Genomic DNA, 72089 nt, shown 5'->3' on the forward strand with positions numbered 1-72089 from the left:
GTGAGCTGACGGAGCTCACCCGACCGGATGAGGATGCCGCTGCCGTGTCAGAGAGTGCTTCTGACATCCGTGAGAAATAGAAACCCCGGCCTACCACATGAGGCAGTACCTGCTGGAGATGAGGGCCAGCCTGAGCGGGACAGCGAGATCGCTAGTGGTGAGTGAGCCTTCACCCCAGTGCGCAATGGGTCACACAGCCCCTGCTCCATAGTTTTTCTGGGGCAGCGCCGATGCTAGGCCCAAGACCCGCGCCACCTCGCACCCGTGCTCCCATCAGGCATCCGTAGAAGACATCGGGCCCCCGTCATACGCTCACCTGTCCATGAGGATATCGGATATTATTGCCCAGAAAAAGGCCAGGGAGCGTAAGATGTGGGCCCTCCTTCACCAGAAGGGAGAGGCCGCCATGTCTGCACGTCGTACCTACGGTCATCTCGCTTATACCAACGTCGAGCGGGGCTACGGCTTTATTGAGGAGGCCGACACTCACAGCAAAGTGTATGTAAACGCCACTTCTGTCAAACATGGTAGAGCTTTGAAGGTCGGGGATTGGATCTCCTTCTACAAAGAGGACTGCCCACGAGGCTACTATGCCGGGGCTGTCGTTTTGTGTCCGGAGGAAAATGAATTCACCGGAGAAGATGTGGATCTACATGCAGAGGCAACTAATGACATCTCTGCCCCTGACACCATGCTTATCACCCTGGAGACTCTGCATCTGCAGAGTCCTCTTCAGCCCGTGCCAGGGGTCAGGCATCAAGTGGAAAATCCGCACAGGATTCGCGCCACTGAACTGACTGTGCTTTTCCCTTCAAGTGCCAATTGCACAATTCAGGGACTGTTCCGCATCCTCTCAGGGTAAGGGAACCCTTTCACACTCTAGAAAAGAGCTGAAGACTGTGCTCCCCTCAAAGGACAGGGCGGAGGCACCTTTTTGTAAGAAGTTTTTATATATGGATGTCACGACTGCAACCGCGGCCGAGCTGGTGCCTCCACGTCGACTGACTACGCCGACGTTCGGCGAGCGTCCCAGGTGGGGACGGAATGTGGACCCACTGGACCACAGGGGGGACCCGGGCCTACCCGGACTAGGGAAGAGTAGCGACCGGGGTCTGTGGCAGCTGAGCATGTGGACGAGGAGGCAGAATGACACGACACCGCACAACTTCGAGTATAGACAAAGTTTACTCAAAGTCAAAACAAAGTACATAAACAGAACATAATGCCAGGCTCCCGATTCCGCACATCAGGGAAGGGTACTCGTCTCAGGATAACAGACGAAGGCAGGAGGACATCACGGGTTGATGCAGTCCAGGGTTGTCTGGCACGGGCATACTAGGGCAGCCTCAGGCGTAGCACAGGCTCAGCAGGAGAACATTAGACACCGACCTCAGACTGACTTCAGACGATGGCAGGGGTCATCACGGGTTGATGCAGTCCAGGGTCATCTGGCACGGGCATATCAGGACGGCCTATCTCTCAGGCCTCAGGCATAGCACTGGCTCAGCAGGAGAACATCAGACACATACCCAGGACAGACATCAGACGATGGCAGGAGTCATCAAGGGTTGATGCAGTCCAGGATCCTCTGGCACGGGCATACTAGGGCGTCCTCTCTCTCAGGCCTTAGGCGTAGCACTGGCTCAGCAGGAGAACATCAGACACCGATCCCAGAAGAATGTCATCCATGGGTGGACCTCAGGGAATTGGCGGAACATTGGGACACAGGCAGAGGCATCAGGAACACGGACTGGACATCAGGAACATGGACTGGACAACAGGACACCAGGCAGGACATCAGGACACCAGGAACATGGACTGGACATCAGGACACAGGCAGGGCATCAGGACTTGGATCTCAGATAGAGCATCAGCACACTGGCATCGGACTCCGGACATCTGGCAGCGATCGACAGGCTCCGGACATCAGGCTGCGGACATCAGACTCTGGACCACTGGCAGCAATCGGCAGGCTCCGGACATTGGGCAGGGAAACACAGGATCCGGACATCTGGCAGAGGACATCAGGCACATCTGGAAGAGGTCGTCAGACATCAGGCCGCGGACATCAGGCTCTGGACATCTGGCAGCGACCTAGAAAGGAACCCAAGCGGTCTGGTGCAAACCCCGCCGGGTTGGACTGGAACTGGCAGGGAATTGCACCAAATCCCCAGCTGAGCACAGAGTAGCAAAAACTCAGCGGACACACCTGACTCCTACTTCCAAGATGAACCAAGGTTAACTCACAGCAAGTCAGGTAGCAAAGAGTCACATTCACTGGGCACAGGGTTCAAGATATGGAGGGACCTCAGGAACATCACGCAGAGGACACAGTTCAGACAGGGTCAGATACAGGGATAGATCCAGGATTCAGGAAACAAGACACAACATAGACAGGCCTGGATATGCAGCCTCCAGTAAGGGCGGTCTGGGTATTTCTGCCCCCAGAGCAGGCGGAGAAACAAAACACAATTCAGACAGGGTCAGGTGCAGGAACAAATCCAGGATCAGGGAGGATTCAAGAAACAAGACACAACACGGACGGGCCTCGATATGCAGCCTCCAGGAAGGGCGGCCAGGGTATTTCTGTCCCCAGAGCAGGCGGACAAACAAGACACAGTTCACACAGGAATGAGGAGAAACAGCTCCCCCAGAACTGATCACAATCAGAGCAGGAGCTGAACACACAAACTCACATGGCTAGGTTCAGGAACTCAATGCGAAGCTCTGGCAACGCCCCTCAGAGCAGGGAACTTTTATATAGCAGCTGCCTCACAGCGGTAGGCTTGAGCAGCAATTGTAACACACACACCCATTCCTCATAAAAGCAGGGGAGGTGTGGCCGTGCGCACCCTAAGCAAGGCCAAACAGAAATCAGCATTGCAGTGGACACCTGGCGAGAGCTGCAAGCCTGAACACGCGTGGTAAGCCATACATAATGCAGAGGACCTATACCCACCCATGGATAGCTTTCCACAGCAGCAGCCAGGGACCGCACCAGAGGGTGGTCTTGCAAAGCAGCGGAGCCACGCACGCATGTTCGGCTATGCAGCAGGGCAGGGAACTGAGCAGCATCCATAAGGGTAACAGACAACAGTATCCCTGCTAATTAGGAGGAGAGGAGCAAGGGGTTAATGCAGGCATGCAGAGTAACGCTGGGGAAGCAAAGTACAAACACAATGGCGTTACAGTATCCCCCTCCTCAGGCCCCCTCTTCTGAAGCCCCAAGTGAAAAAAAAATTCCCCAGAAAATTCACTTGGGTTTGGCTGTAAGTCCCACAGTTCACAATATGGCAGCGGCGTCCATAGCTCAAAAAATCCAAACCGCTGACCAAACGCAGGATTGATCAAACTAGTCCACTTACCACGTGGGGTCTGAACAGTCCAATCCGCTCACCAGGCAGGGCTCGGAGAAACGTTCTGCAATCCACACATGCTCAGCGGAGTCCATGGCCAGAGCTTACTGTCACGACTGCGACTGCGGCCGAGCCGGCGCCTCCACATCGACCGACTACGCCGACTTGGGGCGAGCGTCCCAGGTGGGGACGGAATGTGGACCCACTGGACCACAGGGGTGACCCAGGCCTACCCGGACTAGGGAAGAGTAGCGACCGGGGTCTGTGACAGCTGAGCGTGTGGATGAGGAGGCAGAACGACACGACACCGCACAACTTCAGGTATAGACATAAAATTTACTCAAAGTCAAAACAAAGTACATAAACAGAACATAATGCCAGGCTCCCGATTCCGCACTTCAGGGAAGGGTACACATCTCAGGATAACAGACGAAGGCAGGAGGACATCACGGGTTGATGCAGTCCAGGGTTGTCTGGCACGGGCATACTAGGGCAGCCTCAGGCGTAGCACAGACTCAGCAGGAGAACATTAGACACCGACCTCAGACTGACTTCAGACGATGGCAGGGGTCATCACGGGTTGATGCAGTCCAGGGTCATCTGGCACAGGCATATCAGGATGGCCTATCTCTCAGGCCTCAGGCATAGCTTGTGGCTCAGCAGGAGAACATCAGACATACCCAGGACAGACGTCAGACGATGGCAGGAGTCATTACGGGTTCATGTAGTCCAGGATCCTCTGGCACGGGCATACTAGGGCGGCCTCTCTCTCAGGCCTCAGGCGTAGCACTGGCTCAGCAGGAAAACATCAGACACCGATCCCAGAAGGACGTCATCCCTGCGTGGACCTCAGGGATTTGTCGGAACATTGGGACACAGGCAGGGCATCAGGAACACGGACTGGACATCAGGAACACGGACTGGACATCAGGAACACGGACTGGACATCAGGAACACGGACTGGACATCAGGAACACGGACTGGACATCAGGAACACGGACTGGACATCAGTACACCAGGAACACAGACTGGACATCAGGAACATGGACTGGACAACAGGACGCCAGGCAGGACATCAGGACACCAGGAACATGGACTGGACATCAGGACACAGGCAGGGCATCATCACTCGGATCTCAGATAGAGCATCAGCACACTGGCATCGGACACTGGACATCTGGCAGCGATCGACAGGCTCCGGACATCAGGCTGCGGACATCAGCTCCGGACCTCAGGCCGCAGTCATCAGGCTCCGGCGGGCAGGGAAGCATAGGATCTGGACATCTGGCAGAGGACATCAGACACAGCACATCTGGAAGAGGTCGTCAGACACCGGACATCAGGCTCCGGACGAGAGGCCCCGGACATCTGGCAGCGACCTAGAAAGGAACCCAAGTGGTCTAGTGCAAACCCCGCTGGGTTGGACTGGAACTGGCAGGGAATTGCACCAAATCCCCAGCTGAGCACAGAGTAGCAAAAACTCAGCGGACACACCGGACTCTTACGTCCAAGATGAACCCAGGTTAACTCACAGCAAGTCAGGTAGCAAAGAGTCACAGTCACTGGGCACAGGGTTCAAGACACGGAGGGACCTCAGGAACATCACACAGAGGACACAGTTCAGACAGGGTCAGATACAGGGATAGATCCAGGATTCAGGAAACAAGACACAACATAGACAGGCCTGGATATGCAGCCTCCAGGAAGGGCGGTCTGGGTATTTCTGCCCCCAGAGCAGGCAGAGAAACAAGACACAATTCAGACAGGGTCAGGTGCAGAAACAGATCCAGAATCAGGGATTCAGGAAACAAGACACAACATATACAGGCCTGGATATGCAGCCTCCAGGAAGGACGGTCTGGGTATTTCTGCCCCCAGAGCAGCTGGAGAAACAAGACACAATTCAGACAGGGTCAGGTGCAGGAACAGATCCAGGATCAGGGATTCAAGAAACAAGACACAACATGGACAGGCCTGGATATGCAGCCTCCAGGAAGGGCGGTCTGGGTATTTCTGCCCCCAGAGCAGGCAGACAAACAAGACACAGTTCACACAGGAACGAGGAGATACCGCTCCCCCAGAACTGATCACAATCAGAGCAGGAGCTGAACACACAAACTCACATGGCTAGTTCAGGAACTCAATGCAAAGCTCTGGCAGCGCCCCTCAGGGCAGGGAACTTTTATATAGCAGCTGCCTCACAGCGATAGGCTGGAGCAGCAATTGTAGCACACACCCTTTCCTCATTAAAAGCAGGGGATGTGTGGCTGTGCGCACCCTAAGCAAAGCCAAACAGAAATCAGCATTGCAGAGGACACCTGGCGAGAGCTGCAAGCCTCAACACACGTGGTAAGCCATACATAATTCAGAGGACCTATACCCACGGATAGCTTTCCACAGCAGCAGCCAGGGACCGCACCAGCGGGTGGTCTTGCAAAGCAACGAAGCCACGCACGCATGTGCGGCTACGCAGCGGGGAAGGGAACTGAGCAGTATCCATAAGGGTAACAAACAACAGTATCCTTGCTAATTAGGAGGAGAGGAGCAAAGGGTTAATGCAGACATGCAGAGTAACGCCGGGGAAGCAAAGTACAAACACACCGGCGTTACAATGGATACGTGCATTGTCATACTAAAAAGTGGACGTTATTGCTCTCCGTGTGTGGAGTATCTTTGTAAAGTAAAGAGGGTTTGATATATTAAAAAAAAATGTACAGTATATTTATGTGTTGTAGAAAACTATATATATATATATATATATATATATCTTAAATAAATGTAGTATTGTTGTTGCATTGTCGGGGATGACAATGATTTAAGGAAGGGGGTATGTAAGAGGGTTAGGGCCTAGCCCTGTAAATGTTGTTTCTACCAGTTACCTGTATATGATTGCCATATTTGTATGTGTCACGTATACTGTATATATATAATTGTGACGTATTTACGTATCTGTGTATTATATGTGAGTTAGGGACAGTGCAGTTAGGGAAAAGGCCACTAGATGAGGACACTGGGTACACTGCAAAGGAAAGCATAGTGTTAGGCGTCAGGTTCCTGCCGCTGCACAGCAGGAATCCCGAGTCTTGCATTTGGCGGTCTCCCATTCTCCTTCGGCCGCAGAGGAGCCTGTTCAGCAGACTCGTCGATCCCGGTGCTCTGCTCAAACCAGCTCTATGGGCTTAGTTGCTGCTGTCACCTCTGGTCCAGCTATAGCAACGCATGCTGGTCAGCAGCGAGCCGCTACAGGGACTAAGTCCTCCTTTCGTCCACTGAGCATGCCCGTGGGACGATCTCTCATTGGAGATCGGAGGTCACATGCTCAGGTCCTTCTCCAGCTCGGATTGGACCATCAGAAAGGTCAGGAAGGTCCCGGAAGGACGCTGCTATAAAAGGTTTGCATGGCCGCTCAGCCATGCGCTAGTATAGACTACATTATCAGACTATGAGGAGTGAGTGTTGTTATGCATGTATGTGTCACGCCGCTCCTCACACTGACATGGCCGCCGCCGGCCTCACCGCCACTCCCTGCTCCCCGGCACACTTGTCCTCGGCGTCCCTGTGCGCTCCCGCTCTGCCTCCTGCCTCTGCTCCCCGACGGGCGTGCGCTCCCGCCCTGCTTCTGCTCCCTGACGGGCGCGCATCCGCACTGTATCGCACACTCCATACTTCCTGAGGGCGGTCGCTCCTGTCACTCTGCCCTGTGAGGACCCTGACCCGGAAGTCCTCGTCACATTCTCCATATCAGGCCACCTCTTCCTCCTGGCGGTGCCTGATTATCATTTGTGCCTAACAAGTGATCCTGCCCCCACGTCCCACTGCGCGTGTCCCTGCCTGCAGCTTCTGCTTCCCGTGCCTGTATCTTATCTTCCTTCTCCATTCTCTCTCCTAGTGCCTGCCTGCCCGTGGTTCCGTCCTGTCTTGTTCCGGTGCCTCAGCCGTGTCCTCCAGTCCGTGCCTCTACCCTGCCGCCTTGTGCGTGTTGCCGCCGTGCCTGCCGGCATTTCCAGCCCTGCCCGCCGTCCGTGTCCCTGTCCTGTTGGTCCTCCACCAGCCTCTCCGGTCTCCCGCTGTGACTCCTGAGTCCTTCCCCTGGGTACCAGCTGCCGTGGTGACAGTCTCCCTTGGGTCTGCCCCTAACGCTCCCTGTATAGGGGGTGGTCCACCTGGTCAGCTCGCCCATGGGAGGTTCGTTGCCATGGTCCAGCGGGTCCACTCCAGGAGTACCTCCAAAAGTCTCACAGTATGAATGTCTCTGGTGAATGACTCATTTGAAACCCCTACCATTGGTACGCATGTGTTGTGCAGCCTAGCCTGTTAAGCACCCAGGCTTAGGTGTAGGTAGGACAGAGTCTGAGACAGGCATCAGTGTCCACCAGTGGCTCGGCATGCCACGGTGCATGTGCTCGATACTCCATAGTCAGCGTCTATAGTGGCGTTCGCAGGTGCGACACCGTGCGCTCAGAAGGTCTAGAGGGACTCTGACCCCGTGTCCTTGGGGGAGAGTTCTGTGACCGCTTTCTGTGCGCTCCTTGGCCGGGCTCTGTGAGCTAAACAGGCACCGGCATTTATGTTCTGCGGTAGCGTGGCTCTGTGAGTTAACAGAGTTCGCTTCTGTTCACATTGGGTGACATTAACCCACATGTGACCTTTTCTACACCGCTTTATACTTCCGCCATTACTAAGCTGCAGTTTACCACCCCTGCACGGTGGACCCCGGGCTGCGAACGCACCTTACTATTATTTTATTATTTGGTGCGCTCTGCCAGCCCTGACACATAGTTGTATGACACTTAGAGGTTAATTGTAAGGAGTTGTAGCTGGGGAATAAGGTAGACAGATTTCCTGGTTATAGTCAGTAGGGGTAGACCCGTGGTATGCTCAGGTGGCCTTAGGGCCTGAGCTGCAGGAGATTAGTCAGTCGGGGGTAGCCCCTGGTGCTGCTCAGATAGTCTTGTGCATGAGCTGCTTTGCTGCCACACAACGTGTGAAGTGGAACCCCAGCCTTCCATAGTAGTATGGAATCTGCAGCAACGTAGTGAAGAAGTCAGTGAAGAAGTTACTGATGAAGTGTCAGCAGAAGTCTGGGTGCTGAAGAAGTAGTCGAGTGGGCCACCAGCGAGTGCGCGGGCAGGATAACCAAAAGGGGGTGGACAACCTAGTAGATGATTATTTCCATGTCTGGGCTGAAGTCGGTTCAAGGGAGATAGATTGAAGTGCCGTTTTCACTGGGCTCCTCGTCCCGTTGTAACTTAGCGGTCCATTCTGGTGAAGCAGAAGAAGCTAGGGAAAGCTGAAGAAAATGTTTTGCTGATACCATATCAAGTGTGCTAAAGGTGTATTGGATGTGCTGTGTACTGAAGAGAATAAATATTTATTGTTTGAAGTTATCCTGGGCTCTGCCTCCAGTCCTTTGAACTCCAGGAAGAATGCGGGACACACCACACCAGGGAATCAGCAGACAGCACAGTGAGTACAGAATGTGCTGATGTGTCTACCCCCCGGCCATGGTTTTACACATACATGGAAAGAGTGGGGACTACATTCAATTGGTGATAAAGTCCCTCACTATCACATCTATTATAGACTACACTAGGACAAAACTGACTCCTTCCTAGCAGTGGAGATTGGACATTATTGAACATTAATTATCACGTTTGAGGTAAGTGACAAACAATTCTCATTTCTGGATCTCATGATTCAAAGGAAGATAGATGGTAGCCTCTTGACAAAAACTTACAGGATGTCTATGGCCTCTGACTCACTACTTAGATGGGAAAGTAACCATCCATTACCATTGAAAAAAGGGAATCCCTAAGGGTCAATACATGCGGTAACGTCGGAACTGTTCTAATGACTCTGACTTTGAAATGCAGGCAGCAGATTTGGGCAACAGATTTGTGGAAAGGGGCTACCCCAAAAATGTATTGATGAAAGCATACAGAGAAACCAGGGCCATTGAATGCTCTAACCTTCTTAATCCAAGACCCAAGATTGACGACAATGAAAATATATGTAGATTCATCACCACATACTCCAATAGGGCCCACCAAGTCAGAAACATACTGTCCAAACATTGGCCCATCTTATTAATGGGTAAAGACATAGATAAATCAATCAAATCAACGCCATCTATTACATACAGAAAAAGAAAGTCATTAAGTGATAGGTTGGTGCATAGTCACTTCACATTAACCCCTTATTACCCATATGCCACTCGCTACAGGGCAATGGGAAGAGAGGCTAAGTGCCGGAATTGGCGCATCTTATAGATGCGCCTTTTCTGGGGTGGCTGGGGGCAGATGTTTTTAGCCAGGGGGGGCAATAACAATGGTCCCTTCCTAGGCTATTAATATCTGCCCTCAGTCACTGGCTTTCCCTCTCTGGTGAAGAAAATTGCGCGGGGGCTCATGCAATTTTTTTCCGTGAACTAATTCTTTAATTTAACACCTACAGCTCCTATATTTTCCTATATTTTACTCACTAATAACATTATTAGTTAGGGACATATATAAATCTCACTGATATGCAATGGTTTACTGTATGTAAATGAATTACTGGCTATTCTACTATGTATCTCTCTATGAAATATATATGTGTGTCACTGACATATATATATATTGTGGTGTAGTGACCACTGTGTCCGCTAGCGGGTGCTGTGTGGGTGTCCCGGGACAGGCGTATAGGCATATCCAGTGTGCTAATAGGAGTAGGATGGTAGATGACCGTTATGTATCCCAAGGTAGGTGGCCTTGGGATGGAAGCTTGAATACGTGTGTTGATCAGCAGAGGTACTGCTGAGCTTTTGTTACACAGTCACGGCCCCCACGTCGCGCCCTGTCACGGCCCCCACCTCGTGCCATGCCACGGCCCCCGTCGCACGCGCTCCTACGTACCTGCCTGCACCGCAGCCTTCCTCCCTCCAGCGCCGGCGTCGGCGTCCTCATCTGACCGGTCCGCGGCCTGTGACGTCTCTGCGACTCCTGCGCATGCGCCATAGGCCGCGGCCGGCTCTCCCCGCCTGATTTTCTACTCCGGCGGTGCCCTGACCCGGTAGCACCGCCGGACCAATGGGGGCAGATCCTCACCTATATCAGGCCGCCCTCCCTTAGGGGAGGCGCCTGATCGTTGTTGTATCTTCAGCCTTAGGCCCCCGTGCCTTGTCTGTGCATGGCTTCTGCTCTCACCCCGCTGTGCTTCCTTGCAGTCCTGCTTCGTTCCTGCCAGCCTCTGCCTTCCTGTACCTGTTCTAGCAGTCCTGCTCCGGTCCTACCTGCCTGTGCCTTCCCGTGCCTGTTCCTTGCAGTCCTGCTTCGTTCCTGCCAGCCTCTGCCTTCCTGTACCTGTTCCAGCAGTCCTGCCCCGGCCTTTCTGCCTCTGCCTTCCTGTACCTGTTCCAGCAGTCCTGCCCCGGTCCTGCCTGCCTGTGCCTTCCCTTGCCTGTTCCAGCAGTCCTGCTCCGGTCCTGCCTGCCTTTGCCTTCCCGTGCCTGTTCCAGCAGTCCTGCTCCGGTCCTGCCAGCCTGTGCCTGCCTGTACCTGTTCAAGCAGTCCTGCTCCGGTCCTGCCAGCCTGTGCCTTCCTGTACCTGCTCCGGTAGTCCTACTCCACTCCGCCTGCCTGTGCCTGGTTTCTGCAGTCTGGTTCCGATCCTGTTTACTCGCATTTCAGCCTCCTGCCTATCTCACTCCAGTCCAGTCCGAGCCGCCCCTCTAGGTTACGGCTACCGTGGTATTCGAACCCCTGGGTTTGCGCCTAACGCTCCCTGTATAGGGGGCGGTTCCAGCAGGTTGCTCGTCCGGGGTCCCTTGGTGCCACGGTCCAGAGGGTCCACTCCGGGAAAACCCCTAGTCAAGCGCCTCGCTGACATACACTGTGTCAGGGAGAGCTTTCCAGGTAGCGGGTGAGACGGGCGAGACCAGCTACCTACAAATCCACCCAGGGTTGTGTGTCTAAAAATGCCTATAGTAAAGACTATGTGAGTATGCTTGTAGGACCTGCGATGAGGTCATAGCCATGTGATGCGGTGGGCGTGGCTACGCACCATATAAGGTGACCAGGGTAGGTCACATGAGTGAATGCTTGGACCCGGTTGGTCTGTATGGAAGGTCTCGTCTGGGCTGACGTGGCTGCCTTCCTGACAGCATGTGGATGCTGTGTTTAATGGTTGCAAGTGCCTGAGAGTTCCCAGGGGAGGGAATGGACGTCTGCAGTGTGGTGAAGCAACCATGAGGTAACCCGGCCACGGGATCAAATAACAGTGAGGCTAGAGAGCCTGAGTATTGGACATTGCATAAACCTGTGTGACTACAGGGTTAACAGAGTGGAGCTCTGTCATGGATGCTATGCTGTTTATATGAACTTGCTGTTGCTTTGATTTATGATGCCTGAATAAACCGAATGGACTGAGTTATGTTAAGAAACCTATGCCGGACGTGATTTATCGGCTGCCTAGCGAGTATCCCCTATCTGAATAACAAGCGCTACCTTACAATATATGCACCTATTCTATGTGTATACATGTATTCTGTCTTTTGTATTATAACATGTCAGTTTGATTTTACTGTATAGCCGCATATGAAATGCCGACTTTTCAAAAGGAAGGCATGGTGCGAGTGATGTCCGATTTTTTTTCTCGCACCCATTGACTTGTATTGGCGAGTCTTGTCCGATTTCGGCTGAGAAAAAACTCGCAAATGAGATGTCACCTATTGAATATCATTGGTCCGAGTGCAATCCGATTTTTTATCGGATTGCACTCGTCTATATTTCTTGCAAGTGAGTATGAGCCCTTACAAGGACACTTGTGAAAAATATACCTCCTGTCACACTGCAGCTATGCAGGTAGCTGCAAGCTCCACTATGCAAGATGCAGTGGGGAGAAATGGCTGACCTGAAACCAAAATGAGGCAAGGCAAATTTGACTAGACCAAGAAAAGGGGCAGACAGGACTCAAAACCCGGTCGGGATCATGACAGTACCCTTCTCTTAAGTGGGGGCCACCAGACCCCAGGTTTCCCAGGATAACGTGCATGAAACGCCCGAACCAGATGATCACCATGGACGGATCGCGTCAGAACCCAAGATCAAGCCTCAGGACCGTAACCCCCTTCAATGGACCAAGCACTGAAGTGAATTGCGAACCCTCCGAGAATCGACAATCCATTCAACTTCATTCTCAGTTTGACCACTCATAGAGACAGGAGGGGGATGGGGTGGAGACCCAGCAGAGGAAGGTACACATGACTTAAGAAGGGACTTATGGAATTCACTGGGGATCCGAAGCAACGGAGGTAAGCGTAAATGGAAGGCAACTTGCTTAACAACCTCAATGATCTTGTAAGGCCCAATAAACTTAGGACCCAGATTAATGGAAGGAACCTTCAGACGTATGTTTCTGGTGGACAACGACACCTTGTCCCCAACCAGCAACTTAGGTCTCACAGATCGTCGCTTAACAGCAAAATGTTTTTGTCTGCCCTGAGCCACCCCAATGTTCTTCTGAACCTCCTTCCACACCTCCTCCAACCGTTGGACCACCGAATCAGCCCCAGGACACCCAAATCATATCCTGGAAAATTCACCATAATGGGGGTGAAAACCATAGTTACAGAAGAACGGAGAGGAACCAGTGGACTGATTAACCTGATTATTAAATGCAAACTCAGCCACCGGCAAGGAGGAGCACCAGTCATCTTGCCGAGACATGGCAAGACACCGCAAAATTTGTTCAAGTGACTGGTTGGTCCTCTCCGTGTGCCCGGTTTCAGGAGGAGAAGGTGAAGTCAATACCCAATCTCTTACAAAATGCCCTCCAGAACTTGGACACAAATTGTACCCCTCTGTCAGACAAATTCAGAGGCACACAATGCAACCGCACAACATGCTCAATAAATAACTTGGATAAAGTTTCCACGTTAGGTAGTCGTGCCAATGGTACAAAATGCGCCTGTTTACTAAATTTGTCAAGCACCACCCAAACCACAGTGTTTCCATTGGAAGGAGGGAGATCAGTGATAAAATCCATGGACAAATGAGTCCATAGTCTATCTGGAATTGGCAATGGCCCCAATTCCCCGGGCCGGTTATTGGAGCTTTTAGCACGGGCACACGCATCACAAGTTGACACAAACATGGTGATATCAGAAGACATGGAGGACCACCAGAACAGTCTAGTAATAGCTCTCCAGGTAGCCGAGACTCCTTGTTGCCCACTGAGAGCAGAGTCATGAAACTCCCGGAGAACCCTGAACCGATACTGAATAGGAACGAATAGCTTATTATCAGGCAATGATGACGGAGGATCAAGAGACTGAGCCTCATGAATCTCCCGCTCCCACTCAGAGGACACCCCAGCAATGACCACCCCGTGCTGAAGAATGTAGGAAGGAGTTTCAGGAGGTGATACCGGATCCAAACTGCGAGACAAGGCATCGGCCTTGACATTGTTGGAACCAGGCTGAAAGATGATTGAAAAATGAAAACGTGAAAAAAAGTGACCAACTCGCCTGTCTAGGAGTTAACCGCTTAACCGACTCAATGTAGGACAGGTTCTTGTGGTCCGTAATCACTGTAATCTGATGAACATCCCCCTCCAAAAAGTGCCTCCATTCTTCAAAAGCCGGTTTTATGGCTAATAACTCCCAATTCCTGACATCATGATTTCTCTCAGCAGGAGAAATTTTCTTGGAGAAAAAGGCACAAGGTCTTAACTTAGTCAAAGTGGCAGATCCCAGAGACAACACTGCCCCCACCCCCACCTCCAATGTGTCTACCACAGCAATAATAATAATAATAAATTTTATTTTTATAGCGCCGACATATTCCACAGCACTTTACATTTCAGAGGGGATTTGTACAGACAATAGACATTACAGCATAACAATAATCACATACAGTAGATTATAACAAATACCAAGAGGAGTGAGGGCCCTGCTCGCAAGCTTACAGTCTATGAGGAAAGAGGTAGACACGAAAGGTGGGTGGTAACAGTTGCCCTGATTGTATGGACCAGCCATAATGTTAAGTGTGTAACAGTACAGACACAGAGGGCTAATGGATGCATAAAGCATGTGGGAACATGATGCTGGGAACCTGGTTATGGTAAAACTTTTGGCTCTGCCACACAGGGATAGGTTAGGTTAATGTGTTGAGGCGATAGGCCAGTCTGAATAAATGCGTTTTCAGGACACGCTTAAAATTGTGGGGATTGGGGACTAATCGTATTGACCTGGGAAGTGCATTCCAAAGAATTGGCGCGGCACGTGTAAAGTCTTGGAGACGGGAGTGGGAGGTTCTGACTATTGAGGATACTAACCTCAGGTCATCAGCAGAACGGAGGGCGCGGGTAGGGTGGTATACTGAAACAAGGGAGGAGATGTAGGGTGGTGCTGAGCCATTGAGGGCTTTGTGGGTGAGGGTAATAAGTTTATACTGAATTCTGGAGTGGATGGGTAGCCAGTGTAATGACTGGCACAAGGTAGAGGCATCGGTGTAACGATTGGTGAGGAATATGATCCTGGCTGCAGCATTCAAGACAGATTGGAGAGGGGAGAGTTTGGTAAGAGGGAGACCGATTAGAAGAGAGTTACAATAGTCGAGACGAGAATGAATAAGAGAAACAGTAAGAGTTTTTGCAGAGTCAAAAGTAAGAAAAGATCGAATTCTAGAAATGTTTTTGAGGTGCAGATGACAAGAGCGAGCCAGTGATCGAATGTGGGGGGCAAAGGAAAGCTCGGAATCAAGTATGACCCCAAGACAGCGGGCATGTTGCTGGGGAGTAATAGTGGAACCACACACGGAAATGGCAATGTCGGGTGTAGGTACATTAGTAGCGGGAGGAAACACAAGGAGTTCAGTCTTTGACGGGTTCAGTTTCAGATATAGTGAGGACATGATATTAGACACAGCGTTTAGACAATCGCCAGTGTTTTCTAGAAAGGCTGTCGTGATGTCAGGAGAAGAAGCGTATAATTGGGTGTCATCAGCATAGAGATGGTACTGGAAACCAAATCTACTGATTGTTTGACCAATAGGGGCAGTGTACAAGGAGAAGAGGAGGGAGCCTAGAACCGATCCTTGAGGAATCCCAACAGTAAGGGGAAGGTGAGAGGAGGAGGAACCGGCAAAAGAAACAGAAAAGGAGCGGTCGGAGAGATAGGAGGAGAACCAGGAGAGAACGGTGTCCTTGAGGCCAATGGAATGGAGCATAGTGAGGAGGAGCTGATGATCCACAGTGTCGAATGCTGCAGAGAGATCCAAGAGAATTAGCATGGAGTAATGACCATTTAATTTAGCTGTTAGCAGATCATTAGAGACTTTAGTGAGGGCAGTTTCAGTGGAGTGTAAAGAGCGGAAACCGGATTGGAGAGGGTCGAGAACAGAGTTTTCTGAGAGATAGCGGATAAGACGGGAGTGGACCAGGCGTTCCAGGAGTTTAGAGATGAAGGGAAGATTAGAGACAGGTCTATAGTTAGCGGCACAGTTTTGGTCGAGGGATGGTTTTTTAAGTAGTGGATGTATGATGGCATGCTTAAATGAGGAGGGAAAAATACCAGAAGAGAGAGAGAGGTTAAATATTTTAGTTAGGTGAGGGGTGACAGCAGGGGAAAGGGACTGGAGGAGATGTGACGGAAATGGGTCACTGGTGCAAGTAGTTGGGCGAGAAGATGCAAGGAGCCTGCTTACTTCTTCTGTGACTGGTTCAAAATCAGAGAGTGAGTTAGATGCAGTGGGGGAGGGAGGACAGTGCATGGTATGAGGGGATTTGGAGATAATTTCCTGTCGGATCTGGTCAATTTTTTCTTTGAAGTAATTGGCCAGATCGTCAGCTCGGAGCTCCGTGGTTGGGGCCTGTACTCTTGGATTGAGTAGAGAATGAAAAGTGTCAAAGAGACGTTTCGGGTTATTGGACAGTGAGATGATGAGGGTGTTGAAATAGGTTTGTTTGGAGAGGTGAAGGGCAGCAATGAATGGTTCAGACGGATCAGGCTGGACCAGTACAGGAGCAGACATGAAACATTTTTTCAATGAAGAAAAGGCTACAACTGCCGAGACCGACCAGTTTTTAAGATCAACCCCCTTATGAGTGAGATCAGTGAGAAGCTTGACCACCTGAGAAAACCCTTTAACAATTTTATGATAGTAATTGGTAAACCTTAAAAAATGCTGGACCTTTAAGGTCTTTGGATTGCACCCAATCAGCAATGGCCTGTACCTTTCCAGGGTCCATGCGAAACCCCTTAGCAGACAAAATGACCCCAGCAAGGACAGTTCTTGGACAAAAAATACACACTTCTCAGGTTTAGCAAACAGCAAATTTTCCCGTAACCTCTGAAAAACTGCACGCAGATGACCCATGTGAGATTCCTTGTGAGCTGAAAATACCAGGATGTCATCTAAATATATCACCACAAATCACCCAATGAAGTCAGAAAAAACATTATTAATGAAAACCTGAAACACCGCTGGCGCATTAGTGAGACCAAAGGGCATAACCAAGTTTTCCAACAAACCTTCAGAGGTGAGAAATGCTGTTTTCACTCATCCTTTTCCCAAATATGGATAAGATTGTACGTTCCCCGGAGGTCTAACTTGGAAAACCACTTAGCCCCAGACAATTAGTTGAAAAGATCAGGGATAAGCGTCAGAGGGTACGTATTTCTCACAGTAATCGTGTTAAGTTCCCGAAAATCGAGTCAAGGGCGTAAACCACCATCTTTTTTCTTAACAAAAAAGAATCCAGCAGCCACAGGATAGACAGAGGGATGGATGTGTCCTTTACGTAAACTTTCAGAGACATACTGTTTCATAGCGGAACATTCTGGGCTGGAAAAACTGTATAGACGGGCCTTGGGCAATTTAGCACCCGGAATGAGATTGATAGCACAATCATAGGAGCGATGTGATGGCAAAACCTCAGCCTCTTTTTCGGAGACCACATCCTTAAAATCTTTCAGGTACTTCAGAATACCCTCTAGATTAGCAGATGACACCAGCACAGCAGAAAGACAACCTTTAGAACAATTAGGACCTCATTTTACAATATCCTGAAATTCCCAGTCAATAACAGGATTATGTAATCTTAACCAGGGGAATCCCAACACCAGTCCTGCTGGAAGATTGTCCAGAACATAACATGAGATGCGCTCCTGATGCAAGGAACCCACCTTGAGGAGAAAATCTTCCGAGACAAATTTAACAATATTCTTAACCAGCGGAGTCTTATCAATAACAATGATATGAATTTGTGTTTCAAGTCTAACAGTCCCTATCTGACACTTGGAACCAAACGTGTGTCAATGAAGTTCATGGACGACCCACAGTCCATGAAAGCCGAAGTGTGTGTGAAACAATTCCCATTACAAAGTTCCACCTCCAGTAATATTTTTTGACATGAGGAAAAAGGTACCTGAGAGGCAGCTTGTCAGTCGGTGGGCAAGAGGGGCAGTCGTTTTTCCAATGTCCAGGATTTCCACAGTAAAAACACAGTCTCTCCTCTCATCGGCGCCTCCTCTACTCCTCTTTAAGGTTGGTGGCCCCAACCTCCATAGGTTCAGTATATGGTGCCACATCAGAAATAAAAAACACAGGTGCAAAAATACCTGATGAAGCAGCCAGCCTCCAATCAGGACATGGCCGCTCTGAACTGACATCTTAGGCTACTTTCACATTATCATTTTTTATCTCTGTGCTTCGTGCGCAATTGAAACGCATGCAAAAAACACATCATGCGTTTTGCATGTTTGCTTTTTTTAAGCGCATGCGTTTCTAGCCATGTTAACTCTTAAAATGCTTGAGATTTTAAACGCAGGCGTGCGCATGTCCATATGCACGCCTGTGTTCCCATAGACTGTAATGTGTTATTTTGGAGCATTCCGTGCACATGCGTTTTTTTGACACAGGTTGGACGGACCAAAAATGCAACAGGTTGTGTCCGGCGCGCCTAGGCACACACTACAAAAAAACGCATGCTCACAAAACTGCATACAAACACATGCAAACGCTAGACCATGCGCCCCCATGTTAAACATAGGGGCGCATGGCGCATGCGCATGGATGCGCACGATGCGCTGCGCTATAAAACGCTAATGTGAAACCAACCTTAGCGCAGAGTCGTTCCAGGTCATTTTGGTGGACCACCGCCTGAATTCAGAACAATACCATTCAGTGGTGTTTACCCTGGGAGAGACCCATGATTGTGTCCTCTGCCACCCTGACCCGGTCTGGTTCGTCAAAAATCAGTCCCTCTTAAGGCCTCAAAGAACCTATCCACAGACACACATTCAGGGACAGTAGCAGGTAACGAAAAAGCCTAGGTTTGAGGACCTTCCCGGAGTAATGAAATAACTATCCCCACGCGTTAACTTTCATCCCCATGGGTTCAGAGTCTAAGGGAGAAAAGCAACTTACACCTCTCCCTGAATGTAGAGAACTTCTCCTTCTCCCCAGAAAAAAGTATCTGGGAGCCTGACCAGGAGAGTGGAGTGAGACAACTATAGGTTCTGAGTGCTTACAAGCAGACTGGGTAATAGAACCCTGAAAAAGACCTAACCGTCTCAGAGAGCTCACTCTGAAGTTGATTATGGGAGGTGGCCAGGGCTCTATGTTCCACAGACAAATCCTGCATCATTTGAGTGAGACTAGATGCCTGATCCGCCTGCGTGTGAAGTGGATCCATAAAGAGAGGAGTAAAGAAAAAAAACTGTTAAAGGTCAGTTATAATATCACGCTGCAGCTATGCAGGTAGCTGCAAGCTGCACTAGATGGCAATAGAATGGAAGGAGGACAGCACGTCTGCGGAGCAGACCTGCAGCGCTGCAGTGAGGCTGCCACCAGGTGGCAGAAGAGGAGTCAAACAATCCGAGTCAAAACCTAGACCGTCAAGCAGTACAAAGGGAAAAAACAAGCACAGAGTCAGCGGAGCGCCAGAGGGTCAATACCAGTCCAAAGCAGAAGTACCGGAAGCAAGAGACAGTCAGATCAGAGCCAAAGCCGAGTCAAACACCGGGAAAACCAAAAACAAAGGGACACACGGGATGGGCAGAGAGAAAGGACCAGACACAGGCAAAGTCAGTAAGCGCAGCAGGACAAATCAGGGTGCTACCAGAGTCAGATACACACGCCACAGGCTGAAAATATAACTGACACCGCCTGCAGGAAGCAGCGGGGAGAAATAGCCAACCTGAAACCAAATCATGGCAAGGCCAAGTTGACCCCTGACATGACCATACCGGGAAACAGGGGCAGATAGGACTCAAAACCCAGTCTGGATCATGACACTGACATTGAATAAAGTATTATTGTATTTTAACATAAAGACTAGTGGATCGTTTATTTCTTTTCTATTTTTTATATATTACATGACAATCAGTCTTCTAATAGTTCATTACGTGGCATCTGTAGATAATCCTTTGAGACTAATTTATATAAATACTCTTTAATAATTATGCCAATCTTTTCAACAAGCTTTTGTTACAAATAAAAGGCAGATCGGAAAAACGAGTAGGGGAAGAGTATAACTGCTACACGTACAGTAATGTCCCAGGTGTGGAAAAACACTGAGTCCGATCCTCAAAGCCCTGCACAGAATCCTCACAAGAAGCGTGCCAGTCTTTAGTAACAGAATGATCACTAATTCTCTTTATCCCAACACTGTCACCAATTTGTCATGAACAGCACTCCACTTACCAACTATTGTGAGGACAATCCCACAATTGACTAAAGATTATGGAAGAGGCCACAGTTGTTTTCCGTCATGCGCCTTGGTTCGAACCCTTGAGACTGTACTTTGTGGTCAGCTTCTCTGTTCGCTGAGCCACAGCAGGTACACTTTTTCTTCTTGTGTTTAGTTTCTGTTATGCTTGCTTCAGTCATTTTAGGGTAAAAGGTGTTTTCATCTACTCCTTTGTCTGCACATCTTGCTGGTGACAATCTCATTTGGATGTCCAGCCATAATGTTGTAGTTGCCAGTCAGTGAAAGACTAGCTAGTGTTTATTTCTCTGCTGTTTCTGTTCTTTATTCTGCACCTTCTTTTTCTTTTTAGGAAGTAGGCAGCATATAATCTAACAGTCAGTACTATATATACTGTGCCTTGCGAAAGTATTCGGCCCCCTGGAACTTTTCAACTTTTTCCCACATATCATGCTTCAAACATAAAGATATCAAATGTAAATTTTTGGTGAAGAATCAACAAGTGGGACACAATTGTGAAGTTGAACGAAATTTATTGGTTATTTTAAATTTTTGTAGAAATTCAAAAACTGAAAAGTGGGGCGTGCAATATTCTTTGGCGTTTTTATTTACACATTTTCTTTTACATATGACTTTTTGATCGCTCTTTTTTGTGTCAGTGAAAGGAGAAAGACCGGGCTGCGGGTACCTGTACTGAGCCAGGTCCGGAACTGTCGAGGCTGCGTCCCATGTCACCGGCTGCCCCGTTCAAGGGAAATATGTCAGCCAGAAACTCCAGAGATGCGTGCTCCATTGGAACCCGATGTGTCCCCGTCTTCTACCATCCAACCCGACTCTACCACTCAACCTGAATTACCCCGCACTCAACAGATGACCGTTGGGATACCTCCCACTTGTTATAAACAGGATCAGTTTATTTGGCAACGGATTGTTCGAGAAATGGAATAGTGTCAACGTCTACTGCAAGAACTCTTGCCCGTGGAATGGTGAGCTAAAGGAGAGGGAGAATGTAAGGAGGAAGACCGGGCTGTGGGTACCTGTACTCAGCCAGTTCTGGAACTGTCGAAGCTGCGTCCCATGACCCAGGCAGTGTAGGTGTATTTAGACAGGGAACCCGGCCGGAAGCTGAGAAAAAAACACATGCAGCGGCGGGGTCTTGGGCGCGAACAAGCAGCGTGCAGCAGGGTGAGCAGCGTACTCTGTCTCCGAGCAACCTGAATTACGCCGCACTGAACGGACGACCGCTGGGATACCTCACACTCGTTATGAACAGAATCAGTTTATTTGACAACGGATTGTTCGAGAAATGGAAGAGTCAATGTCTACTGCAAGAACTCTCACCCGTGGAATGGCGAGCTAAAGGAGAGTGGCAGTGTAAGAAGGAAGACCGGGCTGCGGGTACCTGTACTGAGCAGATTCCGTAACTGTCGAGGCTGCATCCCATGTTTCCCGTGGGAAGGAATAGGGGACCAAACAGGCCCCATCACCTGGGCAGTGGGGCGTATTTAGACAGGGAACCCAGCCGGAATCTGAGAAAAAAAACACGCGCAGCGGCAGGGTCTTGGACGCGAACAAGCAGCACACAGCAGGGTGAATACAAAAGAGAGGTGCCAAGCACCCAGAGACTGTGAGTACTGCACCCGTGAGGAGGAAGGAATGCCGAGTACTGGACATTCGGTTGTGGCTCTCCCTGTCATCTCTCTTCACCATCACACGGTTAACCCCGAGAGTGCTGCAGCCCGGTTTGCTTTGTCCGCACAAGTTTATGGACTGGGGGCTCAGCGGAAGGTACCGGAGCCTGACTACTGCCACCAGAAGAGGGATCATCATTTAGAGGACTCCCTCGCCACCACCCCTGTGGAATCATCTGCGATGGAGGAACATAAAGGACACGATAAGTTGATAACTGGACTACTGTTATTCTGCATTTGTTGTGTCGGTTATCTACCCTTAACCATTTATCTCCCTGTGAGGAGTTTAATACCATGTTGGATTAAACTGTTAAATTTGTTAATCCTTGTTCTGCCTCTTGCCTGTGACTGCATCCCATAACCTGCTTACACTTGGCGTATTTGGCAGGATGTAGTCTACAAGGGCGGAGACAGCAGACCAAGCTGCCATGTGTGCCCCAAGAGCTAGCTTGCCCCTGGGGGCCATGCTCAGCAATCTCCCAAAATTAACGGGAAGCAATTCACTGCTGTGGGATTGGACCGAGTGAGTCAATGGAATGCTAAGAATGCACCCTATGATACCTGCTATGCGGGCAGAGATTGCTGTGATGGCCCTGGATGGAGAAGCCAGATGTTCTGTTATGCTTTGGCCCCCGCATGAGCGGAACACTATCACCAAGGTGTTGCAAATTTTGGAGAAGATGCATGGCGACCCCACGGATGTTGGGGAATTGCGCATGCGCCTGTTTAGCCGGGTACAGAGTGAGTGGAGTCTGTAACCCAGTATATGAACGCCTTACAAGAGATTCACGTGGTAATCACCAAGCCGGATGATGTGGGTGTGGGGCCCCCTGATGTGATTTTAAGAGACCAACTTGTAGCCCGTCTCAGAAGTCTGCTGCTTAAGCAGGCTCTGTGGGAGCACTTGCGTGTTAATCCACGTATGTCTTTCTTAGAAATTGGGGTGGAAGCGTGCACGTGCAAGCAGGAGCAAGGGACGGCAGCCTTGACAGGGAAGGTCCGAAGCGGGGAGGTACCGCTTCACCCGTAAATGAATCTTGAAAAATGAAATTCTCAAAGCACAATCATTAACAATTCCGAAAAGAGGGAAGAGTAGGAAGCATTTAATGAAACCAGGATGGATAAACACAGAACTTAAGCACAAGCTAAAAAGGAAGAAAGAAATGTTTATAAAATGGAAAGAGGGAGGCATAGCTAAAGAAGAATATAATGCTGTCTGCAGAACCTGCAGGGCACGAATCAGATTATTAAAGCTGACAATGAATTGAGGGATATGTCAAAAGTTAAAGAAAAGTCAAAGATGCTATAGGATTTCTACAGGATGAAAATGATGAAATGGTAAGACAGGATGTTGAGAAGGCCGAACTTTTAAATTCCTATTTTGCATCTGTTTTCTCTCAGAAAATGTAACATCAACTATTCTTCACTGTCCTATTAAGGGAATAGAAGAATCCAGGATAACTATAAACAGAAAGATAGTGAGGAAACACTTAGCTAACCTAAATGAATTCAAGTCTCCAGGTCCAGATGAATTACACCCAAGAGTACTGAAGGAGATAGCAGAAGAAATTTTTCAACCGCCCTCCATAATCTTTGAAAATTCGTGGAGAACAGGAGAAGTCGCAGAAGACTGGAGAAGAGCAAATGTTGTTCCTATCTTCAAAAAGGGGAAGAAGGTGGACCCAGGCAACTATAGGCTGGTGAGTCTGACTTCTATACCAGGAAAGACCTTTGAACAAATTATTAAACATGTATGTCAGTACCTGGATAAGAATGAAGTGATTAAACAGAGTCAGCATGGGTTTGTAACTAATAAGTCATGTCAGACTAACTTAATTTCCTTCTATGACAGAATCACTGATTGGGTGGATCAGGGAAATGCTGTAGATATAGTATATCTTGACTTCAGCAAAGCATTTGAAAAGTATCTCACACAATCCTTATTGAAAAAATGACTAAGTATGGAATGGACAAGGCAACTGTTAGGTGGATTCATAACTGGCTTAGTGATCAGACCCAAAGAGTGGTCGTAAATGGCTGCACATCCAGTTGGAAGAATGTCTCAAGTGGGGTACCACAGGGCTCTGTCCTGGGCCCTGTATTGTTCAACATCTTTATCAACGATTTAGATGAAGGAATTGAGGGTAAACTGATTAAATTTGCTGATGACACAAAGCTAGGAGGGATAGCTAATACTAGAGAAGAGAGAGAGAAGATTCAAAAAGATATAAATAAACTGGAGCAGTGGGCAGCAACTAACAATGGTTTTTATCAGGGAAAAATGCAAAGTACTACATCTGGGCAATAAAAATGAAATATACAGAATGGGAGGAATAGGGCTAAGCAACAGCACATGTGAAAAAGACTTGGGTATACTAATAGATCACAGACTGAATATGAGTCAACAGTGTGATGTAGCAGCAAAAAAGGCAAATGCAATTCTAGGATGTATTAACAGAAGCATAGAGTCTAGATCACGTGAAGTCATTATTACCCTCTACTCCTCTTTGGTCAGACCTCATCTGGAATACTGTGTCTAGTTTTGGGCACCACATTTTAAAAAAGACATCAACAAACTGGAGCAAGTTCAGAAAAGAGCGACCAGAATGGTGACCGGTCTGCAAACCCTGTCTTATGAGGAAAGGTTGCAGAATTTGTGAATGTTTTAGCCTGCAAAAGAGAAGACTGAGAGGAGACTTAATAACTGTCTACAAATATCTCAAGGGCTGTCACATTCCAGAAGGATCATCTTTATTCTCATTTGCACAAGGAAAGACTAGAAGCAATGGGATGAAACTGAATGGGAGGAGACACAGATTAGATATCAGAAAAAACTTTTTGACAGTTAGAGTGATCAATGAGTGGAACAGGCTGCCACGAGAGGTGGTGAGTTCTTCAATAGAAGTCTTGAAACAGGCTGGTCAGATATCTGTCTGGAATGATTTAGCGAATCCTGTTTTGAGCAGGGGGTTGGACCAGATGGCCCAGGAGGTCCCTTCCAACTCTACGATTCTATGATTCTATGAATCAGGATGGGTTAGAGAGTTCCAGAAGGAGATACAGGAAATACGAGAAGAGTGGTCTGACCACAGAAAAGCCCCCCAAAGGCTCCGAATCCATCCAAAGACAGAAACAGCCCCGACTCTCACTTCCTCCGATTCCTCGCCAGGAAATGAGGCAACCCCAGACAGAGAGATGGCCGATCTGTTTCAGATGTGGAGATATTGGACACTATGCCCGAGGATGCGCAAAGCGGGGAGACGGCTCACCAGACCAGGCAGGGTGAGAGAACTTCGGAAGGACATGCATGACATGCGAGAAGAATGGTCTGACCTTTAGAAGAAATCTTCAGCACTCCTGGATCCCTCTGGAGGCAGAACTGGTCCCGAGCCTTACCGGGGGCCGAGACTGCATCGCATAGAGGGTCCGTCGATCTATTTCAACTGTGGAGACGCAGGACATTTTGCTCGAGGATGTGCACGCCGGGGAAGGTCCCTCCACCGCCGTCCGTTAAAATAATGGGCTTCATGGCAGAGGGACGACACCCGGAGCCTGAGCAGCCAAGGAGGAGAGAAGGCAGTCCCGCAAGTTTGATTTCCTTGTGCCCTCTCGTATGGGCTGAAATGGATGGCCGAGCCGTCCACTGTCTCGTTGATACTGGTTCCCACGTGACCACCATGCCAGAAACTTACTTCAAATGTCATTTTCCTGAGTCGACATGGCCCGAATGGGGCTTGGTGATTAGCATAACAGCAGCCAACGAATTGCCCATCGCGGTCGCAGGGGTGGTCTCGATGCAGATAATCGTGTGTGGCAAGGATGTTGGCCATAAAGGAATTGTGTTATCCGCTGGAGACTGAGGCAATGGCCCCACCATGACTTTGGGGATGAATGTACAAAAATAACTCGGAACTCTTCTGATCAGCTAGTCACCAGACAATTTTCTAGACCAATGGCACCCCTGAACCCCTACAAGAGGAAAAAGTTTCAAAAACTGATACGAGTTGCCAAGGCTCAAGAAACGTCAAGTGAGGGGAAGGTCTTGGGGAAGGTGGTAGTCCCCGCCGCTGTTAAACTCGTTTTACCGCCTGGACAGACCGTGCTCACGCTGTCTGTACGAGCTTGCATGCTGCTCGAAGGAGTGGAAATCCAGATCGAGCCAACCGTAATTGACCAAATACCCCCAGAATTCCTCATTGCTCGAACCTTAGCCATCGTCCATAATGGCATCATAGTGGTGTGGTGTGCAACCTGGGGGAAGACAATCTTACCCTCTCGCCCAAGAGTGAAGTGGTACAGGTGCTGGGCATGCCTGAGGAACTGATGCAACAAGATGCCGTTCAGTTAGCAGTGAAATAAGGAGATCCATGGACTGTAACCGTTACCATGGCTCCAGAGCACTCGCCTGGAAGCATGAAAGAGGGGCGTCAAATCCTGGAACAAATGCTTTCTGAACTGTCAGAACTCTCCACACAACATGTACAACAAGTGGAAGCTGTGCTAGAGCATTACCAGGATGTCTTCGTCCATCATGAGGATGACTTCGGGTGCACTACAGCCATAACTCACGAGATATCAACAGAAAGTGTTGCACCAATCCGGGAGAGATACTGCTAGATTCCGCCTCAGATGTATCAAGAGGTGAAAGAAATGTTGTCACACATGCTGCAGAGTGGAGTCATTCGAGAGAGTTAACTCCCGTGGGCAGCTCCCTTCATGCCAGTGTAGAAGAAGGACAGGACCCTGCATTTTTGTGTCGACTATAGGCAACTGAATGCCTGCAGTGACCCCTGTGACAGCTAGGGGGCGCTGTATGGGCTACCCAGGACATGCATGCAGGACATGCATGCAGGCCCCCACACAGACCATCGTGACCTCTGCCCTCTTAGGTTTGTTGATGATCAACTACTTGACTGTGGGTCCAGCTCCTCTTGGATATGAACATTGTCTAGTGATGACCGACCACTTTTCCAAGCTTGCTGTGGTTACTCCAACCCAGGAGCAAACTGCCAAGTCAGCTGCACAAGCTATCTGTCAAGACTTCATCTGGGTGCACGGATGCCCGAAGTGAATTCATTCTGATCGAGGCGCTTGCTTTTAAGGCCGGGTGATGGAGGAGTTACATTGTCTGTATCAAATTGAGAAGTGAAGAATGACACCCTATCATCCACAAGGGAATGGAGCCTGTGAACGCTTCATCTGGATGCTGATCCAGATGTTGAGAACCTTGGAGAAGATCGGAAATCCCGTTGGCCTGAGTATGTGGCTGAATTGGTCTAGGTGTACAACAACCTCGTGCACCGTACAACCGGATATACCTCGTATACTCTACTGTTTTGTTGGAGCGGACAAGAAATCACGGAGCTGGAGCCTGACCCAGAAGAAAACTACCCATGGACAGGGGTGTCTTCCTGGGTCCGAGAACATAGATACAGATTGCAGACTCTTCACCGGCTTGTACAGACTAAGTTCCGAGAACTTGAACACCAAGAAGCACCGCCCCTTCGAGGGACAGCTCTTAAAGTAGAAGTTCGAGTGCTGGTCTGAGACAAGAGGCCATGAGGCAAGTTGGAATATCGATGGGAGAAAACTCCATATCGGGTGAAACGCCGAGCTTATAATGCTGATCCAGTGTATGAAGTTCAACCCGAAGGGGAGGAAGAGGCGCCTACTCGATGAGTCAATAGCAACATGTTGCATCCTTCCTCATCATGTGACCCTGAAGAGGAGAGAGCCAAACCCCACCGAGGCACCTATTCCCACGACTCCCGATTATGATGAGGAAGAATCACTTGCATCACCCACAGACTGGGAGAGATCACCGGCCACCAATCCAGGGCAAATATGTCGGACCGATACTTCAGAGATGGCTGCTCCATTGGAACCAGATGTGTCCCCATCTTCTACCATCCAACCCGACTCTACCACTCAACCTGAATTACGCCACACTGAACAGACGACCGTTGGGATACCTCCCACTCGTTACGAACAAGATCAGTTTATTTGGCAATGGATTGTTCAAGAAATGGAATAGTGTCAACGTCTACTGCAAGAACTCTTTCCCGTGGAATGGTGAGCTAAAGGAGAGGGAGAATGTAAAGAGGAAGATCGGGTTGTGGGTACCTGTACTCAGCCAGTCCTGGAACTGTCGAAGCTGCGTCCCATGACGCGGTCAGTGTAGGTGTGTTTAGACAGGGAACCCGGCCAGAAGCTGAGAAAAAAACACATGCAGCGGCGGGGTCTTGGGCGCGAACAAGCAGCGAGCAGTAGGGTGAGCAGCGTACTCCGTCTCCCGAGCACCGGTGCTGCAACAGGCTGCGACTGCTTGCTTCCATCGCCACCAGCAGGAATATAAGAGAGAGTTGCCGAGCACCCAGAGACTGTGAGTACTGCACCCGTGCGAAGGAGGGAATGCCGAGTACCGGTTATTCGTTTGCGGCCCTCCCTGTCATCTGCTCTTGACCAGCCCCAGATTAACTCCGAGAGTGCTGCGGCCGAGTTTGCTTTGGCCGCACAAGTTTATGGACTGGGTTCTCAGCGGAACGTACCGGAGACTGACCACTGCCGCCAGAAGATGGATCATCGTTTAGAGGACTCCCTCGGTGGACATATTCCCAGGGCCGTGGCCGGTTCCACCACCCCTGCGGGATCATCGGCGGAGGAGGAACATAAATGAGTTGATAATTGGACGGCTGTTATTCTGCATTTGTGTCTGTTATCTACCCTTAACCATTTATCTCCCTGTGAGGAGTTTAATACCCTGTTGGCTTAAACTGTTACATTTGTTAACCCTTGTTCTGCCTCTTGCCTGTCACTGTATCCTGCAACCTGCTTACATCAGTGTAATGAAAATACGGTATTCACTGTACGAGTAAATAATGTGCCAGTTTTATATATTAGATCATGTCGTTACGGACGCAGTGATACAAATTGTGTGCTTTTTTTGTTTTATCAGAAAAGCTGCATTTTTAGTGGCGAAACGTCTTTTTGTGATTTTTGAGCACTTTTTTGTGGGTTTTTTTTTACTTTTTTTATACATTTTGTTTTACTTTTTTTCATTAAGTCCCACTGTGGGACATGTATATTTTTTACTATGATCATTCATTTCATGCACTGCAGTACTCGTGTACTGCAGTGTCGGAGACATGTCAATGAGTCACTGAAAGTGCCTGAGACCCTGCTTATAGCTGGATCTTACAGACCACTAGAGTTGAGCGACTTTTGGTTTTTTAGGGGCGAGTTTCGTTTCGTGAAACCCGACTTTTCCAAAAGTCGGGTTGAGCAAGATCGGCCGATTATAGGGAAAAGTCGGGGTCGTCCCGAAACACGAAACCCAATGTAAGTCAATGGGGAATAAAAGTCGGCAGTGAGAGGAGGACAGGAAACACACCTACAGTGCTCATTTGAATGCCAAAAGCATCAATTCTTCTTACTTAAGCTTGTCAACCTTAATTAACTTCATAATACAAGTTATGCACTGAAAAATGGGGGTTATTTGGCTAAAGTTGTGGGGGGGAGGGCTGGCTCCAGGTTTTCATGTGCCCTGGGCGAAAGAGCGCCCCTTTAACACATACCACAACTCATCATGCTCCGATACGGCAGAGAAATAGCGGTATAGTACGATGAAAAATACTTAACTTTTTACATCTCATGACGAGGCCCATCTATTTCTCCATACAGAATCATTGGTCCCATATAATGTTTGAAACAGTATATGATGAGCTCCACATAATGCTACAGTATATGTTGGTCCCCATGGATGAAGCTCCACTGTCTTATGGGCCCAAATAATGCTCCAAACATAATGGGCCCCATTTCTAATGCTCTAGTGTATAATGGGCCCTGTAAATGCTTCTCCAGTGTCTGATGTCCACCTTTGGAATGTTCCAGTGTATGGTGGGCCCCATCTATCATTCTCCAGAGTATAGTGCTCCCCAAAAATTGCTGTCCCAACATTGAAAACAATCAAATAAGTCTCCTCGCTAGGGAATCCCTGTACTAGTCTGGACTCCTCGTCGTCCCCATCTTCCATCTCACTGCACAGTATTTCAACCTTGCAAGTGCTGTGATCCTGAGCAAGCAGGGGGGGCCCACTCGTTGGCGACGGCACTGGCACAGGGCCCCTGATAGTACGGTGGTGTGTCTGATGGCGGGTGGGCCGAACCTGCACTTTCATCTGCAGCTTCCTCTTTGTCACCGTGTAAGATGGAACTGTATATGGGAAGGGTAACCTGAGTTTCATCAGGGTCAGATTCAGGCCGTGTAGCGTGCGAGGGGAATGTAGTGGTCTGGGTCAATGTACCAGCAGATTCATCGAGCAGTGGCTGGGCATCAGTGCACTTGTGTCGCCCCCAGGAGTACGGTCGCCACAGTGGCATTACCTTCCTCCTAGGGAGTGTGATGTCATGCTTGGGAGCAACGAAGGATCTCTCTAGCAGGTTAACTGATTGGGTGGCGTTATTCCCACGAGTCATGACCCTCCAAACAGCGTTCATGAAGGCAAAGTGTTTGTTTTACGTGGGCAGTATGGTTGCAAAGCTGAACCTTAAAGGAATATCCAGAAGGGCACCACCAGGAGTGGAGCCTACGGTTAAATTCGACTCCACCTGGGAAACCTCAACCATGCCAGCTACAGAACAGATGCACACATTGCAAGCTTAATTCCGTTAACGAACGAGACTCCGTCATGCCCCGCGGTCCGAGTCCGGCTTACTAGAGGGACACGTGAAGCTCTGGCACATGAGATTGGCCAATAACTGGTGTGTCATGCCCTTACATGTCCGTGGCTGCATGTGCACTACACTGAAAAGGCCAGCGTTTGTCGCTTACAGGTGCAGATAACCTGCTGAACAACGTTAGTGATGGGGATCACTGATTACAATTATTACCCATGAACGATGATTTCCCAGTAAGTGCAGGTCAACCGCAGTTCCGGAATTAGGCCTAACCGTCATTCCTGAAAAAATGAAAAACTTACGTGTGCAAACCACAGGTGCTGTAGCTTGCTTAACAGCTCGCCAGCCGTTCTCACGCCCAGTATGGATTACACGTGATTGCACAAAGGTGAGAAAGGGTACCGTATCCCCGGATAACATGTATGGATAGCGTACACATTCAAAATATATGTCTATACATCAGGAGGCGGGCTCAGACGATGTTAGGCCCAGTATGGCTTGCACGTGATTGCACAAAGGTGAGAAAGGGTACCGTATCCCAGGATAACATGTATGTTTAGCGTACACATTCAAAATATATGTCTATACATCAGGAGGCAGGCTCAGACGGTGTTAGGCCCAGTATGGATTGCACGTGATTGCACAAAGGTGAGAAAGGGTACCGTATCCCAGGATAACGTATGGATAGCGTACACATTCAAAATATATGTCTATACATCAGGAGGCAGGCTCAGACGGTGTTAGGCCCAGTATGGATTGCACGTGATTGCACAAAGGTGAGAAAGGGTACCGTATCCCAGGATAACATGTATGGATAGCGTACACATTCAAAATATATGTCTATACATCAGGAGGCAGGCTCAGACGGTGTTAGGCCCAGTATGGATTGCACGTGATTGCACAAAGGTGAGAAAGGGTACCGTATCCCAGGATAACATGTATGGATAGCGTACACATTCAAAATATATGTCTATACATCAGGAGGCAGGCTCAGACGGTGTTAGGCCCAGAATGGATTGCACGTGATTGCACAAAGGTGAGAAAGGGTACCGTATCCCAGGATAACATGTATGGATAGCGTACACATTCAAAATATATGTCTATACATCAGGAGGCAGGCTCAGACGGTGTTAGGCCCAGTATGGATTGCACGTGATTGCACAAAGGTGAGAAAGGGTACCGTATCCCAGGATAACATGTATGGATAGCGTACACATTCAAAATATATGTCTATACATCAGGAGGCAGGCTCAGACGGTGTTAGGCCCAGTATGGCTTGCACGTGATTGCACAAAGGTGAGAAAGGGTACCCTATCCCCGGATAACATGTATGGATAGCGTACACATTCAAAATATATGTCTATACATCAGGAGGCAGGCTCAGACGGTGTTAGGCCCAGTATGGCTTGCACGTGATTGCACAAAGGTGAGAAAGGGTACCGTATCCCAGGATAACATGTATGGATAGCGTACACATTCAAAATATATGTCTATACATCAGGAGGCAGGCTCAGACGGTGTTAGGCCCAGTATGGATTGCACGTGATTGCACAAAGGTGAGAAAGGGTACCGTATCCCAGGATAACATGTATGGATAGCGTACACATTCAAAATATATGTCTATACATCAGGAGGCAGGCTCAGACGGTGTCAGGCCCAGTATGGATTTGACGGCCCAGACTACACAGCGGAGGAGCAGGGAGAGGTAAAGATTGCAAATGCTGGGGCCCTGCCCAAGCAAGGGGGGCCCACTCGTGGGCGTCGGTACTGGCACTGGGCCCCTCATAGTACGGCGGTGTGTTTGACGGCGGGTGTGCACCACCACCGTCAGAGACACTTGATTGCACTATGAGGGACCCTGTGCCAGTGCCCGCGCCCAAGAGTCGGCCTACCCACCTGTCCAGGGCAACGGCACTCGCACGGTGTCGTGCGCTAGGTGGTGACCCCGGCCATGGGGGGGGGGAGGCAGCACAGTTAGGGAGTTTTAGAAAGTGGCATATGTTGATGTTGGACATTCAGCTGATGCAAAAGGTGAAATAGGTCAAGTCCCAGGAAGAGGTGGACCAAAGCAAGCCATTTTTCTGTCACCCTATGTGTCATCAGGGGAAGGTGGGACAAAATCCTTGGAAACCCATGCATGGTTCATTTTAATGAAGGTTAGATCATCCACATTTTGGGTTGACAGACGGGTCCTTTTTTCTGTCAGGATTGATCCAGCTGCACTGAAGACTCTTTCCGATAGCACACTTGCAGCTGGGCAAGCGAGCTCCTGTAAGGCATATTGGGCCAATTCAGGCCAGGTGTCCAGTTTAGCGGCCAAAGGGGAATGACCTGTGTGGGAGAACATCGATATGGGAGGATAAGTAGTTTGTAACCATAGTTGACAACTGCTGTCTCCTGTCACTTTCCATCGATGCAGTATTACCAGTTGTGTGAGCGGTACTTGAAAAATCAGTCCACAACATTGTCATGAAACCCCTGTCTCCAACGCCACTTCTGCTGTGTGCACCATGAACACCTCTGCCAAGCTGCCCCCGGCCCGTACGGCTCGTGTGAGAACCATCACCGCTGCTGTGTGCTGGGAATGCCTCAAGCAACCGATTTACCAGAGTTGCTTGTTTATTAGCCAATATTAAGTCAAGGTTCTCCTGTGGCATGATGTTTTGTAATTTGCCTTTATAGCGTGGATCCAGGATGCTGGCCAACCAGTAGTCGTCATCGTTCATCATTTTGGCAATGCGGGGGTCCCTTTTTAGGATCCGCAAGGCATAATCTGACATGTGGGCCAATGTTCCCGGTGTCAATGATGCACTGCAAGTGCTGGTTGGAGGAGCACTTTCTGGCAAATCCACATCCCTCCAGTCACGCACAAACCATGTACCAGACCTTGCCACGCCAACATTTTCACTTGCCCCACGAGATGCATCCTCCTCCCCTAAGTAATCATCCCCATCATCATCCTCCTCCTCTTTTTCCTCCACCTCGTCCAGGAGAGGTCCCTGAGCAGACAATGGCTGAATGTCATCAAGGATTCCCTCCTCGTCAACAATGGCTGCAGACGCCTGCTCCTTAAGGTGCGTCAAAGTTTGCATGAGCAGACGCATAAGTGGGATGCTCATGCTTAGGATGGCGTCGTCTGCGCTTACCAGCCGTGTGCATTCCTCAAAACACTGAAGGACTTTACAGAGGTCTTTCAGCTTCGACCACTGCACACCTGTCAACTCCATGTCTGCTCTCAAAGTGCCTGGCCGTGTATCCTCCCACAAATGCATTATGGCCTGCCTCTGCTCGCACAGCCGCTCCACCATGTGCAGGGTGGAGTTCCACCTTGTTGCAATGTCGATAATGAGGTGGTGGTTGGGAAGGTGGAGCAATCGCTGCAGCTTCTGCATACAAACGGAGTGTACAGGCGACCGGCGGATGCGCGCGCACAGTCTTCGCACCTTCTGGAGCAGGGCTGTTAACTCCGGATAATTTTTGAGGAAGCACTGCACCACCAGGTTCAAGGTGTGAGCCAAGCAAGGTATGTGGCTGAGTTTTGAAAGGGCTATGGCTGCCACAAAATTACGGCCGTTATCACTAACTACCTTGCCTGCCTCAAGATGTACACTGCCCAGCCATGACTCAGTTTGTCGCTTCAAGTACTCGGCCAGCACCTCGGCGGTGTGTCTGTCGCCCAAACACATCATCTGCAACACAGCCTGCTGATGCTTTCCACTAGCTGCTCGATAGGGGGACACCTCATGTGCAACAGTGGCAGCTGCAGATGGAGTGCTCGTACGACTGCGCTCTGTGGACGAGCTTTCGCTTCTGGAGGAGGAGGAGGAGGGTCGAACGCCTACAGCCAACTGTTTCCTATACCGTGGGCTAGGCAGCACTGTCCCACCACCGCTGTCCCCTGTGGACCCTGCATCCACCACATTAACCCAGTGCGCAGTGATGGACACGTAACGGCCCTGGCCATGCCGACTGGACCATGCATCAGTTGTGAGGTGCACCTTTCCACTCACTGACTGCTTGAGTGCATGGACAATGCGGTCTTTTACATGATGGTGGAGGGCTGGGATGGCTTTGCGAGAGAAGAAGTGGTGACTGGGTAGGTCATAGCGTGGTACTGCATAGGCCATGAGTTCGCGGAAAGCTGCGCTTTCCACCAACCGATAGGGCATCATCTCAAACGAGATTAGTTTGGCAATGTGGGCGTTCAAACCCAGTGTACGCGGATGAGAGACTGAGTACTTTCTTGACCTACTCATAGTGTCTGGGAGGGTGAGCTGGACTTGAGAGCTGCATATGGTGGAAGTAGCGGTGGACAGGGCGGACTTAGAGAGGGTTGATGATGGTGATGGAGTTGGTGTTCTTTCTGATGGCCTAGATTCAGTATTTCGTTGATATAACAGTGGGATTCCCTGACTGCTGTGGCCTTGCAACGACACCTCAACATTTGCTGCTGTGCTAACCGGTGGGCTTACAGTGGGGGAAACAATGTAGCGTTGCTGACTACCTTCTTTGTGATCAGTTGCACATGTGGCACTTGAGGTTTGGTGTTGTGTCCACGCTTGCAAGTGCATGCTGGTTAAATGTCTAAGCATGCAACTGGTATTCAAATTTTTCAGATTTTTCCCTCGGCTAAAGGTCTTTGCGCACTTCTTACAGATAACCTTGGCCTGATCATGAGGATTTTGTTCAAAAAAGTGCCACACTGCACTCTTCCTACTTTGGCAGACATTTTGCGGCCTAGCACGCTGTGATGTTTTGACCCTCTGGACAAGCTGTCCAGCAACTCTTTTGATTTTTGGAACCTGTCTTTGGAGTGCTCCGGGCCTGCCAGATAACAGCTGTTGCGATGTCGATGTCTGCTGTGGATGCTCCTCATCTGAGCTATTGGAAGCAGCACCCTCTTCCCCCAATGGATGCCAATCTGGGTCAACAACTGGGTCATCCATCACCTCCTCTTCAATGTCATGTGCACCTTCCTCTGTGTCACCGTGTATGGTATAGTGTGTGGGAAGGGGCACCTGAGTCTCATCAGGGTCAGAATCTGGCTCTGTACACTGCGAGGACAATGTAGTGCTCTGAGTGAATGTACCAGCAGAATCATCTATCAGCGGCTGTGCATCAGTGCACTCCATGTCAGATTCATCTTGGCCTGGGTAATTCACCATTTCACTTGATAATCCAGGCATGGTATGTGAAAACAGCTCCATGGAGTAATCAGTAGTATGGCCTGCGTCATCCTTCAATCTTGGTTGGGGTGAAGGACACAAGGAAAGGTGTGGTTCATGAACATGAGCCTCCAATGACGACTCAGTGCTTTTATTTTTTACAACTTCAGAAGAGGAGGCGATAGAGCTGGAGGCTGAGTCAGCAATGTAAGACAAAACTTTTCCCTGAAGCTCTGGCTTTAAAAGCGGTTTGCCAACTCCTAGAAAACTAAGCTTTCGAGGCCTTGTGGAGCCAGACGATGACGCAGGCTCAACACCTCCTGCATTCGGTCCTATTTTGCTTTTGCCACTACCATCAGATCCACCACCAACACCATCATTACCAGCTGCCAACCCCCGCCCAATTCCACGGCCTCTTCCACCAGCCTTACTCATTTTTGGTAGAAATGTAGACAAAATCCAACAAACTATATAGTAATGTAAAACAAGGTACAAGGTGTCTATAGGACAGGGGATATTTTGAATTTCTGCACACACTTGTGGACACTGGACACTTTTGGATTGTGTGAGGCCCACTGAATATCGGAGCGCTATGTCACAGGCTCGATGGCACAGGTGTGAAAAAAGTGACTACAGGATAAGGGAGATTTTGAATATCTGCACACACTAGTGGACACTGGTGGACACTTTTGGATTGTGTGAGGCCCACTGAATATCAGAGCGCTATGTCACAGGCTCGATGGCACAGGTGTGAAAAAAGTGACTACAGGATAAGGGAGATTTTGAATTTCTGCAGACACTTGTGGACACTGGACACTTTTGGATTGTGTGAGGCCCACTGAATATCAGAGCGCTATGTCACAGGCTCGATGGCACAGGTGTGAAAAAAGTGACTACAGGATAAGGGAGATTTTGAATTTCTGCAGACACTTGTGGACACTGGACACTTTTGGATTGTGTGAGGCCCACTGAATATCAGAGCGCTATGTCACAGGCTCAATGGCACAGGTGTGAAAAAAGTGACTACAGGATAAGGGAGATTTTGAATTTCTGCAGACACTTGTGGACACTGGACACTTTTGGACTGTGTGAGACCCACTGAATATCAGAGCGCTATGTCACAGGCTCGATGGCACAGGTGTGAAAAAAGTGACTACAGGATAAGGGAGATTTTGAATATCTGCACACACTAGTGGACACTGGTGGACACTTTTGGATTGTGTGAGGCCCACTGAATATCAGAGCGCTATGTCACAGGCTCGATGGCACAGGTGTGAAAAAAGTGACTACAGGATAAGGGAGATTTTGAATTTCTGAAGACACTTGTGGACACTGGACACTTTTGGATTGTGTGAGGCCCACTGAATATCAGAGCGCTATGTCACAGGCTCGATGGCACAGGTGTGAAAAAAGTGACTACAGGATAAGGGAGATTTTGAATTTCTGCAGACACTTGTGGACACTGGACACTTTTGGATTGTGTGAGGCCCACTGAATATCAGAGCGCTATGTCACAGGCTCGATGGCACAGGTGTGAAAAAAGTGACTACAGGATAAGGGAGATTTTGAATTTCTGCAGACACTTGTGGACACTGGACACTTTTGGATTGTGTGAGGCCCACTGAATATCAGAGCGCTATGTCACAGGCTCGATGGCACAGGTGTGAAAAAAGTGACTACAGGATAAGGGAGATTTTGAATTTCTGCACACACTAGTGGACACTGGTGGACACTTTTGGATTGCGTGAGGCCCACTGAATATCAGAGCGCTATGTCACAGGCTCGATGGCACAGGTGTGAAAAAAGTGACTACAGGATAAGGGAGATTTTGAATTTCTGCACACACTAGTGGACACTGGTGGACACTTTTGGATTGTGTGAGGCCCACTGAATATCAGAGCGCTATGTCACAGGCTCGATGGCACAGGTGTGAAAAAAGTGACTACAGGATAAGGGAGATTTTGAATTTCTGAAGACACTTGTGGACACTGGACACTTTTGGATTGTGTGAGGCCCACTGAATATCAGAGCGCTATGTCACAGGCTCGATGGCACAGGTGTGAAAAAAGTGACTACAGGATAAGGGAGATTTTGAATTTCTGCAGACACTTGTGGACACTGGACACTTTTGGATTGTGTGAGGCCCACTGAATATCAGAGCGCTATGTCACAGGCTCGATGGCACAGGTGTGAAAAAAGTGACTACAGGATAAGGGAGATTTTGAATTTCTGCAGACACTTGTGGACACTGGACACTTTTGGATTGTGTGAGGCCCACTGAATATCAGAGCGCTATGTCACAGGCTCGATGGCACAGGTGTGAAAAAAGTGACTACAGGATAAGGGAGATTTTGAATTTCTGCAGACACTTGTGGACACTGGACACTTTTGGATTGTGTGAGGCCCACTGAATATCAGAGCGCTATGTCACAGGCTCGATGGCACAGGTGTGAAAAAAGTGACTACAGGATAAGGGAGATTTTCAATTTCTGCAGACACTTGTGGACACTGGACACTTTTGGATTGTGTGAGGCCCACTGAATATCAGAGCGCTATGTCACAGGCTCGATGGCACAGGTGTGAAAAAAGTGACTACAGGATAAGGGAGATTTTGAATTTCTGCACACACTAGTGGACACTGGTGGACACTTTTGGATTGTGTGAGGCCCACCGAATATCAGAGCGCTATGTCACAGGCTCGATGGCACAGGTGTGAAAAAAGTGACTACAGGATAAGGGAGATTTTGAATTTCTGCAGACACTTGTGGACACTGGACACTTTTGGATTGTGTGAGGCCCACTGAATATCAGAGCGCTATGTCACAGGTTCGATGGCACAGGTGTGAAAAAAGTGACTACAGGATAAGGGAGATTTTGAACTTCTGCAGACACTTGGGGACACTGGACACTTTTGGATTGTGTGAGGCCCACTGAATATCAGAGCGCTATGTCACAGGCTCGATGGCACAGGTGTGAAAAAAGTGACTACAGGATAAGGGAGATTTTGAATTTCTGCACACACTAGTGGACACTGGTGGACACTTTTGGATTGCGTGAGGCCCACTGAATATCAGAGCGCTATGTCACAGGCTCGATGGCACAGGTGTGAAAAAAGTGACTACAGGATAAGGGAGATTTTGAATTTCTGCAGACACTTGTGGACACTGGACACTTTTGGATTGTGTGAGGCCCACTGAATATCAGAGCGCTATGTCACAGGCTCGATGGCACAGGTGTGAAAAAAGTGACTACAGGATAAGGGAGATTTTGAATTTCTGCAGACACTTGTGGACACTGGACACTTTTGGATTGTGTGAGGCCCACTGAGTAACAGAGCGCTATGTCACAGGCACGATGGCACAGGTGTGAAAAAAGTGACTACAGGATAAGGGAGATTTTGAATTTCTGCACACACTAGTGGACACTGGTGGACACTTTTGGATTGTGTGAGGCCCACTGAATATCAGAGTGCTATGTCACAGGCTCGATGGCACAGGTGTGAAAAAAGTGACTACAGGATAAGGGAGATTTTGAATTTCTGCAGACACTTGTGGACACTGGACACTTTTGGATTGTGTGAGGCCCACTGAATATCAGAGCGCTATGTCACAGGCTCGATGGCACAGGTGTGAAAAAGTGACTACAGGATAAGGGAGATTTTGAATTTCTGCACACACTAGTGGACACTGGTGGACACTTTTGGATTGTGTGAGGCCCACCGAATATCAGAGCGCTATGTCACAGGCTCGATGGCACAGGTGTGAAAAAAGTGACTACAGGATAAGGGAGATTTTGAATTTCTGCAGACACTTGTGGACACTGGACACTTTTGGTTTGTGTGAGGCCCACTGAATATCAGAGCGCTATGTCACAGGCTCGATGGCACAGGTGTGAAAAAAGTGACTACAGGATAAGGGAGATTTTGAATTTCTGCACACACTAGTGGACACTTTTGGATTGTGTGAGGCCCACCGAATATCAGAGCGCTATGTCACAGGCTCGATGGCACAGGTGTGAAAAAAGTGACTACAGGATAAGGGAGATTTTGAATTTCTGCAGACACTTGTGGACACTGGACACTTTTGGATTGTGTGAGGCCCACTGAATATCAGAGCGCTATGTCACAGGCTCGATGGCACAGGTGTGAAAAAAGTGACTAGAGGATAAGGGAGATTTTGAACTTCTGCAGACACTTGTGGACACTTTTGGATTGTGTGAGGCCCACTGAATATCAGAGCGCTATGTCACAGGCTCGATGGCACAGGTGTGAAAAAAGTGACTACAGGATAAGGGAGATTTTGAATTTCTGCACACACTAGTGGACACTGGTGGACACTTTTGGATTGTTTGAGGCCCACTGAATATCAGAGCGCTATGTCACAGGCTCGATGGCACAGGTGTGAAAAAAGTGACTACAGGATAAGGGAGATTTTGAATTTCTGCAGACACTTGTGGACACTGGACACTTTTGGATTGTGTGAGGCCCACTGAATATCAGAGCGCTATGTCACAGGCTCGATGGCACAGGTGTGAAAAAAGTGACTACAGGATAAGGGAGATTTTGAATTTCTGCAGACACTTGTGGACACTGGACACTTTTGGATTGTGTGAGGCCCACTGAATATCAGAGCGCTATGTCACAGGCTCGATGGCACAGGTGTGAAAAAAGTGACTACAGGATAAGGGAGATTTTGAATTTCTGCACACACTAGTGGACACTGGTGGACACTTTTGGATTGTGTGAGGCCCACTGAATATCAGAGCGCTATGTCACAGGCTCGATGGCACAGGTGTGAAAAAAGTGACTACAGGATAAGGGAGATTTTGAATTTCTGCAGACACTTGTGGACACTGGACACTTTTGGATTGTGTGAGGCCCACTGAATATCAGAGCGCTATGTCACAGGCTCGATGGCACAGGTGTGAAAAAGTGACTACAGGATAAGGGAGATTTTGAATTTCTGCAGACACTTGTGGACACTGGACACTTTTGGATTGTGTGAGGCCCACTGAATATCAGAGCGCTATGTCACAGGCTCGATGGCACAGGTGTGAAAAAAGTGACTACAGGATAAGGGAGATTTTGAATTTCTGCACACACTAGTGGACACTGGTGGACACTTTTGGATTGTGTGAGGCCCACTGAATATCAGAGCGCTATGTCACAGGCTCGATGGCACAGGTGTGAAAAAAGTGACTACAGGATAAGGGAGATTTTGAATTTCTGCACACACTAGTGGACACTGGTGGACACTTTTGGATTGTGTGAGGCCCACTGAATATCAGAGCGCTATGTCACAGGCTCGATGGCACAGGTGTGAAAAAAGTGACTACAGGATAAGGGAGATTTTGAATTTCTGCAGACACTTGTGGACACTGGACACTTTTGGACTGTGTGAGGCCCACTGAATATCAGAGCACTATGTCACAGGCTCGATGGCACAGGTGTGAAAAAAGTGACTACAGGATAAGGGAGATTTTGAATATCTGCACACACTAGTGGACACTGGTGGACACTTTTGGATTGTGTGAGGCCCACTGAATATCAGAGCGCTATGTCACAGGCTCGATGGCACAGGTGTGAAAAAAGTGACTACAGGATAAGGGAGATTTTGAATTTCTGCAGACACTTGTGGACACTGGACACTTTTGGATTGTGTGAGGCCCACTGAATATCAGAGCGCTATGTCACAGGCTCGATGGCACAGGTGTGAAAAAAGTGACTACAGGATAAGGGAGATTTTGAATTTCTGCAGACACTTGTGGACACTGGACACTTTTGGATTGTGTGAGGCCCACTGAATATCAGAGCGCTATGTCACAGGCTCGATGGCACAGGTGTGAAAAAAGTGACTACAGGATAAGGGAGATTTTGAATTTCTGCAGACACTTGTGGACACTGGACACTTTTGGATTGTGTGAGGCCCACTGAATATCAGAGCGCTATGTCACAGGCTCGATGGCACAGGTGTGAAAAAAGTGACTACAGGATAAGGGAGATTTTGAATTTCTGCACACACTAGTGGACACTGGTGGACACTTTTGGATTGTGTGAGGCCCTCCAAATATCAGAGCGCTATGTCACAGGCTCGATGGCACAGGTGTGAAAAAAGTGACTACAGGATAAGGGAGATTTTGAATTTCTGCAGACACTTGTGGACACTGGACACTTTTGGATTGTGTGAGGCCCACTGAATATCAGAGCGCTATGTCACAGGCTCGATGGCACAGGTGTGAAAAAAGTGACTACAGGATAAGGGAGATTTTGAATTTCTGCAGACACTTGTGGACACTGGACACTTTTGGATTGTGTGAGGCCCACTGAATATCAGAGCGCTATGTCACAGGCTCGATGGCACAGGTGTGAAAAAAGTGACTACAGGATAAGGGAGATTTTGAATTTCTGCACACACTAGTGGACACTGGTGGACACTTTTGGATTGTGTGAGGCCCACTGAATATCAGAGCGCTATGTCACAGGCTCGATGGCACAGGTGTGAAAAAAGTGACTACAGGATAAGGGAGATTTTGAATTTCTGCAGACACTTGTGGACACTGGACACTTTTGGACTGTGTGAGGCCCACTGAATATCAGAGCACTATGTCACAGGCTCGATGGCACAGGTGTGAAAAAAGTGACTACAGGATAAGGGAGATTTTGAATATCTGCACACACTAGTGGACACTGGTGGACACTTTTGGATTGTGTGAGGCCCACTGAATATCAGAGCGCTATGTCACAGGCTCGATGGCACAGGTGTGAAAAAAGTGACTACAGGATAAGGGAGATTTTGAATTTCTGCAGACACTTGTGGACACTGGACACTTTTGGATTGTGTGAGGCCCACTGAATATCAGAGCGCTATGTCACAGGCTCGATGGCACAGGTGTGAAAAAAGTGACTACAGGATAAGGGAGATTTTGAATTTCTGCAGACACTTGTGGACACTGGACACTTTTGGATTGTGTGAGGCCCACTGAATATCAGAGCGCTATGTCACAGGCTCGATGGCACAGGTGTGAAAAAAGTGACTACAGGATAAGGGAGATTTTGAATTTCTGCAGACACTTGTGGACACTGGACACTTTTGGATTGTGTGAGGCCCACTGAATATCAGAGCGCTATGTCACAGGCTCGATGGCACAGGTGTGAAAAAAGTGACTACAGGATAAGGGAGATTTTGAATTTCTGCACACACTAGTGGACACTGGTGGACACTTTTGGATTGTGTGAGGCCCTCCAAATATCAGAGCGCTATGTCACAGGCTCGATGGCACAGGTGTGAAAAAAGTGACTACAGGATAAGGGAGATTTTGAATTTCTGCAGACACTTGTGGACACTGGACACTTTTGGATTGTGTGAGGCCCACTGAATATCAGAGCGCTATGTCACAGGCTCGATGGCACAGGTGTGAAAAAAGTGACTACAGGATAAGGGAGATTTTGAATTTCTGCAGACACTTGTGGACACTGGACACTTTTGGATTGTGTGAGGCCCACTGAATATCAGAGCGCTATGTCACAGGCTCGATGGCACAGGTGTGAAAAAAGTGACTACAGGATAAGGGAGATTTTGAATTTCTGCAGACACTTGTGGACACTGGACACTTTTGGATTGTGTGAGGCCCACTGAATATCAGAGCGCTATGTCACAGGCTCGATGGCACAGGTGTGAAAAAAGTGACTACAGGATAAGGGAGATTTTGAATTTCTGCAGACACTTGTGGACACTGGACACTTTTGGATTGTGTGAGGCCCACTGAATATCAGAGCGCTATGTCACAGGCTCGATGGCACAGGTGTGAAAAAAGTGACTACAGGATAAGGGAGATTTTGAATTTCTGCACACACTAGTGGACACTGGTGGACACTTTTGGATTGTGTGAGGCCCTCCAAATATCAGAGCGCTATGTCACAGGCTCGATGGCACAGGTGTGAAAAAAGTGACTACAGGATAAGGGAGATTTTGAATTTCTGCAGACACTTGTGGACACTGGACACTTTTGGATTGTGTGAGGCCCACTGAATATCAGAGCGCTATGTCACAGGCTCGATGGCACAGGTGTGAAAAAAGTGACTACAGGATAAGGGAGATTTTGAATTTCTGCACACACTAGTGGACACTGGTGGACACTTTTGGATTGTGTGAGGCCCACTGAATATCAGAGCGCTATGTCACAGGCTCGATGGCACAGGTGTGAAAAAAGTGACTACAGGATAAGGGAGATTTTGAATTTCTGCAGACACTTGTGGACACTGGACACTTTTGGATTGTGTGAGGCCCACTGAATATCAGAGCGCTATGTCACAGGCTCGATGGCACAGGTGTGAAAAAAGTGACTACAGGATAAGGGAGATTTTGAATTTCTGCAGACACTTGTGGACACTGGACACTTTTGGATTGTGTGAGGCCCACTGAATATCAGAGCGCTATGTCACTGGCTCGATGGCACAGGTGTGAAAAAAGTGACTACAGGATAAGGGAGATTTTGAATTTCTGCAGACACTTGTGGACACTGGACACTTTTGGATTGTGTGAGGCCCACTGAATATCAGAGCGCTATGTCACAGGCTCGATGGCACAGGTGTGAAAAAAGTGACTACAGGATAAGGGAGATTTTGAATTTCTGCACACACTAGTGGACACTGGTGGACACTTTTGGATTGTGTGAGGCCCTCCAAATATCAGAGCGCTATGTCACAGGCTCGATGGCACAGGTGTGAAAAAAGTGACTACAGGATAAGGGAGATTTTGAATTTCTGCAGACACTTGTGGACACTGGACACTTTTGGATTGTGTGAGGCCCACTGAATATCAGAGCGCTATGTCACAGGCTCGATGGCACAGGTGTGAAAAAAGTGACTACAGGATAAGGGAGATTTTGAATTTCTGCAGACACTTGTGGACACTGGACACTTTTGGATTGTGTGAGGCCCACTGAATATCAGAGCGCTATGTCACAGGCTCGATGGCACAGGTGTGAAAAAAGTGACTACAGGATAAGGGAGATTTTGAATTTCTGCAGACACTTGTGGACACTGGACACTTTTGGATTGTGTGAGGCCCACTGAATATCAGAGCGCTATGTCACAGGCTCGATGGCACAGGTGTGAAAAAAGTGACTACAGGATAAGGGAGATTTTTAATTTCTGCAGACACTTGTGGACACTGGACACTTTTGGATTGTGTGAGGCCCACTGAATATCAGAGCGCTATGTCACAGGCTCGATGGCACAGGTGTGAAAAAAGTGACTACAGGATAAGGGAGATTTTGAATTTCTGCACACACTAGTGGACACTGGTGGACACTTTTGGATTGTGTGAGGCCCACTGAATATCAGAGCGCTATGTCACAGGCTCGATGGCACAGGTGTGAAAAAAGTGACTACAGGATAAGGGAGATTTTGAATTTCTGCAGACACTTGTGGACACTGGACACTTTTGGATTGTGTGAGGCCCACTGAATATCAGAGCGCTATGTCACTGGCTCGATGGCACAGGTGTGAAAAAAGTGACTACAGGATAAGGGAGATTTTGAATTTCTGCAGACACTTGTGGACACTGGACACTTTTGGATTGTGTGAGGCCCACTGAATATCAGAGCGCTATGTCACAGGCTCGATGGCACAGGTGTGAAAAAAGTGACTACAGGATAAGGGAGATTTTGAATTTCTGCACACACTAGTGGACACTGGTGGACACTTTTGGATTGTGTGAGGCCCACTGAATATCAGAGCGCTATGTCACAGGCAGAAATTGGCTAGTGTATCACAAACTACAAGGTGTATGTAGAATTGGGCAGAATAGGAATCTCCCTAGAGTGTAGGTCTGTAAGAACGGAAAAAGTCCTCCACTTATCCTTCCACAGTGACACACAGATAGCTTCACTGTGGCTGTGATAACAGCCGTTACAATCAGGCCCGGATTGGCAATATAACCAACCGGGCATTTTCCCGCTGGGCCGCTGTCATGTGGGCCGCGGGCGGCAGCGCCCGATCAAATGGCCGCTTGTCAGCTGCTGCGGCCACTGTGGCTCCTGCCGCCGGCCCGATAGTTTCCAAGTTCCTCCCGCACTGCAGGGAGATAAGCCGCCACGCCTCCCCCACGCACCCCATCCTCGCCGCAGCATGAGACCCCCTCCCCCCCGCAGCCATTCACAGTGTCGCTTGCCTTCTCTGTTCGCAGGACCTGTGATGAGGTCACAGGAGGAGAGGAGTCAGGGGGTCACATGATCAGGAGCCTTTGTCCAGACCCCTGATCATGTGACCCCTGACTCCGCCCCTCCTGTGACCTCATCACAGGTCCTGTGCGCACAGCCTTGCCTCTTGGTGTCTGCAGGACTCTGCTGTGCTGTTGTCATGGTGCTGGATGAGATAAGTATGTGTGGGGTCAGGAGGGGTTTACAGGGTAGATATAGCAGGGCTGTATGTGTGTGGGGTGTACTGAGCGGAGTCGTGTGTGTATGAGGTGTACGGAGCGGAGCCGTGTGTACGAGGTGTATGGAGCGGAGCCGTGTGTGTACGAGGTGTACGGAGCGGAGCCGTGTGTGTACGAGGTGTACGGAGAGGAGCCGCGTGCACGAGGTGTACGGAGCGGAGCCGTGTGTGTACGAGGTGTACGGAGAGGAGCCGCGTGCACGAGGTGTACGGAGAGGAGCCGCGTGCACGAGGTGTACGGAGCGGAGCCGTGTGTGTACGAGGTGTATGGAGCGGAGCCGTGTGTGTACGAGGTGTACGGAGCGGAGCCGTGTGTGTATGAGGTGTACGGAGAGGAGCCGCGTGCACGAGGTGTACGGAGAGGAGCCGCGTGCACGAGGTGTACGGAGCGGAGCCGTGTGTGTACGAGGTGTACGGAGAGGAGCCGCGTGCACGAGGTGTACGGAGCGGAGCCGCGTGTACGAGGTGTACGGAACGGAGCCGCGTGTACGAGGTGTACGGAACGGAGCCGCGTGTACGAGGTTTACGGAATGGAGCCGCGTGTACGAGGTGTACGGAGCGGAGCCGTGTGCACGAGGTGTACGGAGCGGAGCCGCGTGCACGATGTGTATGGAGCGGAGCCGCGTGCGCGAGGTGTATGGAGCGGAGCCGCGTGCGCGAGGTGTATGGAGTGGAGCCGCGTGCACGAGGTGTACGGAACAGAGCCGCGTGTACGAGGTGTACAGAGCGGAGCCGCGTGTACGAGGTGTACGGAGCGGAGCCGTGTGTGTACGAGGTGTACGGAGCGGAGCCGCGTGTGTACGAAGTGTACGGAGCGGAGCCGCGTGTGTACGAAGTGTACGGAGCGGAGCCGCGTGTGTACGAAGTGTATGGAGAGGAGCCGTGTGTGTATGAGGTGTACGGAACAGAGCCGCGTGTACAAGGTGTATGGAGCGGAGCCGCGTGTGTACTTGGTGTACCGAGTGGAGCTGCGTGTGTTTGGGGTATACGGAGCGGAGCCTTATGTGTACGGGATGTACGGAGCGGAGCCAAGTGTGTACAAAGCATACAAAGCGGGCTTTTCCCACGGACACAGGAGTACACGGCGGAGCCCCGAGGAGCATTTTAAAACACACACGTGATGTTCCACCTGAAGTGATGTGCTTGAAGCTGACCGGAAATGAGATAATTTCTTAAGGAGAATGTAACAGAACCAGGAATGCTTCAGATCCATCACCATGTCCTCCTCCGACAGCGCAGACAGCAGGATCGCCTTGGAATCGGGGATGTCGGCCTTGTGAGCGAATCATGATAGGTCCTGCATCGGGAGGCTCAGGTGGGCACTACAATGGGAGCCGGGCTGCTATAGTATCTTTATAGAATCTTTCTTTATTTCTTTCTCTCTTTTTCTTTCTTTCTCTGTTCTTTCTCATTCTCTGTTCTGTCTTTCCCTCATTTTCTTTTTCTCTCTCTCTGTTCTTTCTTTCCCCTCTTTCTTTCTTTTTCTTTCCTTTCTTTCTTTCTTTCTTTCTTTCTGTTCTTTCTTTCTTTTCTTTACTTCTTTCTCTCTCTATTCTTTCTCTGTCTCTCTCTGTTCTTTCTTTCCCCTCTTTCTTTCTCTCTATTCTTTCTCTGTCTCTCTCTGTTCTTTCTTTCCCCTCTTTCTTTCTCTCTCTCTCTGTTCTTTCACTGTCTCTCTCTGTTCTTTCTTTCTTTTTTCCCCTCTTTCTTTCTTTCTTTCTTTTTTTTCTTTTTTCTCTCTCTCTCTCTGTTTTCTCTCTTCCTTAGTGCCAGTCAGTGTGCCCATAATGCCAGTCACTGTGCCCTCAGTACAAGTCAGTGTGATCAGCAGTGCTAAATGGGTGCGATTAGGCGTGGACATGGGTGTGACTAGTTGTGGAATGGGTGTGGCCGGGCGTAGCTTAAAATTTGCAGCGGCGTGCTGCGCGCGCCGCAGTCTTTGTCCCTCTTACCCTTCCTCAAAAGTTGGGAGGTATGATAGGGGCAGCTATGACCAGGGGGTCTGGTGGCCCAATGGATAGCAGTTCTGCCAGGAATTCTGTCACCGTGCATACAAAAGGGGACAGAGCTTTGGGAGGAGTACTGTACCTAAAAGCAATAAATAGGACTGAGCTGAAATACTGGACACAGCTGTGACTACATGGTATATAGTCGTGTTAATCTCCTCTCACTGCTTGTAACCTACAACTGTACAAAGATATTATATAGTCACCATGTGACTAGTGGGCCTGTGTAACTTCAAATGCCAGGGCTGAATTTTAGTCCCAGTCCGGCCCTGGTTACACTGTACTGTGTGAGGAGCATACACCGCTGTATGGTGTGAAAAAATGCACGCTCAGTACCTCAGCAGGACAAAAAAAAAAAATTGGGATTGCTTTTAAAAAAACAGTTTGCAGAGCAGTGGGTAAACAGCAATGCAGCTGTCAGGAAGAAGGCAGCATAACAACCAACACCGCTGATCCACCACAATATAGCCTCCCCTTGCACTGCACACACAGTGACTGGTGTGTTGTACAGGCAAAATCGCTAGCAGCAGAAGCAGTTTTTTTTTCTTCTTCCCTGCCTAACGCTCTCCCTACAGAATCAGCAACCTCTCCCTATGCTAAGATCGGCAGAAGTAAGATGGCGGTCGGCGTGCACGCCCTTTTATAACCCCCAATCACTTGCATGCCCTTCTGAAAGATGGTGGTGACCCCTGCCTATGTCATCACGTTGCCCACAGTGTCCGTGGATCCTGACTGGCTGAAAAAGAGCGCAAAACAAACTTTTGAAATGCGACTTTGGCGCGTAAGTCGCCGACCTCGTGGCCGACCTCATCCTAGGGTCGGGTTTCGTTTCATGAAACCCGACTTTGGCAAAAGTCGGCGACTTTTGAAATTTTTCGACCCGTTTCGCTCAACTCTACAGACCACCATATCTTGGGTCTTCAGATGACCTCAGGGTACCATGGCACCGATCCGCACTTGTGATTACGTTCGCGAGGGGTCGATCCAGCCATAGGGGTATTTTAATCCCACCACTTAGATACCACTGTCAGTTTAAGGAGTTAATAGGCCTGTTCAGCTCCAAAACTGCTGGTTGAAGGCAACATTTGTATCCTTATTGCAAGGGGTCCATAACATTGGAATGAATGAGCACTGAAGAAAAGGAAAAAAGTTCCAAAACCTGGGGAGCAGCACTAATTGGAGGAGGTACTCTAATTGAAAAAATCCCATTTTAATATTCTTGTAAAACAATAGCAATGTATTGGGTGATTGACAGATCACAATCATTAGCCTTCTGGAAAAAATGAAATACATTTATACTCTATGATAAGGTAATCAGCGTGGGGGATGCCAAGCAAAACGTAATAAAGTATGGGATATAAATGGCTTGCTTTTAACTCTGCTTAGAGGACTAAGATACTGTATATATCAATATCTGGGTAATTTTCCTTAACAAGCAGGCAGTGTAGCAAACAGCATCTGCATATGGAAGGCTAATGCTATGTAAATAATTGATATATAGTTTGCTGTATTGCAATTTTATGTGTACTGAACCATTACTTTTCAAAATATACTGTATATGTAGTGACCCATTTCCATCACATCTACTCCAGCCCCTTTCTCCTGCTGTCACCCCTCACCTAACTAAAATATTTAACCTCTCTCTCTCTTCTGGTATCTTTCCCTCCTCATTTAAGCATGCCATCATACATCCACTACTTAAAAAACCATCCCTCGACCAAAACTGTGCCGCTAACTATAGACCTGTCTCTAATCTTCCTTTCATCTCTAAACTCCTGTAACGCCTGGTCCACTCCCGTCTTATCCGCTATCTCTTTGATAACTCTCTTCTCGACCCTCTCCAATCCGGTTTCCGCTCTTTACACTCTACTGAAACTGCCCTCACTAAAGTCTCTAATGATCTACTAACAGCTAAATCAAATGGTCATTATTCCATGCTAATTCACTTGGATCTCTCTGCAGCATTCGACACTGTGGATCATCAGCTCCTCCTCACTATGCTCCGTTCCATTGGCCTCAAGGACACTGTTCTCTCCTGGTTCTCCTCCTATCTCTCTGACCGCTCTTTTACTTTATCTTTTGCTGGCTCCTCCTCCTCTCATCTTCCCCTTACTGTTGGGGTTCCTCAAGGATCAGTCCTAGGCCCCCTCCTCTTCTCTTTGTACACTGCCCCTATTGATCAAAAAATCAGTAGATTTGGTTTCCAGTACCATCTCTATGCTGATGACACCCAATTATATGCTTCTTCTCCTGACATCACGCCTGCCTTTCTAGAAAACACCAGCGATTGTCTAAACGCTGTGTCTAACATCATGTCCTCACTATATCTGAAACTGAACCTGTCAAAGACTGAACTCCTTGTGTTTCCTCCCGCTTACTGGCTCGCTCTTGTTATCTGCACCTCAAAATCATTTCTAGAGTTCGACCTTTTCTTACTTTTGACTCCGCAAAAACTCTTACTGTTTCTTTTATTCATTCTCGTCTCGACTATTGTAACTCTCTTCTAATCAGTCTCCCTCTTACCAAACTCTCCCCCCTCCAATCTGTCTTGAATGCTGCGGCCAGGATCATATTCCTCGCCAATCGTTACACCAATGCCTCTACCTTGTGCCAGTCATTACACTGGCTACTACAGAATCCAGTGCAAACTTATTACCCTCACCCACAAAGCTCTTCATGGATCAGCACCTCCCTACATCTCCTCCCTTGTTTCAGTATACCATCCTACTCGCGCCTTCCGTTCTGCTGATGACCTGAGGTTAGCATCCTCAATAATCAGAACCTCCTACTCCCGTCTTCAAGACTATACACGTGCTGCGCCAATTCTTTGGAATGCACTTCCCAGGTCAATACGATTAGTCCCCAATCCCCACAATTTTAAGCGTGCCCTGAAAACTCATTTATTCAGACTGGCCTACCGCCTCAACACATTAACCTAATCTATCCCTGTGTGGCACAGCCAAAAGTTTTTACCATAACCAGGTTCCCCACATCATATTCCCACATGCTTTATGCATCCATTAGCCCTCTGCGTCTGTACTGTTACACACTTAACATTATGGCTGTTCCATACAATCAGGGCAACTGTTACCACCCACCTTTCGTGTCTCCCTTTTTTACCCTCTTAGATTGTAAGCTTGCGAGCAGGGCCCTCATTTCTCTTGGTATCTGTTATGATCTATGTGATTATTGTTATGCTGTAATGTCTATTGTCTGTACAAGTCCCCTCTGAAATGTAAAGTGCTGCGGAATATGTCGACGCTATAGAAATAAAATTTATTGCTATTATTATTATTATACTGTTCTGAGTAAGCAAAAATTTAAGTTATAAGTGCTAGGATAGACACAGAATTGTTTTGTCATGGTCTGTATTTGAATTCTGGTTTAGTGCTGCAGGGGTTAATACCTTTGGCCTCTCTCTGGTTCTGAGAGGGCTTTAAGTAGCCTCATTTGGGCTTTGTCCATTGTCAGTGATACTTTTGACCTCGACTTAGTTCCTGACCCCTGTGTATCTGTGGATACTGTCTGCCTGTGTATGCTTGCTTGTGTATGACCTGGTCCGTTCCTGTTTCTGATATTGCTGCCCGACTCTGTACTTGCTTTGCCTCTCTGTTATGATCTTTGCCTGTCCTTTACCTTCCGTTCCATTGCTCCTGCCTGTACCGCGCTGCTATATTAGGTTTCCAGACTCTGCTTTGTGACTGACAACGTCCCTATTTTGCCCCTCCTGTACCGTGCCAGTGTGGGAGAGAGGGTCCCCATCGAGTGTCCAGGTCGGAACCAAGGGGACCATCACCTGGGTTCCGGGGGGCAGAGTTCAGGGACGGACCGTGGAGACTGACAGGTGGACTGGAGGAGGAGCCAATATAAAAGGGGCGGAGAACACGAGTCACAGTGAGTCAGCAGAACGAGACAGAAGGAGCAGGAGATCGTGGGAGCGACTGAGAGCCAGAGCGACTCACCCGAGCCAGGAAGGAGGCCAGAGACAGGAGAGATACTTCCCCTGGACATCAGTGGGACGGCGCCGAGACGACCGTCCAAGAACCGCTGCCCGCGGCGACCAGCGGCCACCGCCGCCTTCCTCATGCCCGCGGCTGCGGCCTGCCTGCGGTCACCAGCGGCCGTTGCCGCCTCGCTCCTGCCCGTGGCTGCGGCCTGCCCGCAGACCCCAGCGGCCGCTGCCGCCTCGCTCCAGCCCGCGGCTGCGGCCTGTCTCCCGCCACCCACAGCCGCTCTCCCCACACCCATGGTTGCAGCAAGTCCAGTGCCGTCGGCGGCCACCACTGTCTCGATCCAGCCCGCGGCAGGGGCCGAGCCTCTGCTTGCCGCGCATTCTCCATCGCAGCTGTTGTCTGCGCAGGTGGCCTGCCCCTCGCCACCCCACATCGCTGCCCCTTGCCCCAGTCTGGGGGCTGTGACCCATCCGTCCAAGGACTCCGCCGGGGCCTGTGGTGCTCCAGTGTCAACAGAGTGCCGGAGCGCTCAAAGACTTTGTCAACGCTTCAGCAACTGGGCCCAGCGACTGCTACGCCGAAAGACTACCATCCCGAATGGCAAGGAACGTCTGGACGGCTAAGTTGACTATATAATTAAGGACCCATAGTAGGCCATATCATGGCCTTATAGTGACCGGCTATTGCCGGACGTATTCGTGTTCTACCCCGTTTGTGTTTGCTTGTATAGAGCCCCTGTGAGGGCAACCCTTGTTACCCCTTTTTGTTGGTCAGGCTGTGACTGAGGATAGTTACCTCTAGGCCTATAAACGTTTGTGGTGCCCCTGAGGCTCAGTCGCCACAGAGGTACTGCACCTTCTCCTAAGGTGTGGTGCCCCACCATCCAGGTAAGTTGGGAGCTCCTGACCACGCTCCAACACTCGCACCCCACACAATAGAGTAGTTCAGCATAACCACATTGCGGCTCCTTGCTTAGAGAGAAGCAGAGCACCTTTGGTGGTTCCCTGCTTGGAGCACTAAACGTGCTGGGAGGCGGGTGGAGTTTAGGATACATAAAAGAGCGGGATGGTTTAAGATTACAGGTCAGTCTGACAGGAGGTCAGTGAGGAAGGAAGCCACTCGGGAGGAGTGGGGATCCCTGGAAGAAGGGATGGAGGAAGGAGTGCTGCAGCTGCCTTAGTGACCTGAGCCAGCTGGCACGGGAAAGGAAAGGAAAGAAGGAGAAAGACGTAGAACTGAAACCTGAGCTTCCATAGAAGGGAAAGGCAAGTACGGAACGTAGGAGTAAAAGGGAACACAGAGGACGTGGGTTAGAGGAAGAACCCTGCCTAGAAGTTCTAAGCGCAAGGCCGGGGCCCGGTCCCCGAGGTTTTATGAACGCTAATGGTTCTGCAGCAGACACCGATGGAGTAGTGGGCTGTAAATGCACTACTCCCATCTAAGACTTGGGGCACAACAGCAACATGGATAGAGAGCCGGGACTTAGGAGTAGAGAGTCCCTGAAGCAGGCTACAGCTGTATGCCATACAAGTAGAGTTCTTGGGAACATCTGTCAGGAGTATCTCCAGTGTAACACAGTACTAGGAGATCTTCACACTTAAAAGCGCTATAGAGCAGATGTTCAGTAAAGGCACATAAGTTGGCGGAGTGTGGAAGGGAACTTTCCATCTTGCCTGGAGGTTGACTGAGTCCCTGACCCGGAGGGCACGGCGCAGAAGCAGGCACTACAGACTGTGAGTAAAGCTTTGGAACTACATGCCCTGGTGTCCTCCATTCCTTCCTGCGTCCATCCGCCTGGCACTGCTACATCCCCTGCGCCGGACACTACAACATCTAAGTGTCCCCACATCTACACTGCCCTGGGACAACAGCCCTGCCTGTGGAGGGCTATACCACCATTGCTGCACCACACCATCCGTCCCGGAGGATCTGCATGCAGCGTCGGCCTAACACCTCCCTTGCCGAACACCACAGGTGGCATCACGAACTATTCACCATTAACATATCGCCATTACTTGGGCGCCCAGAGCCACAGTCCGGGTCACCGCTGCTGTGACATGTCCCACTGATACCGGCCCGGTGCCGAGTCCCCCGCAGCCCTGGGAGGGCGACCCACGTTATTATAAAAAGCAACAAACCGTCTCGCGACTCGTCACTGCATCCTGCGTACCTGCAAGTACCACACCATCTCCTGGCTTAGACCCGCGCCTGCCTGACTACTCTGTGGGCATCTCTATCCCAAGCACCGGTCTCTGGAGCGCTGGGGCTTGTCTCCACCCCCAGAGACTCCCCAGCAGTTATGTGCTTCAAGTCCTGTTTGCCTGAAGCACGCATCTCCAATGCTGCTGCCCTGCTCCAAAGGTATCTTTGAGCATAGTTTGTTCTACTCATGACACGCGCACTGGCTCAGTTAGCAAGTGCAGTGCGGTGTTCCTGACATATTTAGATAACTAACAAAGTCTGCTTAGTAGTTTCCAAGAATCTGCAGAGCAGAATGATTGGAGACTTAATCACAAAAGTTTCTCAAGTACTATATGTAAAGTACTTTTTGAGACTGACTGCATGTTTTTGCGTAATTTTTATGAAGAGACTGCTCAATTTAGTTCACATAACTGCCTAGAGACCAGAAAATCATTAGAAGTGATGGTTGGGTCTCCATGCTCTCATCAGTAAGGACACCTACACATGTGGGCCAAATTTTTAGTACCCTTCTTTTAATATAAGGAAAACCCACAAAAGTCACTGAAATAACAAAACTGACAAAAATAATTTTCTATTTAATTTTACGGAATATCATCTAATGAAATTCTGACTTTATATTTGAATTGTGGTCCAGCAGAAAAAAATACCCAAAAACCTAATGAAAATGGCCTGGACTAAAATTATGGTACCCCTAGAAAAGATTGAAAATAATTTTGCCATAGGGACATGTTTAACTACGGTGTATCCTGTAATTAGCATCACTGGTATCTACAATTTGTAGTCAGTTAGCCAGCCTTTTTTAGGTTTAAAAGTAGTCACTGTGCTATTTAGTATCATGTTGTGTACCACACTGAACAAAGAAAACTAAGGAGATAATTATCTCAGGAGATTAGAAAGAAAATTATAAGCAAACATATTAAAGGTAAATGCTATTGGACCATCTCAAAAAGCTTGATGTTCCTGTTACTACAGTTGCACCTATTATTGAGAAGTTTAAGGTCTATGGAACTGTAGCCAACCTCCCAGGACATGGCAAGAGGAAAATTGGTGACAAATTGAAGATACACATAATGCGAATGGCCACCAAAGAACCCAGAACAACTTCCAAAGAGATTAGAGATGAACTCCAAGGTTAAGTTACATCAGTGTCAGATCACATAATCAGTCACTGTTATGGCCAAAGTGGACTTTATGGAAGATATCCAAGGGGGAGCAAATCATAAAAAGCGAGACTGGAATTTACTAAAATGCATATGTCACGGGGATACCGCGACAGTGTGGAGCCAGAAGACTAGCATCTGATTGCTCCTACCCCGGCGCTGAGAAGAAGCACTTATTGATTTTAATTGTTGTTTATTTCTTTGGCAGAACAGGGGTTAATCGGCCATGTTAAAAAACTCTGAGCTCCTAGCTGAGCTCAGTAAACCACTCCCTACCCCTTTATAATCTGGGCTCTGATGCAAATCCATGTCAGAGGTGTTCATATGAGAAGGAGTGTTGGAGGAGTTATCTATGACTGTTGCTTGGTTTGTACACGTGGTAATTCCCTTCCCTTCTCTACTTTTGTTTATTCCCCATCCTCCACTCCCCGGTGCATTCCTCTGTTATATGTGAGTAAATATTTTGTATGCCTGGATTTTTCTGTTAACCCCTGTTTGGGTAGTCTTGTTTGTCAGGTTGGTGTACTGCAGTGCACAATAGCACCCCTCTTCCCTGGGTGGGGGAAGACAACAGACGGAGGGCTAACTCAGCAGATAAGGCAAGGGTGGTGGCTCCAGCATCTTCGCCTTCAGAAGTATCATGGGGAATAGGGCAAGCTAGTGGTAGGGCCAGGGAAGGAGCCTCTGTCCCAGGTGACCCGACAGGTCTGTCGTGACAGCATATTAACAATCAGAAAAGCTTCTGAAAGGAAGGTCCTTTTGAATGAGAGAGGCAGCTTGTAAGGGACAGTATGGTGAGGGAAGCATGAGAGGATACTGAAGGTCAGGGCAGTGTGGAGGTAGGTTCAGTGTGAGAGTAAACAGTGGAGAGCTGACAGAGTGAAGTAGTGATAGTGTGGAAGCCATAGCTCATAAAAAGAAATGTGGCAGTTATAGTTTATAAGGGTAGACAATGTGGGGGTTAAAGTTCATGAGGGAAATGGTTATAAACATATAGCCAATAAGGGCAGACAGCCTGCCGGTTATAGTTAATAATTGTGGAGAGTGTGGCGATTAGAGCTCTTATGGGAAGACAGTGTGGAAGCCATAGTTCATAAGAGAGTGCATTGCGGCGGTTATAGTTCATATGGGAGGCAGTGTGGCAGTTATGATTCATAAAGGTAGAGTGGTTAGTGTGGCGGCCATGTACCTTAAGGCAGTATTAAGATAGTATGGGAGTCATATTTTGTGCAGGGAGAAAAATGAAGGACAATTATTTATTCCAGGGCACTGAAAGGGCAGCTATTTTTTATTCAGAGGCATTATAATGAAACTGATTTTCTTAGGACACCATGTCAGAATGTGCTGCATAAGACCGAAGAGGGAAATCGACAGAGGCAAGTTGTGGATGTGAAAAGTCATCTTGACGCCTGGACTAGATGAATAAGAGAGGGATGAAAACGATTTTAATCAAAGAAGACACCATTTATAAAGGTACCTGGATATAAATGTTTATTAATGATCCTGACTACGTATCATTACTACTGTGGTTTCTATATGGTCTGCAGTCTGATGATGGCTGGCAACAAATCCAAGTACTGTATATTCTTACCATTGTTACGAACATGCTAGGAGTTTTAGGCTCATGTGATCAGGGCCGGCCTGAACGTATAGGCGAACTAGGCGGCCGCCTAGGGCGCCGACCCAAAGGGAGCGCCAGAGAAAAAATAGAAAAAATTATAAAAAATCTTTTCAAAAGGCAAAAAGTTTTAGGGATGGAAAGAAAAGTGTACATATTTAAGGGCAAATATGACGCAAGAGAGGTTGGTTGGGTTGGCAACAATTTCGATAGAATCTGAAGTTGCTAAACAAATTAATCTCGGTGACTTAGTGTCATCCTTTTAAAAAAAAAAGGCAAGGAAACAAAAATTTTAATTACCTATGGTCGTTTTTGTTTTGTGTTATTGATTACTTTGTATATATTTGTCCTATACAACTTCTCAGAAGATTAAAGAGTTAGGAGAGAGTTAATTAATCGTTGTTGTGGTTTATTTTGCTCCTAAATTTATATCCCAAGTTTTCATCTACTGCCAAGAATAGTAGGGGCGCAACAAAGTAGTTTCGCCTTGGGCGCCGTAATCTCTCGGGCCGGCCCTGCATGTGATGCAAATGTATATTAGTCTGACCTAACACTGCAATTGATTGCTGTATTAAAAGGGTTATCCCCTCTCAGAAAATTCCACTTCCCAAGTGCAGTTTGTTATGAAAAACAAACAAACAAATCATTCATTACTCATTGTCCCTGAGTCCAGCATTGATTCTCTGCTGCTGCTCCAGGTGTCTGGAATTGAATGCAGCGCTAATGTCTTATCAACATCGCAGCATCCATTTAGTGATGTTAGTGGCTTTGAGAGGGGCATTCTCCTGTCTGCACTGGCACAGCTTACTCATTGACCTACTGTCAACGTGACATCAGTACTGCAGCCAATTGCAGTTTCCACAATAGTGTCAGAACTCACCAGTGGACGCAAGAACGGTAAGTAAAGTGCCTTGTTTTTTGTTTCTTGTGGACTGGAATTTTCTAAAAATTAAGCTTAGTACTGTAATCATGTACTGCTGTTGGTTCTTGTGATGTATTCCTGTACAGCTGATGATTCTGTTGCTGAACTCATGTACTGATGGTCGCTCTCGTGATGTATTCAAGTACTGATGGTGGTTCCGGTAATGTATTCATGTACTAATAGTGGTTCCAGTGATGGTGGAAAGATAACCAACATTTCTAGCAATGTTTAGTGTCATTGTGATTGCACTGACCTGGAGAATCATGTTAACTTTTATCATACAATGAATACCTTAAAAGCAAAAGCACAAAACAATGACAGAATTGTTTTTATTCAAGGCAGGTTTATATAGCACACACTGCAGGGAGGGGCGCCATTTCAATTTTCAATATCAAATAAGTATTCTAAAAAAACTAGACATTTTAATTACAAATCGGGAAAAGGGGATGATTGAATTATGTTTTTTAATTAAAAAACAGTTTAGCTTTCTAATATATATGATCAGTGGTATAATATACTGCAACACCTCTGTGTATTGTAATTTTAATGATATCTTATAAATTCCTGTCTGTGACAGCAGTATAATAAAGCTATTATATGTATTGTATGGAGTGGGTAAATCTGAATTTCCCATACTTATATGGTGGATAATGAGAAAGCGATAAAATCAGGGTCGGACTGGGGTGCCTAGGGCCCACCAGGGGAATTGACTCTAGGGGCCCACCTTATGGCTACCATAAAGGGTTTTAATACGTGTTAATTTTTTGGGCTCCCCCACTAAAACATGTGCCATTTAGCAAGCTGTACAGTGTGCAAAAGAGAACGCTCTCAGCCTCCTATATATCGTACACACTGCACTCATGACATCCTATAGCACATACAGACCGCATTCTCAGCCTCTTATATATCGTACACACTGCACTCTTGGCATCCTATATCACATACAGACCGCACTCTCGGACTCCTATAACAGGTACTTTCTATAAGAGGCTGAGAGTGTGGTATGTACAGTATATAGGATGCCGATATTGCGGTATGTATGGCATATTGGCCTCGTATATGACATGCAGACTGTCGGCCTCCTATTACGCCCCTATAAGACAGAGTGTCGGCCTCCTATTAGGCCCCCTATAAGACATACAGACTGTCGGCCTCCTATTAAGCCTCCTGCAAACTGTTAGCCTCCTATTTGGTCCCCTATAAGACATACAGAGTGTCGGCCTCCTATAAGACATACAGACTGTCGGCTTCCTATTAGGCCCCCTATAAGACATACTGAGTGTCGGCCTCCTATTAGGCCCCCTATAAGACATACTGAGTGTCGACCTCTTAGATACTGTACAGACCGCACTCTCTGCCTATGTACGGCATACAGGAGGATGATAGTGTAGTCTGTACAGTCGGTATACAGGCCTCAAATGACATACTGTATTAGGCCATATAACAGTGTGGTGTGTGTGTATCTAATATAGGAGGCCCTGGCAGAGATTGTGATCTGTGATGTTGCATCATGTCATGTGTATGAGCAGGGCCGGTTTTAGGCAAAGTGGGGCCCTAGGCCAATTTTAAAATGGGGCCCCAAATGCTAATATATTGCACATCACACAGAAGCATTTCAATTGTAGTTACATGCGCTGAGTTCAGGACGCTAAATGTGTGTGATCGGCAATATTGAACACTTGTTTCCCGGCCTCTTTCCACCGTCTGAGAAAGAATGATGGGGACAGAACAATCACTAATGGATCAATCTGTCCCCATACAGTATCATGTTATCAGCAGCACATCTACAGTTTACACCCCATAGTCCTCCATATAATATAATGTCCCCCATAGTCCTCCATATAATATAATCTGCCCCATAGTCCTCCATATAGTATAATACACTCCTCAGTCCTTCATATATTAAAATACACTGCTCAGTCCTCCATATAGTATAATACACTCCTCATAGTCCTCCATATATTAAAATGCACTGCTCAGTCCTCCATATAGTTTAATACACTCCTCAGAGTGCTCCATATTGTATAATACACCGCCAGTCATCCATGTAGTACAATTCACTTCCCATAGTATTATGCACCCCATAGTTCTTCATATAGTATAATGTATTCCCCATAGTCCTCGATACAGTGTAATGCATCCCACATATAATATAATGCAGCCACCCCATAGAGCATAATGCAGCCACCCCACAGAGTATAATGCAGCCCTGCTATACAATATAATGTAACCTCCATAGAATATAATGCAGCTCCCCTCTTATAGTATAATGCAGCCACCCCTTAGAGCATAATGTAGCCACCCCACAGAATACAGTGTAACCCCCCATAGAATATAATGCAGCCCCCCTCATATAGTATAATGCAGCCCCTCCATAGAATATATGGCAGACCCTTATATAGTGTAATATAGCCCCTCCATAGAATACAATGTAGCCCTCCTCATATAGTATAATGCATCCCCAATAGAATATAATGTAGCCCCCTCATAAAGTATAATAAAGTCCCCCTACAATATAATCTAGCCCCCCATAAAATATAATGCAGCACCCCGTAGAATACAATGTAGCCTCCTCATATAGTATAATGTAGCCCCTTCATAGAGTATGATGCGATCACCACCATAGAATATAATAAAGATAATACAGCCCCCCCATAGAATATAATGTAGCCCCGAATAGAATATAATACAGGCCACCACCCCATAGAATATAATGTAGCCCTCCCATATTATATAACACAGTCTCCCCCATAGAATATAATGTATAATGTACCCCCCGTGGTATATAACACAGCCACAAAGTATATAACACAGGTATATAGCACAGCCCACATGGTATACAGCACAGCCCCTCATTGTTATACAGCACAGCCCCCCATTGGTATACAGCACAGGCCCACATGGTATACAGCACAGGCCCACATGGTATAAAGCACAGCCCCACATGATATAAAGCACAGGCCCACATGGTATAAAGCACAGCCCCACATGGTATATAGCACAGCATCACATGGTATACAGCACAGCCCCCCATTGGTATACAGCACAGCCCCCCATTGGTATACAGCACAGGCCCCATTGGTATTTAGCACTGCGCCATGGTATACAGCACAGCCCCACATGGTATAATTATCTTTAAATTGGAATGTTAAGTCAGTCCAGTGAAGTAACTAGCCCATCTTATGTTTTTTTTATAATGTTCTAGCTGTTATAACCTGCTCTTGGTACTGGTGTGGCTTTTTTAAACCATCAGACATTTTGCATGAAATTCCTTAGGCTGGTTTCACACTTGCGTTTTTTTGCGCTGTTTTTTAGCCCAAAAAACGCATGCGTTTTTTCCCCCTATCTTTTACATGGGTGCGCATAGGTGCGCATATACGCGTTTGTATGCTCATGCGTTTTTTTGTAGTGTGCACTCGGGTGCACAAAATGCATCCTGTTGCATTTTTTGTGCGTCCGACTTGCCCCCAAAAAATGCATGCGCACGCAATGCGTTTTTTTTTACAGCAAAATATCCATTATAGTCTCTGGGTGCGCATACGTGCGCATTGTAATGCGCATGTATGCGCAAAAAAACCATGCGTTTTTTAAAAAACGCACCAAAGCCCGCAAAAAACACATGATGCGGTTTTTTCAAGCGTTTGTGTGCGCAAAAAACGCACCGCAATAAAACGCACGTGTTAAAGTAGCCTCACTACAGGCCATGTTAGCATAGTGGCATTGTGGACAAGGCATCTGACCGGTAATAAACAATGTTATAATAAATGGGTATTTGCAAGAACAATATGCTTATTGTAGGCACTGAGCTTTAGGCCTCATTCAGACAACCATTTTGCATGGATGTGTTCTATCCGTATTTTTTATGTACCCATTATAATCTATGCTACTATTCACATGACCTTGATTTTTTGAAGCAGCACGAATGAAAAGTGCCAATACAAGTCTATGGGTCCTTGAAAAAACACGTACAGCACACAAATGGCGCCTGTGTTCTATCTGTGTTTAACATTGAAAAGGATAGGAGAGGTTTTGCAATTTATTGATTTTATATGTGAAAAAAACTGATGACACTGACCAAACACTGATGACACTTGAACCACTTTTTTTGCATGCTTGAAAAACACAGACATTTGAATGAGGCCTTAATGTATCAATATGTTGGGTGTTAAGTCTTAAAAACAAGATTGAGACTGATACATTTAACCTGTTTTTAGGTCAGTTTTTATAATTGTCCCTTAGTTTTCTTCCAACAGCTCTAGTTAATGAGATGTGAAATACCTTATGTATATGCATACAGGGTCGGACTGGGGTGTCTGAGGCCCACCAGGGGAATGGACTCTAGGGGCCCACCCTACAGCTATATGCAAATATCTGTAAATTGTTATCCCCATTATAGTGGAGCATCGACTGCAGCTTTGTATATAGTGTATAGTGTACAGATAGTACAGTGATCACCAGTGACATTATACACAGGAGCTTTGTATATAGTGTATAATGTGCAGGTAGTAAAGTAATCACGAGTGACATTACATATAGGAGCTCTGCATTTAGAGTCAGTTTATAGGTAATACAGTGATCACTGGTGACATTATACACAGGCGCTCTGTATATAGCGTCAGTGTACATTGTAATATAAGTAGAGGAAAGCTACTGATCACAACCACAGGGATCACATGTACATGTAATGCACTGATTCACCGGTGACATCTCTAGTTGAAGTCCTTCTTCTTCTCTTTTCTTCTTCAGCCAGCAGAGACTGCCATCACTTCTTCCAGCCAGGACTCATCTCTGCAAAAAATAACACACAGTCATCAATAGTTGATCGCTTCCAGAGCACTTTCTCCACTTTTTCCCTGACTTCTACACTACGTTAGATGAAGAAAAAAGAGACGTAGTGCCTCTCTGCACAGTAAAGGACCCCCTTTTGTTCCCTCCATGGAAAACAGTTTCCTAAAAAGTAAATTAGATTACAGTAGTAATAATGTCCCTAATTGGACCCTAAAGAAATTATGCTCTCCACTTGTCACTATAAGTGTTATGAATGGGTCACTGAGGAGGATTTCAGGAACAGTCTAAGCCACCAGAAGACCAGAGAGGTTGGTAACTAAGCAGATTACAACCCCTGATCCGATCCACACAACTAGCAGTAGCCGTGGAGCGTTCCTACGATGCCCTAGATGCTTTGTTACAGCGGGAGGACTAACTAAGCCTAAAGACAGAAAGATGAAATCTAAACTGCCCCGGAGCAGATCCTCAAAGTAATAGACAGCCCCCAAACATATATTGTTGGTGAGACAAGATGAGACACAAACACAGGCAGAGAACAGACTGAGCAAACGGTGGGGCCCAAGCTGTTTAGACAGGACAAGACAGAAAAGATACTGTCTGCAATCATGCACAGAACCCTGAAAAAGTCCAACACTGCTGATATCCAAAAAAACTGAGATCACATGATCTCACCCCCGCTAGATCAGCACTCTGGTATAAACTGGCAGCAAAACAAAAAGATACTAACATAACAGGGGACTGAACAAGCTGCAACATATGAAGCAGGACCCAGCGCTGCCCCCAGCAGGGAGCACTCTGAACCCTAGCAGCAAAACAGAAAGCAAAAAAAGACACAACCAGATTACATGCAAAGGATTAGCAAAAGAATCACTTAGCTGAACAAGGCAGATTAGGCAGGGGACAAAAGAGCTCCAAATGCACACTGAGGAAATCACCAGCAACCTCCAAGAGCAGCCAGCTCAATTATATGCTCCCAGCCAGTAATCCCAGGTTTCCAATTATCGTCATCAGGTGGGGAACCTCCATCCACCTGGCCAGCTCCACTACTCTCAGCAACCACCAAAGGGAGCAGAGGGAGCTTCGGCTCAGAACTCCAATCAGGAGAATTCACAACAATAAGCTAATATAGCATGTTCCTCATTCTGTCCCCCAAACAGTAATTAAGTCCCTCATCCTGGCCCCCTTTATTTAATAATCTCTCTTCGGCAGCCTGGCCCCAGATATCCATCCTGCCCCCCAGCTATCCATACTGGCCCCCATATGTCCCATGTCCAGCCCCCCATATATCTCTCCTGGACCCCTGTTATGAATGAGTCACCGGAGGAGGAAAAAACAAAAACACAAGCTAAGTCCAGAAAACCAGAGAGGTTGGTAGCTAGCGGATTGCAGACCCCTGATCCTATTCACCACAACTAACAGTAGCCGTGGGGGGTTCCTACGGTGCCCTAGACCCCTCGACACAGCTGGAGAGCTAAATAAGCTTAAAGAAAGAAAGGGGAAATCTAAACTGCCCCAGAGCAGACCCCAAAGCAATAGACAGCCCCCAACATGTATTGTCGGTGAAAAACAGATGAAAACACAAACACAGACAGAAAGACAGGCTGAGCAAACGATGGGGCCCAACTAACTAGATAGGAAAGGACAGAAAAGATGCTGGCTGCAATCCGCAAAAAACCCTGCCAAAAATTATGTCCAACACGTCTGATAGAAAAGGCCCTGAAGTCACTAGACATCAAAATCACTATATCAGCACTCAGGTATATTCTGAAGACAGAGCAAAGAGATGAACTGATCAGAGACAAAAATGGAGTTCAGCCCGTCCCAACCAGGGCAGGCTGAACACAAACACTAAGTAAGCAGACAAAATCTCATGGAAAAATAGCAGAGCAAAAACTTAGCTTTTAGTAGACAGGAACGAAACTGGATGCCAGAGCTCAGAGCAGAAAGGATCACCAGCAACCCTGCAAGGGCGTCGGCTGCCTTATATCCACTCAGAACTTCCCAATGTCCAATCACACTCCACCTGTTCAGATGACAGGTTCTTCCCATCCAGATCAATTTCACTACCTCCTTTCACCAGCAGAGGGAGTTCATCAGACATCAGAGGTGAAGGAGAAAATGAACTCATAACAGACCCCCATTTATCCATCCTGGTCCCTTGTCGTGGCCTCCCCCCAAAAATCCATTCTGGCTCCCCCATATATCCATCCTGGTCCCACTTATATATGCATCCTGACCCCCCCATATATATTCATCCTGGCTCCCTCATATATAACCACCCTGGCTCACCCATATATAACCATCCTGGCTCCCCCATATATATATATGCATCCTGGCTCCCCAATATATCCATTCTGGCTCACCCATATATATCGATCCTGGCCCCCCATATATGCATCCTGGACCCCCATATATATGCATCCTGCCTCCCATATATATGCAGTCTGGTCGCTGGTCCTGCCCTCCCAAAATTCCATCCTGCCCCCCATATATATGCATCTTGGCTCTACCATACATCAATCCTGGCCCTCCATATATATGCATCCTCCCTACACCATATATATATCCTCCTGGCTCCCCCATATATATCATCCTTGTCCTGCCCCCCATATATCCTCCTGGCCCCCCATATATATGCATCCTGTTCTCTAGTCCTGCCCCCCCATACATCCACCCTGGCTCCCGATATATCGATCCTGACCCCCCATATACATGCATCCTGGCTCTATCATATATCCATCCTGGCTCCCCATATATATGCATCCGGTTCTATTGTCCTGCCCCCTGCATAAATCAATCCTGGCCCCCCATATATATTCATCCTGGCTCTACCATATGTCCATCCTGATTACTCATATATCTGCATCCTGGCCCCAAATACATATGCATCCAGGTCCTTTGTCCAGCCCCTGTATATATATCCTGGCCTTCCCATAGGTATCCATCCTGACTCCCCTTGACCCATGTGTATCCGTCCTGAACCCTCATATGTATCCATTCTGGTCCTTTGACCTTCCCCCCATATATCCATCCTGCCACCCCCCTTATATCCATCCTGGTCCTTTTTTCCTGCCCCCCATATATCCATTCTGCTGCCGCCCTTTTATCCATCCTGGTCCTTTTTGTATGCCCCCATATATCCATCCTGCCGCCCCCTTATATCCATCCTGGTCCTTTTTTCCTGTCCCCAATATATCCATCCTGCCGCCCCCTCCTGCCCCCATATATCCATTCTGCCCCCACCATATCCATCCTGGTCCTTTTTTCCTGCCCCCTATATATCCATCCAGCCGCCTCCTTATATCCATCCTGGTCCTTTTTTACTGCCCCTATATATCCATCCTGCCACCCCCCTTATATCCATCCTGGTCTTTTTTCCTGCCCCCATATATCCATCCTGCCCCCACCATATCCATCCTGGTCCTTTTTTCCTGCCCCCCCATATATCCATCCTGCCGCCCCCCTTATATCCATCCTGGTCCTTTTTTCATGCCCCCTTATATCATCCTGCGGCTGCCTTTATATTCATCCTGGTCCTTTTTTCCTGCCCCCCATATATCCATCCTGACGCCCCCCCTATATCCATCCCTGTCCTTTTTTCTTGTCCCCTTATATGCATCCTGCAGCTGCCCTTATATTCATTCTGGTCCTTTTTTCCTGCCCCCCCTTATATCTATCCTGGTCCTTTTTTCATGCCCCCTTATATCCATCCTGCGGCTGCCCTTATATTCATCCTGGTCCTTTTTTCCTGCCCCCTATATATCCAACCTGACGCCCCCCCATATCCATCATGGTCCTTTTTTCTTGTCCCCTTATATGCATCCTGCAGCTGCCCTTATATTCATTCTGTTCCTTTTTTCCTGCCCCCCTTATATCCATCCTGGTCCTTTTTTCCTGCCCCCCATATATCCATCCTGCGGCAGCCCTTATATCCATTCCTGGTCCTTTTTTCCTGCCCCCCATATATCCACCCTGATGCCCCCTTATATCCATCCTGGTCCTTTTTTCCTGCCCCCCATATATCCATCCTGATGCCCCCCCTTATATCCATCCTGGTCCTTTTTTTTGTCCCCCATATATCCATCCTGCCACCCCCCTTATATCCAGCCTGGTCCTTTTTTCCTGCCCCCCTTATATCCCTCCCTGTCCTTTTTTCCTGTCCCCCATGTAACCATCCTGGCCCCTTATCCTGCCTTCATGGAGAGAGTGACAGAGCGAGAGAAGATTCCTCTTACCTTCCAGTGCTCCCAATGCCTGTTGGCGTCCTCCTTCTCCTCTGCAGGTCTGGCGCGCACATTGTAAAATGGGAGTCAGCCATTCTCTGTGCCGGCTGTCAAACTGACAGCCGGCGCAGAGAAGCTGCTGCGCGCCGGCTCCCAGGGATCAATTGTACTGGCATCCATACAGATGCCAGTACAATTGAAGCTCTGATCGCCGGGTCAGAGTGACGCCAGCAGCGTGATCAGGTCATCACTCGCCGGCGCCCAGAAGGGGAAATACTGGTGGTAAGTGTGCTCCACTGTGGAGTTGAAGAAGCCACCGAAGATTAAGGGGGGAACATAATGTGTGGGGGGATTTGGAGTGGGGATATTTAATGTGTGGGGGGATTTGGAGTGAGGATGGGGGGTTATTTAATATGTGTAGGGATTTGTAGTGGGGATGGGGGATACTTTATGTGTGGGGGGATTTGGAGTGGTGATGGAGGATAATTTATGTGGGGAGATTTGAAGTGGGGATGGGGGTACTTTATGTGTGGGGAGATTTAGAGTGGGGATGGGGGGTTATTTAATGTGTGTGGGGATTTGGAGTGGGGATGGGGATACATTATGTGTGTGGGGGATTTGGAGTAGGGCTGGGGGACACTTTGTGTGTGGGGGATTTGGAGTGGGATGGGGATTCTTTGTGTGGGGAGATTTGGAATGGGGATGGGGATACTTTATGTGTTGGAGATTCGGAGTGGGGATGGTGGATACTTTATGTGTGGGAGGATTTGGAGTGGGGATAGGGGATACTTTATGTGTGGGGGGATTTGGAGTGGGGATGGGGGATTTAATGTGTGTGGGGATTTGGAGTGGGGATTGGGGATTTAATGTGTGGGGAGATTTGAGGACACAAAATGAAGAGTATGTATCTATGAGGGCATGTATGAGGAAACAGTATGGGGATGAGTGCAGACACAGTATGGTGAGTGGGGGGATAGGTGCAGACAGTATGGAGAGCAAACGGGAATGTATGCGGACACAGTATGAGTAGCGATGTGAAAAATGTATGTGGACACAGTATGGGAAGTGAGGGTGATGGGATGTGCACAGACACAGTATGGGGAGTCAGGGGTATGTGTGAGCAGACAGTACAGAGAGTGAGGGGGTAAATATATGAGGAGGTGACAGTATATTGCAGATATTTTTATTTCGGAGCATAATAATGATACTTCTATCTTTAAGGGCATCGTGTGAAGATTTGCTGCAGAAGACCAGAGAAGATGGAAGTCTGCAGAGACGAGATGAGGATGAGAAAACTCATCATGGGGTCTGGACAAGAAGAAGAAAAGAAGGAGAATGACTCTACGGACGACGTCATCTCTAAGGTACCTGGTTTTAAATATTATTTGTGATACTGACTGATTCTCATGTTTTTATTTGTTAGGAGCATTAAAGGGGCTGTCCAGGTTTGTGCTGAGTCTGCAGTCATTCTATGTGACTGCAGACTTCTGAATTCTCACGGTGCTCACTGAACGCTGTTAGGATTCTCTTGTGCTGGTAATTTACATACATGCGGTCACATGCTGACTAGAAATGTGTGGCTTGTGCTGACATGACCGTGTACTCTTGCCACTGGTACGGGAGAATCCTAAAAGTGTGCAGTGCATTCGTTGTGAGAATTCAGAAGCCGGCAATGTCAGGATTCAGCTCTGCAGGTTCCAGTAGTCATCACACGGACACTTCACTCATATGCGATTCTCATACTTATGGTCCCGTGACAACGAGCTTCTCTTTCTGCTTCTCTACGTTTTCAATGAGCATTGAGAGCATTAGGAAGAGCAGCTCGTCGGTAAATGACTAAGTGTGCAAATCACATGTGTGCTTGGTGGGGGGGCGCCGAACCGAATTGTTGCCCCGGGTGCCAGAAAGCCTAGATACACCTCTGGCGCCGGTTACATGTGGCGCATGACACTGACGTCATACACCGGTGTCGACGGGCGCACATTTGACAGATACGATCGTGACAAGCGACGCCGTGGTTCAGGTAACAAACGCTGCGTGCGCATGCGCCTGCACATTCTCTGTCTCCGCTTTTAAAGGGCCAGCACCCCTAAAAACTGCAGACTTTATTTTTCTTCTTTTTCTCCTTCTCTCCTTCTTCCCACTGCCAAGGGCCCACCGGGGATTTCCCCGATAACCCCGCCAGTCCAGTCTGACCCTGGATGTGTTGAACTTGTTGAAGACATAGGTGCTTCACAAAACTTTTTAAAATGTCGATATAAAAATGAAAATTACATTTTATAACATATAGATGTGAAAAAAAATTACATCTTTACAACTAAAATACTGTTTTAGCAACAAATTTAAAATTTACACAAGGAATATTAGGAGAAAATGGACCTCATAATTTGATATGCATTTTACTGAACGTGCCAGTATCCCATATGTGGTTGTACAGTCCTGTTTGAGCACACAGCAGGGATCGGGTGGGAAAGAGCTATACTTGGCTATTAGACTGCAAATTCTATTTCAATAGATTGTGGGCTCCATTAGAAGAGCCCCTGAGGTACCATAAATAGCAGAAACCCTCACCAATGGCACCATATTTGAAACTTCACTGCTTAAGAAATTCATCTAGGGGTGTTGTGAGTATTTTGAACCTACAGGTGGCTCACAGAATTTTATAACATTGGGATATGTAAATGTAACATTTTGCTGGTATTTTTTTCTTATTTGCTCAAAATTTGTCAGTTATACAAGAGTTAATAGGTGAAACTCAACCCTACGATTTATTGTGCAATTTTTCCTGAACATGGTGATGCCCTATATTTCGTCAGAAACTACTGTTAGGCCACACATCAGAGATGAGAAGGAAGGAGCACTATTTGGCTTTTGGAGTACAGATTTTGCTAGAATAGTTTGCTGGTGACATTTGCGGAGCCCCAAAGGTGCCAGAACAGCAGAAAACCCCCTAAAGAGACCCTATTGTAGAAATTGCACCTGATTTCTTCTACATGCTGTGACTATTTCGTAACATCCACACTCTGATTTTTTTTTTGAGAATTGCAAATCTGCCAGTTTGGTGCTCATACATTGTACCCCTGTGAGCAGATTGCTGGATGCGGTGACGGACAGGAGGCAGAGCAAGGATTAACAGATTTATTAGCAGAGATATACTCCATGTAGGGAGGTAATGGGTTAATCAGGGGAGTTGGCTATGTGCACATGCTGCGGATTGGTCTGCGGATTTGTATCTGCGGAACCGCAGGTAAAATGACCTGCGGTTTTACCTGCGAATTGGCCTGCAGTTTTGCCCTGCGGTTTATCACCTCTACAATGGAGGAGATGGTAAACCGCAGCAGAATCCGCAGAAAAGAACTGACATGTCATTTCTTTCTGCGGATTCAAAACCGCAGCTTTTCCGCAGTTAAAAATCCGCAGCATGTACACAGCAGATTGTAAATCACATAGATTTACATGCTACTGTACACTGTCTGCAGAACTGCTGCAGATCCGCTGCAGCCAAAACCGCAGCGGATCCGCAGCAAAAAACGCAGCGTGTGCACATAGCCTAAGGGAGATGGTATTATCACAGTATGGGTACGAGGTGAGTTATAAGGTAAAGCAACTGTTCATGAAAGAGTTATCTTATCAGTCCACCGGCTTCATGGCTGCAGAGTTGTAGGTTCCAAAAGTGGCACCCACACAAGTGGCGCATGATGTCTCCGATGTCGTCCTGAAGATGTTGGTCGTCCGGTTCCTGGTGATGGCAGTGAGTCCTCATCCTAAGCGGGGTCCTTGTTCCACGGTTCGTCGTGTGGGATGCACAGCAGTCTGTGTTACCGCCAGAACGTGACTCAGCTCAGCCATAGTATGCTGGTGAGGAATTACACAGTACTAAATGAGTCACCCGGTCTGTCTTAGACGGCTTGCGCGCAGCAACCACCCGCCCGGAGCGTCTGCAACTTTCGGTCATGGGGGACAACGAGCACACGGCAGATTACTGTCCACAGTCAGTGTCTCTGGACGCAGGGAATCTACAGCGCAGGCCTGCTCGACGGACGTAGCACCAACCTTCCCCAGCTGCGCGCTCTGTCTTCAAGCCAAGACTCCTCTCCGGGTCAGAAAGCTTTCCCCTGGGCAATAATGGTGACAGCCCCGACAGTTCTGGAACTGGCGCAAGAGAGGTACCCCCCGGTCCTGTCCATCTTCTTACACTCCCATAAAGTGTAGAGCCCTCATATATTGTAGCGCTTCCAAACATTATGCCCAGCTTGTTCTTCTGGAGATATGCACCCCGCAAATTGTTAAGTGCGCTCTTTCCACTACATTAATGTCAAACATGTGGCCGCTTACTGTGGTTTAGCCACAGTGGGTTTCAGAAGTAGGTGGCATTCGGATTTATGAGCTCAGATTTCATTGGATTATATTTGAGGAGGAGGGGGGAGCTCATGTTGCTTTTCTACCTTTGTGAGGCAATGACCCCTCTTACAGCTAGGGGGTGCTGTAGGTGCTTCTCAGGATATGCACGGAGGCATAACTGTGAAGGTCAGACAGTGACCGGTGTCATTGTGAATGGCCGGTACATGTCGCAGAGGGGTCCTCTGCGCTGTAAGCCAGTAATGTTGTTGCTCTGGGACTTGTAGTTCCACAAGTGTTTGTTTACTTATAAGGGGGGCTTACATGGTTAGTCAGAGAGCTGGGCGGGACTGACTAACCACACATACACCGCCCACCTATGGGGGTGGTTACAGCTACATAATGTGACCACGGTTTGGGTCACATGTTCATTGTTCTAAAGTCTTGAAAGGTCTATGTGTTGGAAGATCTCAGGAATGGATGGACTTCATGAAGAGCACAGGGTGAGACCATGGACTGTCAGAGTCTGTGAAAATGACGAAATGACGCATGTGTACGCATCCGCAAGCGAACGCATGTACCAACTCTCTACTTATTACCCAAGATTCATAAAAATGCCACCACACCTCCAGGTAGGCCTATTATCTTGAGTATAGGTGGTTTGACCGAAAACATTTGTCGATAGATTGATTCTCACCTCAAACCTTTAGTTGAAGCAATTCCCTCCTATCTTCATGATACAGTTGATCTTTTACAAAAAATTGATTCATTACATATCGATGAAGATATGATTTTGGTAATATGTGATGGTTGAAGACATAAAGACGGCCTCTATGCAACTACATTTTTCTTGGGTATGTCCAAA

The 72089-nt window shown here is 48.0% G+C and overlaps 1 long non-coding RNA gene across 1 annotated transcript; it reads left to right on the top strand.

The window, feature by feature from the left end:
- Positions 1-1230: 1230 nt before the first annotated feature.
- Positions 1231-56802, top strand: LOC141049488 (uncharacterized). Its single transcript, XR_012220367.1, has 3 exons — positions 1231-5705; positions 8741-8822; positions 56661-56802. It is a non-coding gene; the product is annotated as an uncharacterized lncRNA (long non-coding RNA).
- Positions 56803-72089: the final 15287 nt, after the last annotated feature.

The sequence above is a fragment of the Dendrobates tinctorius genome, unplaced genomic scaffold, assembly GCF_039654945.1.
Source record: "Dendrobates tinctorius isolate UK_male_01 unplaced genomic scaffold, ASM3965494v1 ptg000144l, whole genome shotgun sequence".
NCBI classification, from domain to species: Eukaryota; Metazoa; Chordata; class Amphibia; order Anura; family Dendrobatidae; genus Dendrobates; species Dendrobates tinctorius.